Source organism: Anomaloglossus baeobatrachus, unplaced genomic scaffold (genome assembly GCF_048569485.1).
Source record: "Anomaloglossus baeobatrachus isolate aAnoBae1 unplaced genomic scaffold, aAnoBae1.hap1 Scaffold_178, whole genome shotgun sequence".
Classification (NCBI taxonomy): Eukaryota; Metazoa; Chordata; class Amphibia; order Anura; family Aromobatidae; genus Anomaloglossus; species Anomaloglossus baeobatrachus.
Window position 1 is genome coordinate 158,420 of NW_027441948.1, and position 72,089 is coordinate 230,508.

At 47.5% G+C, this 72,089-nt stretch overlaps 2 pseudogenes; one reads left to right on the forward strand and one right to left on the reverse strand.

The window, feature by feature from the left end:
- Window positions 1-31,394: 31,394 nt before the first annotated feature.
- Window positions 31,395-31,601, reverse strand: LOC142260770 (U2 spliceosomal RNA; annotated as a pseudogene).
- A 13,402-nt stretch (window positions 31,602-45,003) lies between these two features.
- On the forward strand, window positions 45,004-45,210 carry LOC142260767 (U2 spliceosomal RNA; annotated as a pseudogene).
- Window positions 45,211-72,089: the final 26,879 nt, after the last annotated feature.

Consider the following 72,089-nt stretch of genomic DNA (forward strand, 5'->3'; position numbering starts at 1 on the left):
AAGGTTTTCAGACAAGTAGTCCAAATAGGAATGTAAAAAATGTAACTTCAAATTCATTAGACAACCCAAGGCTTTGAAACGTTTCAGCATGTTCTCCACGATGGACTTAAATTTTGATTCTTTGTTGTTACCTAGAAACGTATTTATTGCTTCTTTCAAAGAGTCCCAAGCCCTTTTTTCAACAGTTTTCATTATTGTTTAAAACACGTCATCCTTCATTCATGGGTTTCTGAATATCCGAACCCACAAAAATGCTTTTGTGCTGCCCCTGTGCCAGCAGCCGCCGTTGGTCGGATCCAGACCTTCTAAGAGAGTGGCTCGACCCGGGGGTCTCGCGGACATGTCGAATAAAAGGAGGAATGTAGATGTATGGGCTAGGCCGTATTAAGTTTGTGACGCCACCAACGGTGTGTGGTGAGGTGGGACACCACCGCTGCCGTTATGGGATACCCGGGAGAGATGTAGTGGCAGCTGGATGTTAACCCCTCCGTGTGTAGGGATGATTGCCCCGGGGCCCAGTGTCTTTGTGCAGGGTATGGTGATGGCAAGGGCCGGCGCGCCTGAGCAAGCAGGGGGATGTTTGGTTACTCACAGTAAATGAATCACACGAGTCTTTCGGTAAACCAAAGGTGCTGGTGGCCTGCCGCCCCGGCCAGTTGCATTCAGGTCCCCCACCCAGGCTGGTGCTCGCTGTCCTTTACTCTGCACTTGTTTTTGTGTATGGTGGACTGCCTGGTCTGGAACTCAGGAGTCCGCTCCCGGCTGGATATGGCCTAAGGAGCCGTGCCCGCAGGCGCTGGCCCGTGGGATCTAAGGGCCCTGGCGGTGGCCTTATCCCTATCAGTGGGCTGTTGTCTTCTTTGAGGGACTTTAGGTGGGATAGGACCTATAATCCTGCCCTCAATCATTTAATTAGCTAGGCCGCTGGTTTCGGTCCTGGCTTCAGTGTCCTAGGTGACTAGGGTTTCAGGTCGGCTGTGTGTTTCCTAAGTGAGGAAAGGTGTTGTGCGGGGGCCTATCTGTAACTACCTGGTTTTGCCAGGGCATCACACCTTCCTTCAGACTTGATTCTGACAGTCCCTGAAACTTGGTACACAGGTACTTAAACATCTCTCCTTCTTTCAGTAGCGCTTTCACAAACAGCTTCATCAGTCCAAGCTTACAGTGGAGTGGTGGCAAGAGAACTTTAGGTGGGATCAACTAAGCTTTATGCAACAATGTTCTTGAGTCCCGGTTACAAAGATGTTCTTGTTGGCCAATTTTTTTTGCTCCAGTGAAGAGTCCTAACCTGGCTTTCCAATTCACACAAAAAGCATGTGTTCTGCCTTCTTTTACGTAATGCTGTGAATCTCTAGCATACAGCTAAACCCTAGTTCACATTTCAAATAAACAGACTGTGGAGTTCAATAGCCTTGATTTATTAGCTGGTAACGTGAACTTGATTGCAGTATACATGGAATATACAGTGAATATAGGAATATCCAAGATGCAGTTGAAGACAGAATACGGTATATCCAAGATACTGTTTTATACGGGTAAAAACTATAACAAGAAAATGATTACAGTCAGTACAGTGTTAATACAGAGTTAACATAGCATAACAGTACATGAGATGCAGTTCTTACGAGAATGTAGGTGAAAGGTCACTGCATCTGCAATACATAGAAATCTTATCTAGACAAACAAGACAGGGATGACACTAAAGGTGTAGAAGTACAATGTACAATGCATTTACTACACTCTTCCATCTAGGATTCTATCACTAACACATGTAATTTGCTTTGCTCACCGGATTACACTAGGCAGGGGTGAATGTACAGAGAGGTAAGTCGGCATGTCCTTTCCTGACAAATCCAAAGAAAAAATGGCTGCAGGCTTCTTCTCAGCTCAGGGAGGCATTCCTTACCCAGAATACATTTAGCTTAAAGGGAAACTCAGCAATTCAAAAGAATAACAATGACCTCTAGGGATTGTAACAGAAATTTCAATGAATGACTATTAGCAGGCTGCCATGAGGCAGAACAGCATGGGTATTTAATATATCCTCCTTGCTGCCCAAGAAGCAATGAGAACATTTTTAGACCACCACATATTGACCATCCATGCTCCTTGTAGTTAAGTTTCTTGAGAATAAAGTCTAAATTCTCACAGCTTTCTTCCAAGTGCATAGCATGTGTGACGCCCTGGACTAGCCAGGTAGTCACAAACACAAAATCACACACACCCCCTCCCCTGGATAGTCTACATCAGTCACACAAAATCCTTGTTGCCTCCTCCAGGCTCTGATGTCCACACCAGGTGGGGCGGAGCCAGGCGGTTGGCCCCACCCACCGAGGAGTTCACAGGCCCGGAGGCGGGAAAAAGCAGTTAGTTTAGTTTTGTAGTGGAAAGTGAGAGGACAGAAACTGTTAGTGTCTGGGTAGGAGCCCAGGCACTGTCAGCAAGGTCGGCAGACGGTGGTGGCCGTCTGCAGGAGGTGGTACAAGTCAGCTGAACCGTAGGACCGGGGACGGGCGGTGACCCGAGGGGAACTGAACCGGTGAGCGGATCTGTACCAAGCACAAAGGCAGGGCCATTGGACCCTGACCAGGCTAGGAGCCGCCGACATTGGTCAAATCCGAGAGTGACCGGAATCCCAGGGGTTCCCTAACACCCAAGACCCGACAGAAGGCAACCGTCCACACCGTGAGGATAAAAAGCCACCGCCATAGGCTAGAGATCCAAGGGCCAGCGCCTGCGGGCAAACGGGCTCCCTCGGTACGTACACCCCAGCCATCCAGCCTCCCCGTACCGCCACCGGGCCCCGGGATCACCAACCCCTACCCACGGAGGGGGAACCAACATCCTAGCTGCTCCCTGCCATCGCTCCCGGGATCCCCGTCACCAGCAGTGGTGGTGCCCATTATCACCACGACCTGTGGGTGACGTCACTAACTATCTCCCCAAACAAACCACCCCCTTTTCACTCGTGGGCGAGGAGCGCTGCTCGAGTCCCCGGATCTGGCCCTCCGCTCGAGCCACCGAGCAGCAGCAGCAGCAGAAGTCCCCGAACCCGAGCGTAGCGTGCGTGGCCCCTCTGCCCGCGACACATGCCCTACACACACTGAAGAATACTTACTGCCATTGAGCAGTAGCACAGCTTTCAGACTTTTTGGATGAAACAATGACGTGTCTCCACTCGCTCACATTGTACTTAATGTTACATTTTCCATCAGCACAGGAACATCGCTTGAATACACTAGAGCACCATCTTCAGAAAAGTATGGAGGGAATCTTTTCAGAATTCTAACCTTTTGGAAACCTATTGTCACGCTCTCCGGGTCCCCTGCTCTGCCCCCCGGCTCACCTGCCACGCTCCCCGGCTTCCCTGCTTCGCTCCCCGGCTCCTCTGGCAGACATCCCCCGCTCCACGGTCTCCAGCCTCCACCACCTGCGGTCCCCAGGCGGCCCGGTCCCCGCTCCCGGCGCCCGTCGGCAGCCCTGCTCCAGGCCGGCTCCCCTGCTTCCTATACACCGCTCCCTGCCCTGGCTTCTGGCACCCGGGCCTCGCGCATGCGCATTAGGGCGCGCGCGCGGGCATTGACTCTCTCTTAAAGGGCCAGCGTCCACTGACAGGAAATTGAACACACAGGTACAGGGTATAAAGGGGTTTAATGTCCAAGTGGGCGGGGCCTGTTCTTCGTGTTTCCTAAGCTAGGAGTCAGGTCTCCTTGTGTCTCTGTGATATACTTACCTATCTCTCTTCTAGAGCCGCTCCTGCCTCGCCATCCGGTCCTGCCGATTCCCGAACCCCGAACGCTGACTATCTGCCATCCCGTCAGTCCGTACCATCTCTGATCCCTGTGGTGACCCGTCCTCTCGCTCCATCGGTTCCGGACTCTGCCTGACATCTCGGCCTCCGAACCTGAGCTCCGTCACCCGGACTACCATCAGTGACTCCGTGGTCCCAGGGACTTCTCCATTCCACTCTTTTGCACGGACTGTCCTGCTACCCGTAGTGCTCCGGCTACCGGACCCCTTGCCTTCATTAAGGTGTTCGGCCCAGTGGATCCACCTCCTGGGTCTGCCCGTCCACCTGGCCCTAACACCTATAGAATCAGTGTTTGTGAAAAAACTGTACGTGATGATAATTTTTCAATATTTTTACTGAGTCCAATGATCGAAAGTATGAAAAAAATCACATCTTTCAAAAATTTTTACCCTTGGAAACCTGTGTTATTATTACTATGCACGAGCCCTAAATTGTCTGAAAAACAACAAATATGCTGGTTGGATAGACCTTGACCCCACAATTCAACGGCCACAATTAAGGAGAAAAGTGCTAAGAGAGTTAAATTTGCCCCTGAAATAACCCATGATACGGGCCAAGGAGGGACACACCATTTTGATCCGAAAATAGCCCAACACCATGAGAGACGGGCAAATCCGTGAAAAGACAAAGTTCCAAGCTACAACTGACGCAGGATCTACAGCACATACGCCCATTGTAATTGTTCATGATTTCCGGCCACTACGCATTTCAGCCTTCAGGGACCTGGTAATTCGAATGCTATGTCCAGGAGTAGAGATGAGCGAACCGGTCCCGGTTCGGCTCGAGGTCGGTTCGCCGAACGGAGCTCCCGTTCGAGTTCGGCTCGTCGAACGTTCGACGAACCGAACTCGAGCCAATAGGAAACAATGGCAGGCAATCACAAACACAGTAAAACACCTAGAAAACACCCTCAAAGGTGTCCAAAAGGTGACAAACAACTCACAACACAACACAAACACATGGGAAAGTGACAAGGACATATACTCATGCGAAAACAAAACAGCTGGACAAGGAAAAAGAGGAGGACACACAGATATAGGCATGGCACGCCATTCTAAAATCATGTAAAACACCGCAAGGTGACTCCAAGCGGAGTCTCCCTTTTTTCCAAAAATTGGGCCCCACACACACCCACCCCTTCAGTGGCAGCAGTTGTGCCCCAGTTGTACACTTCACAGCTACATTTGCATCAAGCACATTCAAAAATACGCTATTCTTAACCGTCCCCAGGATGACACCGGGGTAGGTAGCAAAGTCTTTCCTGATCCCAGCTCTGTTCATCTTGGCTTCTTTTAAAAACACAGCAAGCAAGGGTTACTCCAAGCGGAGTCTCCCTTTTTTCCAAAAATTGGGCCACACAGACACCCACCCCATCAGTGGCAGCACTTGGGCCCTAGTTGCAAACAGGATGTTTTGATTTGCATCAAGCAAATTCAAAAATACGCCATAATTAACCGTCCCCAGGATGACACCGGGGTAGGTAGCAAAGTCTTTCCTGATCCCAGCTCTGTTCATCTTGGCTTCTTTTAAAAACACAGCAAGCAAGGGTTACTCCAAGCGGAGTCTCCCTTTTTTCCAAAAATTGGGCCACACAGACACCCACCCCATCAGTGGCAGGACTTGGGCCCTAGTTGCAAACAGGATGTTTTGATTTGCATCAAGCACATTCAAAAATACGCCATTCTTATCCGTCCCCAGGATGACACCGGGGTAGGTAGATAAAGTCTTTGCTGACCCATGACTTGTTCATCTTGGCTTCTTTTAAAAACACAGCAAGCAAGGGTTACTCCAAGCGGAGTCTCCCTTTTTTCCAAAAATTGGGCCACACAGACACCCACCCCATCAGTGGCAGCACTTGGGCCCTAGTTGCAAACAGGATGTTTTGATTTGCATCAAGCACATTCAAAAATACGCCATAATTAACCGTCCCCAGGATGACACCGGGGTAGGTAGCAAAGTCTTTCCTGATCCCAGCTCTGTTCATCTTGGCTTCTTTTAAAAACACAGCAAGCAAGGGTTACTCCAAGCGGAGTCTCCCTTTTTTCCAAAAATTGGGCCACACAGACACCCACCCCATCAGTGGCAGCACTTGGGCCCTAGTTGCAAACAGGATGTTTTGATTTGCATCAAGCAAATTCAAAAATACGCCATAATTAACCGTCCCCAGGATGACACCGGGGTAGGTAGCAAAGTCTTTCCTGATCCCAGCTCTGTTCATCTTGGCTTCTTTTAAAAACACAGCAAGCAAGGGTTACTCCAAGCGGAGTCTCCCTTTTTTCCAAAAATTGGGCCACACAGACACCCACCCCATCAGTGGCAGGACTTGGGCCCTAGTTGCAAACAGGATGTTTTGATTTGCATCAAGCACATTCAAAAATACGCCATTCTTATCCGTCCCCAGGATGACACCGGGGTAGGTAGATAAAGTCTTTGCTGACCCATGACTTGTTCATCTTGGCTTCTTTTAAAAACACAGCAAGCAAGGGTTACTCCAAGCGGAGTCTCCCTTTTTTCCAAAAATTGGGCCACACAGACACCCACCCCATCAGTGGCAGCACTTGGGCCCTAGTTGCAAACAGGATGTTTTGATTTGCATCAAGCACATTCAAAAATACGCCATAATTAACCGTCCCCAGGATGACACCGGGGTAGGTAGCAAAGTCTTTCCTGATCCCAGCTCTGTTCATCTTGGCTTCTTTTAAAAACACAGCAAGCAAGGGTTACTCCAAGCGGAGTCTCCCTTTTTTCCAAAAATTGGGCCACACAGACACCCACCCCATCAGTGGCAGCACTTGGGCCCTAGTTGCAAACAGGATGTTTTGATTTGCATCAAGCACATTCAAAAATACGCCATTCTTATCCGTCCCCAGGATGACACCGGGGTAGGTAGATAAAGTCTTTGCTGACCCATGACTTGTTCATCTTGGCTTCTTTTAAAAACACAGCAAGCAAGGGTTACTCCAAGCGGAGTCTCCCTTTTTTCCAAAAATTGGGCCACACAGACACCCACCCCATCAGTGGCAGCACTTGGGCCCTAGTTGCAAACAGGATGTTTTGATTTGCATCAAGCACATTCCAAAATTCGCCATAATTAACCGTCCCCAGGATGACACCGGGGTAGGTAGCAAAGTCTTTCCTGATCCCAGCTCTGTTCATCTTGGCTTCTTTTAAAAACACAGCAAGCAAGGGTTACTCCAAGCGGAGTCTCCCTTTTTTCCAAAAATTGGGCCACACAGACACCCACCCCATCAGTGGCAGCACTTGGGCCCTAGTTGCAAACAGGATGTTTTGATTTGCATCAAGCACATTCAAAAATACGCCATAATTAACCGTCCCCAGGATGACACCGGGGTAGGTAGCAAAGTCTTTCCTGATCCCAGCTCTGTTCATCTTGGCTTCTTTTAAAAACACAGCAAGCAAGGGTTACTCCAAGCGGAGTCTCCCTTTTTTCCAAAAATTGGGCCACACAGACACCCACCCCATCAGTGGCAGCACTTGGGCCCTAGTTGCAAACAGGATGTTTTGATTTGCATCAAGCACATTCAAAAATACGCCATAATTAACCGTCCCCAGGATGACACCGGGGTAGGTAGCAAAGTCTTTCCTGATCCCAGCTCTGTTCATCTTGGCTTCTTTTAAAAACACAGCAAGCAAGGGTTACTCCAAGCGGAGTCTCCCTTTTTTCCAAAAATTGGGCCCCACACGCACCCACCCCTTCAGTGGCAGCAGTTGTGCCCCAGTTGTACACTTCACAGCTACATTTGCATCAAGCACATTCAAAAATACGCTATTCTTAACCGTCCCCAGGATGACACCGGGGTAGGTAGCAAAGTCTTTCCTGATCCCAGCTCTGTTCATCTTGGCTTCTTTTAAAAACACAGCAAGCAAGGGTTACTCCAAGCGGAGTCTCCCTTTTTTCCAAAAATTGGGCCACACAGACACCCACCCCATCAGTGGCAGCACTTGGGCCCTAGTTGCAAACAGGATGTTTTGATTTGCATCAAGCACATTCAAAAATACGCCATAATTAACCGTCCCCAGGATGACACCGGGGTAGGTAGCAAAGTCTTTCCTGATCCCAGCTCTGTTCATCTTGGCTTCTTTTAAAAACACAGCAAGCAAGGGTTACTCCAAGCGGAGTCTCCCTTTTTTCCAAAAATTGGGCCACACAGACACCCACCCCATCAGTGGCAGCACTTGGGCCCTAGTTGCAAACAGGATGTTTTGATTTGCATCAAGCACATTCAAAAATACGCCATAATTAACCGTCCCCAGGATGACACCGGGGTAGGTAGCAAAGTCTTTCCTGATCCCAGCTCTGTTCATCTTGGCTTCTTTTAAAAACACAGCAAGCAAGGGTTACTCCAAGCGGAGTCTCCCTTTTTTCCAAATATTGGGCCCCACACACACCCACCCCTTCAGTGGCAGCAGTTGTGCCCCAGTTGTACACTTCACAGCTACATTTGCATCAAGCACATTCAAAAATACGCTATTCTTAACCGTCCCCAGGATGACACCGGGGTAGGTAGCAAAGTCTTTCCTGATCCCAGCTCTGTTCATCTTGGCTTCTTTTAAAAACACAGCAAGCAAGGGTTACTCCAAGCGGAGTCTCCCTTTTTTCCAAAAATTGGGCCACACAGACACCCACCCCATCAGTGGCAGCACTTGGGCCCTAGTTGCAAACAGGATGTTTTGATTTGCATCAAGCACATTCAAAAATACGCCATAATTAACCGTCCCCAGGATGACACCGGGGTAGGTAGCAAAGTCTTTCCTGATCCCAGCTCTGTTCATCTTGGCTTCTTTTAAAAACACAGCAAGCAAGGGTTACTCCAAGCGGAGTCTCCCTTTTTTCCAAAAATTGGGCCCCACACACACCCACCCCTTCAGTGGCAGCAGTTGTGCCCCAGTTGTACACTTCACAGCTACATTTGCATCAAGCACATTCAAAAATACGCTATTCTTAACCGTCCCCAGGATGACACCGGGGTAGGTAGCAAAGTCTTTCCTGATCCCAGCTCTGTTCATCTTGGCTTCTTTTAAAAACACAGCAAGCAAGGGTTACTCCAAGCGGAGTCTCCCTTTTTTCCAAAAATTGGGCCACACAGACACCCACCCCATCAGTGGCAGCACTTGGGCCCTAGTTGCAAACAGGATGTTTTGATTTGCATCAAGCACATTCAAAAATACGCCATAATTAACCGTCCCCAGGATGACACCGGGGTAGGTAGCAAAGTCTTTCCTGATCCCAGCTCTGTTCATCTTGGCTTCTTTTAAAAACACAGCGAGCAAGGGTTACTCCAAGCGGAGTCTCCCTTTTTTCCAAAAATTGGGCCACACAGACACCCACCCCATCAGTGGCAGCACTTGGGCCCTTGTTGCAAACAGGATGTTTTGATTTGCATCAAGCACATTCAAAAATACGCCATAATTAACCGTCCCCAGGATGACACCGGGGTAGGTAGCAAAGTCTTTCCTGATCCCAGCTCTGTTCATCTTGGCTTCTTTTAAAAACACAGCAAGCAAGGGTTACTCCAAGCGGAGTCTCCCTTTTTTCCAAAAATTGGGCCCCACACACACCCACCCCTTCAGTGGCAGCAGTTGTGCCCCAGTTGTACACTTCACAGCTACATTTGCATCAAGCACATTCAAAAATACGCTATTCTTAACCGTCCCCAGGATGACACCGGGGTAGGTAGCAAAGTCTTTCCTGATCCCAGCTCTGTTCATCTTGGCTTCTTTTAAAAACACAGCAAGCAAGGGTTACTCCAAGCGGAGTCTCCCTTTTTTCCAAAAATTGGGCCACACAGACACCCACCCCATCAGTGGCAGCACTTGGGCCCTAGTTGCAAACAGGATGTTTTGATTTGCATCAAGCACATTCCAAATCAACAAGCATTTACTCTCCCCAGGATGACACAGGGGTAGTAAATTCCTTCTGGATCCATGACTTGTTCATTTTGATGAACATCAGTCTGTCCACATTGTCACTGGACAGACGCGTGCGCTTATCTGTCAGCACACACCCAGCAGCACTGAATACACGTTCAGAGACAACGCTGGCAGCTGGACACGACAAAATCTCCAAGGCGTAACTGGAGAGCTCTGGCCATTTTTCTAGGTTTGAAGCCCAAAAGGAGCAAGGCTCCAGTTGCACAGTCATGGCATCGATGTTCATTTGGAGATACTCCTGTATCATCCTCTCCAGCCGTTGAGTATGTGTCAGACTTGTTGTCTCTGGTGGCCTTGCAAAAGAGGGTCTAAAAAAATTATGAAAAGATTCCATAAAATTGCTGTTACCGGCACCAGATACGGTCCTACTGGTACGGGTAGACTGTTGAAGATGACGAGACCGTCCCATGTTTGTCAAGTTACAACTGGGAGATTCCCTCCCTGCACCTGCACGGTTGTTTGGTGGAAAAGCCGAGCTAAGATCGAGTAACAGCTTCTGCTGATACTCCTGCATACGTGCGTCCCTTTCTATGGCTGGAATTATGTCACAAAATTTGGACTTGTACCGGGGATCTAATAGTGTGGCAATCCAGTAGTCATCATCACTTCTAATTTTGACAATACGACTGTCATGTTGGAGGTAGTGCAACAAAAAGGCACTCATGTGTCTTGCGCAGCCATGCGGACCAAGTCCACGCTGTGTTTGTGGCATAGAGGTGCTACCCGTTCTTTCTTCCTCTGACATCTCCCCCCAACCTCTTTCAACTGAAATTTGACCAAGGTCTCCCTCATCCGCTGAGTCTTCCATGTCCATGGACAGTTCGTCCTCCATTTCTTCATGTTCTCCTGCACCTTGCTCAACATTTCGCCTGCTACTATGCGCCCTTGTCGATCCCTGTTCCCCATGGTCCCATGCCTGCTGCGTTGGTGATGATGAACGTCTGGACCTTGGTGATGTTGTTGTCCCTTGCGCATATGAATCCTCCTGTAGTTCCTCCCCTTCATGTTGTCCCACCCCCTGACTCCGAATAGTGTTTAGCGTGTGCTCCAGCATGTAAATGACTGGAATCGTCATGCTGATAATGGCATTGTCAGAGCTAAACATATTCGTCGCCATGTCGAAACTGTGCAGAAGGGTGCATAGGTCCTTGATCTGAGACCACTCCATCAGGGTGATCTGCCCCACCTCTGCATCTCGTTGGCCCAGGCTATACGTCATGACGTATTGCACCAGGGCTCTGCGGTGCTGCCACAGTCGCTGTAACATGTGGAGAGTTGAATTCCAGCGTGTCGCCACATCGCATTTCAGGCGATGAACCGGCAGGCCGAAAGACTTCTGGAGCGATGCAAGTCGCTCTGCTGCGGCGCTTGAACGGCGGAAGTGAGCTGACAGTTTTCGTGCCCTGTTCAGAAGGCCATCTAGGCCGGGATAGTGTGTTAAAAATTGCTGGACGACAAGGTTCAACACGTGAGCCATACAAGGTACGTGTGTCACAATGCCCAGGCGAAGTGCCGCACCCAGGTTTGCAGCATTGTCGCACACGGCCTTACCAGGCTGCAGGTTGAGTGGAGACAACCATTTATTAAACTCGGACCGCAGAGCTGACCACAACTCCTCAGCTGTGTGACTCTTATTCCCAAGACATGTCAAGCTAAAGACCGCCTGATGCCGTTGCGCTCTGCTGCCAGCATAGTAATGAGGCGTGCGTGATTCCTTCTGCGCAGTGAGAATGCTGGTGGCCTGACCAGGCAGGCTTGGGGCGGAGGTGGAGGACCCAGATGAGGTGGAGGATGCAGAAGCTGTGGCGGAACTTGGACAGACAGAGGATTGACACACAAGTCGTGGGGACGGCAAGACTTGTGCAGCAGACCCTTCACCATCTATCACCATAGTTACCCAGTGCCCAGTTAGCGACATGTAACGTCCCTGTCCATGCTTACTGGTCCAAGTATCGGTGGTGAAATGCACCCGTTCACACACAGAGTTTCTCAAGGAAGCGGTGATGTTGTGTGCGACATGCTGGTGTAGCGCGGGCACACCTTTCTTAGAGAAGTAGTGGCGACTAGGCATCTGGTACTGGGGCACAGCGACAGACATAAGGTCTCTAAAATCCTGTGTGTCCACTAGGCGGAAAGGCAGCATTTCGGTAGCCAACAGCTTACAGAGGGATAGAGTCAACCTCTTAGCTTTGTCATGGGTCGGAGGAAGTGGCCTTTTATTTGACCACATCTGATGGACAGAGATCTGGCTGCTGTGTGTAGACGGTGTTGAGTAGGGTGTCCCTGGAAAAATGCAGGTTTGTGAGGAAAGTGCAGGCGGAGACATGATGTTGCCTTCATCCAACGTTGGTGCTATCGATGTCTGAGAGAGCTGTACACACTCACTTGTTTCCCCTTCCAAACCAACTGACGACCTTACAAGCAAACTGCCTGTTGCGGTTACAGTGGTGGAAGTTTGGCGTGGAAAAACAGGTGTGACAGCTGTCCCCACAGTCCTAGAAGATGAAGAGCGCGCGGATGCACTGGAAGGGGCGGGCGGTGGATGGTTCGCTCTTGCAGCATTGCAGCACAGTGAGCTTCCCACCGGGACCTATGATATTTATTCATGTGACGATTCATGGAAGAAGTTGTCAAACTGCTGAGGTTTTGACCTCTACTAAGAGAATCATGACAAATTTTACATATCACATGATTTGGGCGATCTTTTTCTATGTCAAAAAAGGACCAGGCTAGGCAAGGCTTAGAGGCCATGCGACCTGTTGATCCACCCCGAATAATGCTCATAGGCAGAGTGGTGGCTGAGGATGCAGTTGTAGACGTGCTACCAGTGCTCCGACTCTGTCCAGGAAGGCGCAAGGTAACTTCGTCGTCGGTTGCATCCTCCTCCACCGCCTCTGTTGACCTCCTCGAGTGCCTGACTGGGGGTTGACAGTAGGTGGAATCTAGAACTTCATCATCAATTGTTGTGTTTGCACTCCCCTCCCCCTCAGACCGAGCCTCTTCTTGCCCTGACCGAATATTTAAGTTGTCATCCCAATCGGGTATCTGCGTCTCATCTTCATCAGTATGTTCCTCATTGTCTATAACCACAGGTGTTACAGTTTGTGACAAAGGGTCAACATTATGCTCAGAAACTTGGTCCTCACGGCCTGAATCAGAGTCACAAAGGTTCTGGGCATCACTGCAGACCATTTCCTGTTCTGTACTCACTGTAGCTTGGGAGCAGACCTCTGATTCCCAGGCTATAGTGTGACTGAACAGCTCTGCAGACTCAGCCATCTCAGTTCCACCATACTGTGCAGGGCTGATGGAGACTTCAGAGCTGGGAGAAATCAAGTGTGATTGGGATGACAACTCAGAGGACTGGTGTTTTTTGGATGCGGTACTTGAAGTGGCTGAGAGGGCACTTGTTGGACCACTTGAGATCCATTCAAGCATTTTCCTTTTTTGCCCATCATCTACCTTTCTTCCTGTTGTTCGTGTCCGTAAAAAAGGGAGCACATCGGATTGTCCACGGTAAGTAGTAGACATCTTACTTTTTCTGGTAGATGGTCTATCTTCAGCAGATGATAATGGAGCTTTGCCACTTTCCCCACAGACAAAACCTTTTTTGCCTTTTCCACCACGCCTCTTCCCCTTTCCACCAGCATCTGTCATTTTGCCACTCATGTTGATTGCGACAAGATTGTGGACTGAAAATGTGGTAGTAAAAATTGAGAGGTGGTGAAGATTGCAGTGGTGGTCTAGCTTTATTAACAGCAGAATAATAAAGAATAAATATCCCTGACAATGCAACTTAGTTATAATGAGTTGGAGTGTGCAACGCAGGCAGATGCGCTCTGCAAATGTCTTGGCACTAGTGGGACTATAGCAAAGTCCAATAGCCACGTATAGGATGCCACTAGGTACACTGAGTGTTTGCTAGTATAATGGCTAAGTTAAAATTAGTTGGAGTGTGCAACGCAGGCAGATGCGCTCTGCAAATGTCTTGGCACTAGTGGGACTATAGCAAAGTCCAATAGCCACGTATAGGATGCCACTAGGTACACTGAGTGTTTGCTAGTATAATGGCTTACTTATAATTAGTTGGAGTGTGCAACGCAGGCAGATGCGCTCTGAAAATGTCTTGGCACTAGTGGGACTATAGCAAAGTCCAATAGCCACGTATAGGATGCCACTAGGTACACTGAGTGTTTGCTAGTATAATGGCTAAGTTAAAATTAGTTGGAGTGTGCAACGCAGGCAGATGCGCTCTGCAAATGTCTTGGCACTAGTGGGACTATAGCAAAGTCCAATAGCCACGTATAGGATGCCACTAGGTACACTGAGTGTTTGCTAGTATAATGGCTTACTTATAATTAGTTGGAGTGTGCAACGCAGGCAGATGCGCTCTGCAAATGTCTTGGCACTAGTGGGACTATAGCAAAGTCCAATAGCCACGTATAGGATGCCACTAGGTACACTGAGTGTTTGCTAGTATAATGGCTTACTTATAATTAGTTGGAGTGTGCAACGCAGGCAGATGCGCTCTGCAAATGTCTTGGCACTAGTGGGACTATAGCAAAGTCCAATAGCCACAGATAGGATGCCACTAGGTACACTGAGTGTTTGCTAGTATAATGGCTTACTTATAATTAGTTGGAGTGTGCAACGCAGGCAGATGCGCTCTGCAAATGTCTTGGCACTAGTGGGACTATAGCAAAGTCCAATAGCCACGTATAGGATGCCACTAGGTACACTGAGTGTTTGCTAGTATAATGGCTTACTTATAATTAGTTGGAGTGTGCAACGCAGGCAGATGCGCTCTGCAAATGTCTTGGCACTAGTGGGACTATAGCAAGGTCCAATAGCCACGTATAGGATGCCACTAGGTACACTGAGTGTTTGCTAGTATAATGGCTTACTTATAATTAGTTGGAGTGTGCAACGCAGGCAGATGCGCTCTGCAAATGTCTTGGCACTAGTGGGACTATAGCAAAGTCCAATAGCCACGTATAGGATGCCACTAGGTACACTGAGTGTTTGCTAGTATAATGGCTAAGTTAAAATTAGTTGGAGTGTGCAATGCAGGCAGACGTGCTCTGCAAATGTCTTTGCACTAGTGGGACTATAGCAAAGTCCAATAGCCACAGATAGGATGCCACTAGGTACACTGAGTTTTTGCTAGTATAATGGCTTACTTATAATTAGTTGGAGTGTGCAACGCAGGCAGATGCGCTCTGCAAATGTCTTGGCACTAGTGGGACTATAGCAAGGTCCAATAGCCACGTATAGGATGCCACTAGGTACACTGAGTGTTTGCTAGTATAATGGCTTACTTATAATTAGTTGGAGTGTGCAACGCAGGCAGATGCGCTCTGCAAATGTCTTGGCACTAGTGGGACTATAGCAAGGTCCAATAGCCACGTATAGGATGCCACTAGGTACACTGAGTGTTTGCTAGTATAATGGCTTACTTATAATTAGTTGGAGTGTGCAACGCAGGCAGATGCGCTCTGCAAATGTCTTGGCACTAGTGGGACTATAGCAAAGTCCAATAGCCACAGATAGGATGCCACTAGGTACACTGAGTGTTTGCTAGTATAATGGCTTACTTATAATTAGTTGGAGTGTGCAACGCAGGCAGATGCGCTCTGCAAATGTCTTGGCACTAGTGGGACTATAGCAAGGTCCAATAGCCACGTATAGGATGCCACTAGGTACACTGAGTGTTTGCTAGTATAATGGCTTACTTATAATTAGTTGGAGTGTGCAACGCAGGCAGATGCGCTCTGCAAATGTCTTGGCACTAGTGGGACTATAGCAAGGTCCAATAGCCACGTATAGGATGCCACTAGGTACACTGAGTGTTTGCTAGTATAATGGCTTACTTATAATTAGTTGGAGTGTGCAACGCAGGCAGATGCGCTCTGCAAATGTCTTGGCACTAGTGGGACTATAGCAAAGTCCAATAGCCACAGATAGGATGCCACTAGGTACACTGAGTGTTTGCTAGTATAATGGCTTACTTATAATTAGTTGGAGTGTGCAACGCAGGCAGATGCGCTCTGCAAATGTCTTGGCACTAGTGGGACTATAGCAAAGTCCAATAGCCACGTATAGGATGCCACTAGGTACACTGAGTGTTTGCTAGTAAAATTGCTTAGTTTAAAAAAGTTGGAGTGTGCAATGCAGGCAGACGTGCTCTGCAAATGTCTTTGCACTAGTGGGACTATAGCAAAGTCCAATAGCCACAGATAGGATGCCACTAGGTACACTGAGTGTTTGCTAGTATAATGGCTTACTTATAATTAGTTGGAGTGTGCAACGCAGGCAGATGCGCTCTGCAAATGTCTTGGCACTAGTGGGACTATAGCAAAGTCCAATAGCCACGTATAGGATGCCACTAGGTACACTGAGTGTTTGCTAGTAAAATTGCTTAGTTTAAAAAAGTTGGAGTGTGCAATGCAGGCAGACGTGCTCTGCAAATGTCTTTGCACTAGTGGGACTATAGCAAAGTCCAATAGCCACAGATAGGATGCCACTAGGTACACTGAGTGTTTGCTAGTATAATGGCTTAGTTATAATGAGTTGGAGTGTGCAGAGGACAGAAGGGTACAGTGGCAGGATTGTGGTGCTCTGGGTAGAGGAATGGAAGCCTGCCTTTCTATTCCCTCCTAATGGTGAAATGCAGGGAGGAAATCCCTGACCTTGGCTACACAGATGCTGTTGCTGTTTGCAGGACCTGTCACCTATGGCTCTCTGACCCTGCCGGTTTGAGCCCTTAAAAGGACTGCTATAAAGTGCTCTCCCTATGCTGTCTAACGCTGTGTATGCAGCGCATACAGCTGTATCGGCTATAGGACTCAGGAGGACGGAGCTGCGACAGTGATTTCTGACACCAAAGACGCAGAAGGCAGATAATGGCGTCCGTGAAGAAAATGTCCGGTTTTATAATGCAGGGACATGTGACATGCAGATCCTATCACACATGCCGTTGCTTCTCTGGCTCAAAGTCAACTTAGCTGTGTGTGTGTCTGTGATTGGCTGACATGCTGGCCCGCCCCACAAGACGCGCGCACTTAGGGAAGGAAGACAAAAAAAAAAAAAAAAATGGCGATCGCCATTATAGAAACAGCAGTGATCTGAAGGCGCTGTTCACGCACACTATACACTGAAATGTGATAATAGTTTGATTCACAGAGTGACTTACACTATTACAGCAGAAACCAAGCTATGATTTAGCTGTTTTTTGGCTGCTAGAACCGTTCTCGAACGTTTCTAGAACTATCGAGCTATTGCAAAAAGCTCGAGTTCTAGTTCGATCTAGAACATGCCCCAAAATCACTCGAGCCTAGAACTGGAGAACCACGAACCACGAACCGCACTCAACTCTATCCAGGAGCTTTGGTTCCCTGAGTTTCCAATAGCATATGTCTAGAAAAAACTCTGTCCATTGGCACAACTCAGCAAGAAAACGAGAAGACCGAGAAGATATATTTCATTTATCTTAATGCCACCTTATTAACAGCACTAAACCCTTCTATTATGTCCCTTAGCCTTTTGAGCTTATCCTCTGGTAAGCGGAAGACCATGCCTCTGGTATCGATCTCAGTGCCTAAAAACTGTATTATAGTAGCCAATCAGAATACAAAAGGATGCATAGGAAGCGTGACTTTATTTCAATATTTTAAAACAATCCAATAAAATGAAGAAAAGTCACTCATACAAGATCCACAGAAGTTGTATAATACATACATAAATCAAAACACTATAAGGCCTGTTTCACACGTCAGTGATTCTGGTACGTTTGTGCTTTTTTTTAAACATAACAGAATCACTGAGATACGCAGATCCATTATAATGAATGGGTCTGCTCACACATCAGTGATTTTTCACTGCACGTGTCTCCGTGCGGCGTACCCGCGTGTCCGTGATTGCTGCACGGAGACATGTCCATTTTTTTCTGGCATCACTGATAGGATGTCCATAAGGTGGCAGCAGAGCATAACAGAAAAAGGTGCCTATTGTGCACTGAAAAGACCCAATGTGATGCACCAGACATATAGAGCCCTAATGGATTCACAAATATAAGATATATCATGAATGACTACTGCATAATGAACGCTAGCATGAAAAAAGAAAGGAATCCATAAAAATAAATAATAAATGGTGCACATATGTTAGAGCCCCACCGAAGGACAAAAAAAGTCTGATGGAAATAGAGAGCATATAGGAACAATAAGAATGTGCAACAGAGAGGAAGGTGAGAATGCAGGATCAATCACTGCCTGTCAGATATTAATAATCAGGGAAATAACTCTGGAGCAGACGCACAAATTAGGGTCTTACCTGGTAAGGTAACAAATAATTAATAGTAGTTGCACTCACCTATTAAGGTTGTGCCAGTCACAACCCCTAAATGCACGTTACAAATGGCGACAGCCGCAGCCCCTAGTAGAAGAGCAATAACGTATAGGAGGAAAATCGGGTGCGTGCCGCGCTGTCACCAAAGGAAACTGATGTTAATTATTTCATCTCTTTATTCTTTTTTCCGGTCAATGTGTTTCAGAGATCACTGTCTCCTTCATCAGGGCAAAAAAAGAACAGTATGCAATCAAAGGAGGAAGAACCTCTATATATACACATATGGAGCTACGTCAGAGGACTGACTGCTGTATTTCAAATACTGCCGGGATGGTCAACTGTTACAATACTGGCCATAAAAGTTCTCAAGTGATATATTGAGAAACATTTATAAAATCACTGGGGTATAGTGTTTCAAATTTCATCAGCTTTTTGAGACAAAAATCAGAAAAAGAAGAAGAAGAAGGACAAAATGAAAAAAAGAAAAAAAAGAAGAAAAAAAAAACAAAAAGGGAGCATTGAGCTCCAGACCCTGTATTGAGTCTTAGAAGTGTAGTGACAAGTGCATCTGTCCACAACCCTGTAAGGGTGAACGGGATGACGGACAAGAAAAATTATGTTCGTGGCAAAAAATGGTGGTGTTGCTATATAAAATTGCATTAAGAATAAAGAAAGGAAAAATTTCTTTATAAAAGTAGTGAAGAAAAAAGTGGAAAAAAGGGGAGTGTAAGCCATTTTACTAATAAATAGTGATGAGCGAGCATGCTTGTTACTACTCGGTACTCGCACGAGTATCACTGTACTCGGTCTACTCGACGGGGACCGAGTAATCTCGCGATACTCGTGCTGTACTCGTGGTCTTCATCCCTGCATGTTGGCGCTCTTTTGAGAGCCAGCCCTCATGCAGGGATTGGCTGGCAGACCACTGCAATGCCACAGCCCTGTTAGTTGTGGAATTGCAGTGATTGGCCGGCCTGCACAGCGTGACCGAGCCTTTATACCGGCGGGCGCGCTGTGCTCTGCTCACAGCTATCCAGACAGTCAGTGCAGGGAGAGGGTCGCTGCTTCAGGGAAAGGTTTGCGGCCCTTTATAGCTATTTCCGTAGCAGGGCTGCAAACAGTGTGACCAAAAGTCCTTCTCAGGACTATTCTAGTTGTATACAGGCAGGCAGGGTATAGCCAGGTCGGAGTACAGTAGCAGAGTCCTTCTCAGGACTATTGTTGCTGTATACAGGCAGGGTATAGCCAGGTTGGAATACAGGCTAGTGACCAAAAGAGTCCTTGTCAGGACTATTGTAGCAGTATACAGGCAGGCAGGCAGGCAGGCAGGGTATATAGCCATTCCTAGTGGTGACCGTATACCAGCCTTCATCATATCTGGGGCTGGTGTACACAGTCTAAAACAGTCCTGATAGTGTCAGACTTCTCAGCAATTGTCGCTCCTAAAACCTGTTAGGTTCTTAGTGCGTCCGTGCTTGCATTTAAAAACCGCACGTGTGTGCCTGTCGGTGGCAGCGTACAGGTGCACTTGTGTGCGTTTTTACCAAACTATTATATAACGCACAATTGTAGTGTATAATACACGTCAGTCAGCAGTGGCTGATAGTGTCAGAGTTCTCGTCATTAATTTTTGCTCCTAAAACCTGTGTTAGGTTCTTAGTGCGTCCGTGCTTGCATTTAAAAACCGCACGTGTGTGCCTGTCGGTGGCAGCGTACAGGTGCACTTGTGTGCGTTTTTACCAAACTATTATATAACGCACAAGTGTAGTGTATAATACACGTCAGTCAGCAGTGGCTGATAGTGTCAGAGTCCTCGTCATTAATTTTTGCTCCTAAAACCTGTTAGGTTCTTAGTGCGTCCGTGCTTGCATTTAAAAACCGCACGTGTGTGCCTGTCAGTGGCAGCGTACAGGTGCACAATTTGCACAAACTTTGATATAACGCCCAAGTCTAGTGAATACACGTCAGCACAGCATTGCAAAATGCGCAAGGGCGTTGGCAAGGAACAAGGAAGTGGACGTGATGGTGGTGCAGGCAGAGGCCGAGGTCGTGGGCAAGCTCTAATTTTGCCACAACAAAGGGCCACATCTAGTCGCTCGCACGTCCTGTCCCAAATTCTTGGGGACCGCAGCAGTACACCGCTCTTGAACCAAGACCAGTGTCAACAGGTTGTTAGTTGGATAGCGGATAATGCTTCCAGTCAGATTGGCACCACCACAAACACTCTGTCTTCCACACGGTCAAGTGTCAGTAGCCGTGATACTGCACCGCACATTTCAGAACCTGATCCTCCTTCCTACCACAAGGCTGAGTACACGTCCTCGGACATTAATGATCCCACACTTGGACACTCGGAAGAGCTGTTCACGTTTCCATTCGCACATTCTGGCCTCTCGCCAGCTCATGTTGAAGTGGGTCATGAGGAGATCGTATGTACAGATGGCCAAATATTTGAGCAGCCACGTTCTCACGAAGTTGGCAACGTGTCTCAACAAGGGGTGGACGATGATGAGACACAATTGTCAGGAAGTCAGGAGGAGGAGCAGGGTGCGGAAGAGGAAGACGACGTGGTGGATGATCCAGTAACTGACCCAACCTGGCAGGAGGATATGCAGAGCGAGGACAGCAGTGCACAGGGGGAGGGAGGCGTAGCATCCCAACAGGCAGTAAGAAGCAGGGTGGTGGCTCCAGGCAGAAGTCAGGCAACCGTTCCCCGGAACAACAACACGACACAAGGTGCCTGTACAAATGTTAGCTCTTCCCGAGTCTGGCAGTTTTTTAAGTTGGATCCAGATGATTCTAAAAAGGCCATTTGCAACACCTGCCGTGCCAGCATCAGCAGGGGTACCAAAACTAGCAGCCTGACCACCACCAGCATGATCAGGCACATGTCAGCCAAGCACCCGACTTTGTGGGAAGTACAACAGAGTCGAGGAGCAGTGCTTGCTAATGTCACTGCTACGTCTTCGCTGGTTGTGCATGCGAGCCAATCCCCTGTCCATGCTGCCTGCGAACAAGCCTCCTCCGGTCCTGCACCTGCAGTTGCCTACTCAGAAATAACACCATCATCAAGCACGTCCTTGTCCCAGCGCAGCGTTCAGTTATCCATTCAGCAAACCTTTGAACGCAGGCGCAAATACACTGCCAACACCCCACATGCCACAGTTCTAAATGCTAACATTTCGCGACTGCTTGCGCTGGAAATGTTGCCTTTTAGGCTGGTGGAGACAGAAGCATTCCGCGACCTGATGGCGGCAGCTGTCCCACGTTACTCGGTCCCCAGCCGCCACTATTTCTCCCGGTGTGCCGTCCCCGCGTTGCATAACCACGTGTCACAAAACATCACACGTGCCCTGAACAACGCTGTTTCACCCAAAGTCCACCTAACCACAGACACGTGGACAAGTGCTTGTAGGCAAGGCCGCTACATCTCGTTGACGGCACACTGGGTTAATATTGTGGAAGCTGGGACCCAGTCTGAGCGAGGGACGGAACACGTCCTTCCCACACCAAGGTTTGCAGGCCTTCCTCAGTCAGTGTTTCACCCACACTCTACAGCTCCGGAATGTCATGCTCTTCAGCCTCCTCCTCCTCCTGCGCATCCTCATCCACTGTACCCTCCACACCAGTCCCAAGCTGGAAGCACTGCAGCACTGCCTCGGCGAAGCGGCAACAGGCTGTGCTGAAGCTAATCTGCATAGGTGACAAACCCCACAATGCAGAAGAGCTGTGGACAGCTCTGAAACAGCAGGCAGATCACTGGCTCACACCTCTGAACCTAAAGCCAGGAAAGGTCGTGTGTGACAATGGCCGGAACCTGGTGGCGGCTTTGAGGCGAGGCCAGCTGACACATGTTCCATGCGTGGCCCATGTGCTCAACCTCGTGGTTCAGCGGTTTCTAAAGTCATACCCAGAGCTGTCTGATCTGCTGGTAAAAGTTCGCCGCCTGTCTGCACATTTTCGAAAGTCACCTACTGCTTCAGCCGGCCTTGCCGGCTTTCAGCGCAGTTTGCATCTTCCGGCTCACAGACTGGTGTGTGATGTCCCCACGCGTTGGAATTCAACTCTGCACATGTTGGTCAGGATATGTGAGCAGAAGAGGGCAGTTGTTGAGTACCAGCATCACCTAAGCCGTCGGGAAATGGGTCAAACTCCACACATAACACCTGAGGAGTGGAGATGGATGTCCGACCTATGTACCATCCTCCAAAACTTTGAGGACTCCACCAAGATGGTGAGTGGTGATGACGCCATTATTAGTGTCACCATACCGCTACTCTGCCTTCTAAAACGGTCTCTGCTCAAAACCAAACATGATGCATTGCAGGCGGAGCGCGATGAGTTGCAGCAAGAAACAGTAGTGGGTGTGGGTGATAACACACAGCCCAGCCTCGTCTCATCACAACGTGCAGTGGAGGACTATGACGAGGAGGAGGATGAAGACATGGAGCAAATCTCCGGCCAAATTGAGGATATGACATGCACACCAGTCATATCCTCGGTTCAGCGTGGCTGGCCAGAGGACAGGGTAGATGAGGAGGAGGAGGAGGAGGAGGAGGAGGACAGCATGTTCAGTCAACGTGTTGGTCAGGCTACTGAAGTCCTGGCTGTTAAGAGTCTGGCGCACATGGCTGACTTTATGGTAAGCTGCCTGTCTCGTGACCCTCGCGTTAAGAACATCTTGGCCGACAATCATTACTGGTTAGTAACACTGTTAGACCCACGCTACAAGGAGAACTTTATGTCTCTTATTCCCGAGGCGGAGAGGTCAACCAAAATGCAGCAGTTCCGGAAGGCCATAGTCACGGAAGTAGGCAAAGCATTCCCCTCACAAAACGCTAGCGGCATAGGTCAGGAATCAGTGGACAACCAAGGCGTACAGCCGAGAGAGGCACAAGTCCAATCCGCCAGAGGTAGGGGAACAGTCTTTAAGATGTGGGACAGTTTTCTCAGCCCCTCACGTACCACAGCCCCTGAGGTGCGGGGTAGTGCCACAAGAAATCCTAAGTTTGCCCAGATGCTCAAGGAGTACCTTGCAGATCGAACAACTGTACTCCGACATTCCTCTGTGCCTTACAATTATTGGGTATCCAAGGTGGACACGTGGCATGAATTGGCTCTCTACGCCTTGGAAGTCCTGGCCTGCCCTGCCGCTAGCGTTTTGTCAGAGCGTGTTTTTAGTGCCGCAGGTGGAATCATTACAGATAAACGCACCCGCCTGTCAACTGAAAATGCTGACAGGCTGACTCTGATCAAGATGAACAAGGGTTGGATTGGGCCAGACTTCACCACACCACCAGCAAATGAGAGCGGAATTTAAAGTTTGTAACGGGAATTTGCCATGTACCTCCAGTCACCCATGGGTACACACTTCTGGACTTTGGATAATCGCTGGACTGCTCCTCCTTCTCCTCATGCGCCACCATGATGACCGTTACAAGAGTTAGGCCTTTGTTTCAGGTATACCCCCAGTGGTAAATTTTTTCGCCCATTCTTTGCAGAATGGACATTACAACGACAGGAGACCCGCTCCTTTGCAATGGGAACAATGTTTTGAGGCCCTCATGCACGTCTCTATGCAGGGACAACGTGGAGCCTCCCAATTTTTGGCTGCCCTGCCAAAGGGCTATACTATAATACACCCACTTCCTGACAATGGACACTTAATGTTTTGAGGCCCTCATGCACGTCTCTATCCAGGGACAACGTGGAGCCTCCCAATTTTTGGCTGCCCTGCCTAAGGGCTATACTATAATACACCCACTTCCTGACAATGGACACTTAATGTTTTGAGGCCCTCATGCACGTCTCTATCCAGGGACAACGTGGAGCCTCCCAATTTTTGGCTGCCCTGCCAAAGGGCTATACTATAATACACCCACTTCCTGACAATGGACACTTAATGTTTTGAGGCCCTCATGCACGTCTCTATCCAGGGACAACGTGGAGCCTCCCAATTTTTGGCTGCCCTGCCAAAGGGCTATACTACAAAAGACCCACTTCCTTCCAATGGGCACTTCAGGTTTACAGGCCCTCATGCACGTCTCTATCCAGGGACAACGTGGAGCCTCCCAATTTTTGGCTGCCCTGCCTAAGGGCTATACTATAATACACCCACTTCCTGACAATGGACACTTAATGTTTTGAGGCCCTCATGCATGTCTCTATCCAGGGACAACGTGGAGCCTCCCAATTTTTGGCTGCCCTGCCAAAGGGCTATACTACAAAAGACCCACTTCCTTCCAATGGGCACTTCAGGTTTACAGGCCCTCATGCACGTCTCTATCCAGGGACAACGTGGAGCCTCCCAATTTTTGGCTGCCCTGCCAAAGGGCTATACTACAAAAGACCCACTTCCTTCCAATGGGCACTTCAGGTTTACAGGCCCTCATGCACGTCTCTATCCAGGGACAACGTGGAGCCTCCCAATTTTTGGCTGCCCTGCCTAAGGGCTATACTATAATACACCCACTTCCTGACACTGGACACTTAATGTTTTGAGGCCCTCATGCACGTCTCTATCCAGGGACAACGTGGAGCCTCCCAATTTTTGGCTGCCCTGCCTAAGGGCTATACTACAATAGACCCACTTCCTTACAATGGGCACTTCAGGTTTACAGGCCATCATGCACGTCTGTATGCAGGGGCATTGGTGAACCTCACAATTTTGGACTGCCCTGGCAAAGGAAAATACTACAAAGACTCAGTTCCTCAAAATGGGCACATTAGACTCAGAGGCCTTTATGTACGTCTCTTCTCAGGGACATCGGAGTGCCACACAATGTTTTACGTAAAATCTTTCATGTATTGATCTCAAAAAGTAACATACATTAGCTCTATCTCACTATTGGGTATGTGCCCTTAACATTTCCGCTATGAAAAATCATTTTGGTGTCATTTTGGAAGGTTTTCTGGTGAGTCCGTAAAAATGGCGTAAAACGCGGACAAAATTATTCACAGCTGTGACTTTTGAGTGATAAATGCTTCAAGGGGTCTTCCCCATGCTGTTGCCATGTCATTTGAGCACTCTTCGGAGACTTTTGTGCCATTTTTAGGGTTTCTACATGCTGCCGGTGGTCATTTCACAAAAATACTCGGGTCTCCCATAGGATAACATTGGGCTCGGTGCTCGGGCCGAGTACACGAGTATCTTGGGAGGCTCGGCCCGAGCTTCGAGCACCCGAGCTTTTTAGTACTCGCTCATCACTACTAATAAACCTAAAAAATAAAAATAAATTGAATAAAAATCATGAATGTTGTGTTATAACAGGAAATTCGGTGTAAGAATGAATATCCGGGATGAGAGTTCAGCGAATGAGTTATAGAAATTGTTACAAAAAGGAGTGTGTACGGTTTATGCGTAAATTTTCAGAATGCGTACATGAAAATTATATGTATGTGAGAATGTCCCCCATGCTTTGTAAAAAGTTATTTATGAAAATGTAAATAAAATATATAAAAATGCCTAATTATTTATAATTTATGAGAAAGATATATATGTATGGAAGAATGTTATAAGGTGTCCAAGAACCATAAAGAAAAAGGGTGCATATATAATGTTAGAGGTCTAGAGTTCCACCAGGCTATATCACCCCTAAAGAAATAGAAAGAAGACCTTACTACCTGTGTACCCCAAAAAAAGCTATATTTCGTAGCCAGGATTATGGTGGAGATATGCACAAATGAAATAAGAATATAAAGTAATACAATAAGATTATAAAACCAATATGTGTGCATTCATGCACCACCCGGTACGCTACCCTTGCCAAATTGCTCACTCTAGATCCCCACACGATCCATGAAGCCGTTCCCCCGGTCACACCGCCTGCTGCCGGTTCCCACTCATCCCTGGGGGAGTTAGGCGAGTGGTATCGAGAGCTACATGTCGGCACTGATGATACCCCCATACACCACAAGGAAGGGGTATACCAGGTGGTACAGGAGTATGAGCGGGTTTTTAGCAAGCACCCTCTAGATTTTGGGCAGATTAAAGGGGTTCAACACCACATCCCTACCGGTACACACTCCCCTATTAAAGAGAGATACAGGCCTATTCCCCCTGCGCACTACCAATGCGCCAAAGACATGTTGAGGAACATGAAGGAGGCAGGGGTTATTAGGGACAGCTGTAGTCCCTGGGCCGCTCCGTTGGTGCTGGTTAAGAAGAAGGATGGCACCATGCGGATGTGTGTGGATTACCGGAAGATTAACCAGATAACGCATAAGGATGCTTACCCTCTGCCCCGCATCAAAGAGTCCCTGGCCTCGCTGAGAACCGCTAACTACTTCTCCACCCTTGACCTCACCAGCGGGTACTGGCAGGTGGCCGTGGCACCGGAAGACCGAGAGAAGACTGCCTATGGGACCGTTTTGCTGTACTTGGATGATGTGATTGTGTACTCACAGACGTATGAAGCCCACCTGGAGCACCTAGCCGAGGTGTTCGCGTCCCTTGCCAAGTATGGGATGAAGCTGAAGCCCTCAAAGTGTCATCTGCTGAAACCCAGAGTGCAGTACCTAGGACATGTGGTTGGTGCGGAAGGTGTCGCCCCCAACCCCGAGAAGATCACCGCCATCCAAGACTGGCCGAGACCGACCACAGTGAGGGAAGTGAGGCAGTTTCTGGGCCTGATGGGATATTACCGTCGCTTCATTAAGGGGTACACAAAGATGGCTGCCCCCATGCAAGACCTCCTCATAGGACAGACCAAGGGTGGTAGATCCCTAGTAGCCCCATTGGTGTGGGAAGAAAAGCATGAGGAATCCTTCCGCCAGCTGAGAACAGCCCTGACCGGAGAGGAAATCCTAGCGTACCCTGACTACAGCCGCCCATTCATCCTCTACACCGACGCCAGCAATGTGGGCTTGGGGGCTGTTCTATCCCAGGTCCAAGACAGAAGGGAAAAGGTAATAGCTTATGCTAGCCGAAAACTCCGACCGACTGAGAGGAACCCTGAGAACTACATCTCCTTCAAGCTTGAGCTCTTGGCACTGGTGTGGGCTATCACCGAGCGGTTCCGCCATTACCTGGCAGCAGCCAAGTTCACCGCGTACACAGACAATAACCTGCTGACCCATCTAGATACGGCCAAGCTGGGCGCGTTGGAGCAGCGGTGGGTGACCAGGTTAGCCAACTACGATTTCACCATCAAGTACCGGGCCGGCCGTACCAACGTCAATGCCAATGCACTCTCCCGGATGCCCCACCTGTCGGAAGAGGGGCCAGAGGATGATGACCTCGAAGAGATCGAGTTGCCTGCATTTCACCGGCCATTCACTGAGAAGGTGCACGTCTACCAACAACGGGTGAACCTGGATCCGCTGCCCCGACAGGACTGGCAGGAAGCTCAGGACCAGGCACCTGCTGTCCGCCTGGTCAAGACTCTAGTGGAACAGGGTTCTGCTGGGATAGACCCTGCTGCCCCTGCCGAAGCCCAACGTCTGTGGCAAGAACGGACCCGGCTATACCTACACCAGGGGAAGTTGTATCGCGAGCTGATTAATCCAAAGACTCACGAGAAGATCCGCCAGCTGGTGATTCCCCAGGCTAACGTGCCCACCGTCCTGCAAGCATACCATGATGGTGCAGTGCACTTCGGGTGGAAGAAGCTAGAGATGTTGTTAAGAGAGCGGTTCTATTGGAGTGGAATGCGGGAATCTGTGGAGGCCTGGTGCCGAGAATGTGGCCCTTGCGCATTGAGAAGGAAGGACGAGGCCAGCCAGAAGGCACCCCTACACCCGATCATTACACACCAACCGCTGGAGCTGGTTGCCCTTGACCATGTAAAGCTCACCCCCAGCCGAAGTGGGTACACCTACGCTCTGACCATCGTAGACCACTACTCGAGGTTCCTGGTGGTTGTCCCAGTTAAGGACTTAACCGGCCGCACCGCTGCTAAGGCTTTCCAGGCTTATTTCTGTTGACCGCATTGGTACCCGGAGAGGGTGCTTACCGACCAGGGTCCGGCCTTTGAAGCAGAGGTATTCCAGGAATTCTGCCAGTTGTACGGCTGCAAGAAAATCCGGACCACGCCTTACCACGCCCAAACCAATGGCATTTGTGAAAAGATGAACCACTTGGTCCTGGGCCTCCTCAAGACGTTACCACTGGAAGAGCGGAACCTGTGGCTGGAGAAGCTACCTGACCTGGTCGATATGTACAACAACATCCCTTCCAGCTCTACGAAATGCACTCCAGCATACCTGATGAGAGCTCGTCCCGGCCGGCTACCAGTGGATCTGGAAATGGGCTTGGAAGCTTCAGAAGCACTCCTGTCGACAGCTGAATGGGACACTCGGCGGAGGACACAGTACCGACAGGTCCAGGAGTATGTTGAAAAGAACTTGTGCCGGAGTCGGGGACAACAGGAGCAGTGCTTCAACAAGAAGGCGCCTGCCGGTTCCTTCCAACCTGGGGATGTAGTGCTGAAGCGGAAAAGAAGGGCCCACAAGCTGGATGATCAATGGGAAAAAACCCCGTATGTAGTCCAGCCCACAGGATGGGAGAATGAGAAGGCCTACCAGATCAGCCGTGACCAGGGGGGGACTTTGGCCACGGTTTCCCGAGACCACCTGAAGAAGTGCCCACCAGCATTGAGAGTAGCGGATGAGGCTCCAGTTCCCAGTCCAGTGGAGAAGGAAAAAGAGGTAATCCACACCATGATGGGTGATTTTCCAGCAGACTGGCCTACACAGAACGGTGCGGTGATCCTTCCAGTGATACTGTTCCCACAACCCGTGGATGAAGAAATGATGGAAACGGTTAACCGCGAGCCAGTGCCCAGGGATGTACCTGTACCCAGCTCCCCTACGCCTCCGCCTGCCCCACATGATAGCAGGGAGGAGGAACTGACTGTTCCCTCTGCCCCACTGCCTGTCACCACTGACACCGGACCCCGAAGGTCCACTCGCCCCAACCTAGGTAGACCCCCACTTAGGTACAGGGAAACTACTCTTTAACAGGGGGGGGGCTTTATGTGTTGAGTGTACCAGTTTGAAAGTTTTAAATGATAAAGAAGAAGAAGTTTACCTGATTGAACCGTGATTAAACCGGCCGTTGCCGGCAACTGTTGTCCCCGTAGGGACTGTGCAACCATTGCGTAAGGAACTGCTTACGGACAAGCCCGAGAACTTGCAGGGCAACCACAAACTTAGTGCAATGTAAATAAAAATGTTTGTTGGCTTGACACCGTTACCGCCTCCGGAGAGGCTGATTTGGGAGGATGGGCCTGGAGGAAAGGGATGGCCTAGGCCCGCCACTACCGTAACCGGTGGCGATCCTCCGGGGGTTCAGGGGTCCCCTTGGACGTGGGCCCCCTGAAAGAGACAGAACCCGCTCGGGCAACTTGGTGCTGGACTGGGGTCAAGGGGTGCTGCCCGCTTCTTAGGGGCAGCATCAGGGCCAGGTTGTTTGGGTGGGAGAAGAGCGGAAGCTGTACCGTTGTAAAATGTTTATGATGCTTTTACATGTTTTACCGTTTTATTCTTTTTCAGTTGTGAAAATAAAACCGGTGATGGACGGGCAGCCCGCGGACGGTCTGCATTTTACTATAGGGGAATGTGGCGCCCTGGACAAGCCAGGTCGTCACAGGTACTACACCAACACACTCTACACTCCGGCTAGGCACACCGAAGCTAAACACAAATCCTAGTTGCCTTCCTCCAGGGGCTGATGTCCACACCAGGGGGTGGGCCAGGCGGTTGATCCCACCCACCGAGGAGTTCACAGTCCTGGAGGCGGGAAAAGGAGTCAGATTAGAGATCAGTTTTGGAGTTAGAGAAGTGAAGAGGAGAGGAGACTGACCGTGTCCGGGTGTGTGGCCCGGGCACTCAGCAAGGTTGGCAGACGGTGGTGACCTTCTGCAGGAGAGGCTGATTGGAGTGAACCGTACGGACCGGGGATGGGCGGTGGCCCGCCGGTACCAGATCGGGGAGTGAAGAGAAGCCAGCACCATCCGGCAGGGCCTACGGACCCCGACCAGGCTAGGAGTCGCCGTAAAACCGGTCAAATCCGTTAGCGACAGGAACCTCCAGGGTTTCCCAGCAGTCAAGACCCGATTGAAGGCAACAGCTCACACCGTAGAGGGAAGCACAGTCACCGCCAAGGCTACAGTTCCCAGGGCCAGATCCTGCGGGCAAAAGGGGCTCCCTCAGCATCCATCCAAGCTGGGGAGCGGGTTACCGGTGGGAAGCCCGCTAGATTTTGGGGGAATAAAAGGGGTCCAACACCACATCCCCACAGGTGCACACCCACCCATCAAAGAGAGCTATAAGCCAATACCACCTTCACATTGCCAGTGTACCAAGGACATGTTGAGCAACATGAAGGCGGCTGGGGTTATCCGTGACAGTTGTAGCCTTTGGGCAGCTCTGTTGATCCTGTTAAAAAAGAAGGACGGCACCACTCCCCGTATTGAGGAATCGCTAGCTGCATTGAGAACTGCAAATTATTTTTCTACCCTTGATCTCACTAGTCACTATTGGCAAGTGTCCGTTGCTGAGGCAGACCGGGAGAAGACCGCCTTCGCCACCCCTATGGGTCTCTGCGAGTTCAAAAGCATGCCCTTCGAGCTGTGCAATGCGCCAGGAACCTTCCAGAGGCTGATGGAATGCTGCTTGGGACAAGATTTTAGGGTGTATAAAAAGGGAGATTAGATCCCGTGATCCCAACGTATTGTTACACCTCTATAAATCACTTGTAAGGCTACATCTGGAATATGGGAACCAGTTTTGGGCTCCACATTTTAAAAAGGACATTCAGAAGTTAGAGTCAGTTCAAAGGTGGGCAACTAGACTACTACAAGGAATGGAAGGCCTCCCATATGATGACAAGTTGAAAAAGTTATTAAGTGATTATTGGCTGCAATGGGGCTTTCTGGCTGGTGCCAGCCTCTCTTCTTAGCACACAGGAACCACAATCCCTACACCATGCTTCAATGGATTCTCTCATCCCAGCCCAGTAAAACTACATATTTTACACAGTCATAAGCAGCCAAAAGGGATCTATTCTATTCAATTGCAAATGATCTAGATAAGACTGAGAATAAGATACTGCACGGGACATAGCAGAGTTGGTCAAGTTGAGTGGAGATGAGTTTGCTATTTGGCACAGCTTTTTGCATCAATAAAGCAAGTAAAAGGTGTGAAAGATAAAAAAAAGGGTGAAAGTGTGAAAAGTGAATTGGCCAAATTGAGGTGCATATAAAGTTTTTGCTTTCTTTCAATTCACTAATGGGGCTCATTTGAATCAGGTGAATTGAGTTCTGCTTTTGGAAACTGGGTTAAGAAGGGGTGCACCGGTCCTGGAGGTACTGCAATACCAGGTCAATGCGTGGAGTGGACAGAGCAAGATTTTTTCCATCTCCTTGTTCTAAAAATCCATTTAATATATGGTCCCCAGAGAGGGGACGTATCAGATATTAAACTGATAAGAACAGATTTAATTTTTTTTTTTTTCTGTTTATCAGTAGGACTTCAAAATAACAAAGGTGATCGCCTCCCGTTGCCTGGGAACCGTCCAGGCACAAGAGGGCTATGTGTCACCAGAAGGCGCACACACTTCCTCAAGGCCGGCAGACGTGCAATCCCAGGCACCTTCCAGTACCGACCAAGGTAGCGTCCTCCGAAACTACACTTGATCTTAGCCAAAAGGCCGAGAAGCTATAACCCGAATTGGTTACGGCCTTGAGTGGCACCCTGGCCTATACCGGACACATCTTAGGGAGAGGGAGACAAACCCACGCCTACAGAAGACATTTTGTCACCCAAGCCAACCCTTGAAAAGGCTGTTTTGCAGAGCAAAAACAAGAAGAATGGTGCTTTTTGCAGCCGCCGCCCACTGCAATGAATCTGAATAACTCCTCCTTTTGGACACAAGCACCTCCCCTCCCCCTTGCAGTCTTTCCAATTCATGATACAAAAAGACGGACGGACAGGACAGGACAGGACAGGCTGCCTGACTTTCCGTCACTGCCACCCTTTGCCATCCTTGCCCGTAGAAAGCCCTTTCATCATCCCCAAACCCTAATCTTTTCCCTTCCCTTCCCAGATGCGTCTCACTCCCTTTCATTAGGAAGTGAGCGCAGCCTTTTCTCCGTTCTGCACATGCGCGACGTTAAACACAAATGCGCAGGCGTGCGTTCCATTACCCTCACTGCATTCCACTCCCATACAGGAAGTGGGCGCAGCTATTACTACGGTCGCACATAAAAGAACCCACGGCCACCACTGCACATAGCTGACTCCACCACAGGACACCCACTTCTACACCAACGCAGGTAAGACAGGATCGGCACCTCTATGCTCCCGTTACAATCAGGCTCAGTCACCATGTGATAACGCTCTCAACTCTTTAGTTGCAGGCTCCCCTTGCTTCACCTCCACTGGCTGTGCTGCCATTTCCTCTCCCACCTGGAAGGTATACTTTATTCCACTATTTTCCTGTTTCTCTCTTCCCCCTTTTCCCATAACCTACTTTTATCTGCATTTGTGGGGTATCTATATGCTATTTACATCATAGTTTTATTCATTAATATGGAAGGGAAGAGTGCCCATGAGAGTGTTGAACTGCGGAGAGCAAGAGATTAAGCTGCTCCGATTTGCCACCATTGATAAGCTGTTCTCAGTAGATACACATGCTATCCAAACAGCAGCATCCACCATTGCTTCAGCCCACCCATTCAGTGACAGCTCACCAAGTCAGCCAGAGGAGTGGTGTAAGGAATTACACGTAGGCACTGACTCCACACCTTCACATCACAAGAAGGGGGTCTACAGGCTAGTGCAAGAATACGAGCAAGTCTTCAGCAAACATCCGCTAGACTTTTGAAGAATAAAAGGGGTCAAACACTACATCCCCACAAGTGCACACCCACCCATCAAAGAGAGATATAAGCCAAAACTACCTGCACATTACCAGTGTACCAAGGACATGTTGAGCAACATGAAGGAGGCTGGGGTTATCCGTGACAGTTGTAGCCTCTGGGCAGCTCCGTTGGTCCTGTTAAAGAAGAAGGACAGCACCACTCCCCTGTATTGAGGAATAGCTAGCTGCATTGAGAACTGCAAATTATTTTTCTACCCTTGATCTCACTAGTCGCTATTGGCAAGTGTCCGTTGCTGAGGCAGACCGGGAGAAGACCGCCTTTGCCACCCCGATGGGTCTCTGCGAGTTCAAAAGCATGCCCTTCGAGCTGTGCAATTTGCCAGGAACCTTCCAGAGGCTGATGGAATGCTGCTTGGGACACCGAAACTTTGAAACGGTACTGCTATACCTTTATGATGTTATTGTTTATTCTAAAGCAAACAAGATTTTAGGGTGTATAAAAAGGGAGATTAGATCCGGTGATCCCAACGTATTGTTACCCCTCTATAAATGACTTGTAAGGCCACATCTGGAATATGGGGTAAAGTCCTGAGCAGGTTGATAACCATTGGTTTGAGCATGGTAGGGTGTAGTGCGCATCTTCCTGCATCGGTAAAAGCTGCAGAAGTCCTTGAAGATTTCCGCTTCAAAGGCTGTGCCTTGATCTGTGAGGACTCTCTCTGAGTAGCCATGAGGTCTGCATAAGTGTGCTTGGAAGACCTTCGCTGCAGTATGGGCCATTAGATCTTTGACTTGTACCACAACCATAAATCTCGAGTAGTTGTCTACCATCGTAAGTGCATACGTGAGCTCGCCTCGATATTCTGCAACAAAACTCCCTTTTTCGATTTCAGTTTCAGCAAACACTCCTCTTCCTGTAGAAAATATTTATCATTACCTAAGACAGTCATTCTAATGCATGACAATATTAAGGCAATTTAGTTAAAACTTGTTTTAACTCACCTTTAAGGGGATTGATGTATTTCATGGTCAATCCAGGTTTGTCAGTGATGGCACTGACATAATGTATGGCGTCTTTTTCGGGCGTTATCCTTTGCCTTTTCATTGTGAAAATCCAGTTGCCTATATCAAAGCAAATTCTACTACTTGTAAAGTATGCAGAAAATGAAATGTAGAACATATAACATCAACTGCTTAGGAACGCATCATAGGTTAGTACTTAAAAGGATATTGTCATGTTCTAGTCATAATGCAAGCTGGACATTTTTCATGTTACCCTGTAATCGCCGGCCTGTTCTAATGCTCACAAGCCAAGATATAGGCTCAGCTGCTAAGGCTTCCCTCTGCCTTCTGAATGAAACTTGAATATGTCTGGGTCACTGTGTATATAGCAGGTGCTCAGAAAAAATAAGAGTCAATTCAATAGAAATAGCTCTGGCACACTATAGTGATCAATAACGTAAGAAAAGAACTCTTGGAATGCTGAAAATTCTTTATTTGTGCAAAAGGATAATTCATCCAACGTTTCGACCTTGTTTTTAGGTCTTTATCAAGGATAAAGTTATCTAAGATCATAAAGGGTTACAAAACCATATAAACACGTAATTAGTACATAGTACAACATAACAGTACAATATATTGCTACTTGAGAGTACAATGGGTCAAATGACCATGATGCACATACAAAAAATTTTTCCAAAGCCATAGTGAAAACATTTGTACTGAGGAAAGAAAATTTCCACATGACCTATCTGGAGAAACATTCTGGATCAAACAACCAAAAATAGTCAAGCAGGTAAATACACACCTATATGGATAACAGGATGATATGTGTTCAATTGTATAGCGTCATTGCCATTAAGGTACAAATGGAAAACTTGCAATCCTATATAGTGAAGGAAATGAACACATATCATATCAAAGAACACAGGAACATGGGTGTGAGAAAAACCTCAATGTTTATACTTTGTTCTTTATAATGGTGTGAACATGTATATGTCTCAGTACCTTATGCACTTGAGAATTCTAGTGAGTAGATCATGAAAGCCTATTTCAGAACTGGAATCGGTAAATAATTGTAGGTGGAATCTAAATGAAAAGATGGTACAAGTGTTATCATGACACGTGGGCTATAACACAATGGACCGTGTGACAAAGAAGAAAGGAGAGAAAGAAGAGGAAGAAAATGCAACTACCTGTAACATTACGTGATAGTCACTGGTAAGTATCACTTGACAATTCAAGTGAAAAAGGATTCCTTTATTAAAGGGTTCTCAGTCGCCTCAGGATCATGAAATACTAGGGTAAATGATATGAGAATGGGTAAGAAGCACCACTAAAGGAAATATGAGATGCAGGACATATATCTATAAACCCCTGAACTACATGATAGAAATAAAAAGAAGAAAAAAGAAAAAAAAGAAGAAAGAAGAAGAACACATAGAATGCGGAAAGAGAATGGGTACAACTACCTGAGTTACTGCAGGGAGGCCCCTGGTTGGTATTGTGAGGGTTAGTGGAATTCCTTCACTGAAGGGTTCTCAGTTGCCTCAGGTTCGTGAAAAATGCTATAGACAAATAATGCCCGGAGAAAAGGGGTTCATATACAGCGAATAATGGTAATACAAGGTACATGTGTCACATGTAATAGTATATATATATATATTGTACTAAGCTCTACACCAGAAATAGAAAGTAGTCCCTCTGCCTTCTGTCTAGGTGCCCTGAGTTATGTCCTGTAAACTGTCACAGGGACCCAGACACACATGTGTAGTAGGGGAATATCCCTGCTGAGATGCCAGTGCTAGAGCACTCGTTTGCTGTGGAGTTGAACGCTATGTGAGCAGTTCTTACCTTCAATGAGCAGAAGTCTCTTTTTTCAGATTTCAATATCTCTGTGGGTATCTGGCAGAAATATGGAATAGTCTTTATTGCTAAGACCCTGTACACCACTCCCACTAAAGGGGGCTTTACACGCTGCGACATCGCTAATGCGGAGTCGTTGGGGTCACGGAATTTGTGACGCACATCCGGCCGCATTAGCGATGTTGCTGCGTGTGACACCGATGAGCGATTTTGCATCGCTGCAAAAACGTGCAAAATCGCTCATCGGTGACATGGGTCTCCATTCTCGATTATCGTTACTGCAGCAGTAACGATGTAGTTCGTCGCTCCTGCGGCAGCACACATCGCTCCGTGTGACACCGCAGAAACGAGGAACCTCTCCTTACCTGCCTCCCAGCCGCTATGAGGAAGGAAGGAGGTGGGCGGGATGTTCCGGCCACTCATCTCCGCCCCTCCGCTGCTATTGGGCGGTCGCTCAGTGACGTCGCTGTGACGCCGCACGGACCGCCCCCTTAGAAAGGAGGCGGTTCGCCGGTCACAGCGACGTCGCCGGGCAGGTAAGTATGTGTGACGGGTCTGGTCGGTGTTGTGCAGCATGGGCAGCGATTTGCCCGTGTCGCGCAACAGATGGGGGCGGGTATCCACACTAGCGATATCGGGACCGATATCGCAGTGTGTAAAGTAGCCTTTAATAAACTGTGTAAAGGATTTTAAGTAAAAATCCACAATAAACCAGCGCTAGATGGGTTTTTATAATTTTATTAATAGACCACAAATAAAAAATTTTTTGCTATCCTTGTTTCAAGACAGAGTATTTGATAATATACAATACACTGATTATTACTAAAACCAAGGACCACATAAAACAAGGACCACATAAAATAAAAAATGAAAGTAATGAGAATAAAATTCTTTTGTATAACCAATTAACTTCGAGGTGATACAATATTCACATTGATTTAGTTTTACCAGTCTAATGTAATGCCCCGGCCGGTGGCATATATTTTGTTTGGTTAATAATTTAGACTTATACAATGAAAGATGTACTATACCACCCCTGGCTAACTTACAAGTTTTAAGTTGTACAATATAAGTTTGCGACGTTATATTCATATATAGGAAGGCAAACAATATTGGCAATTTAGTGGCACCCACCATACGTAATCTTACAGCACCTAATAAGGGAGGATTATTTGGCCTGAAAGGTTTTTTTCCATGCAAAAGCTGTATAGTATGTAAGAATACAAAAAATATTTCACGGAAATCCTTCTTACAGGGGCAGTCAGAAGTCATGATTAGAGAATTTATTACATGTCAATCAAAGGGAGTAGTATATTGCATTCAATGTCCCTGTCAGAAAAAATACATTGGGAGAACTATTAGACCCCTACGGAAAAGGGTGGGTGAGCACATTAGAAGTGTTAAAAATAAATGTACTAAGCACCCCCTATCCAGACATTATGTGTTAAAACATGGAGGGTCCTTTAAAGGATCCCAAGTATGGGGCGTACAAAAAATAACTAAGGATTGGAGAGGTGGCGATTTCATTAAAAAAATGTCACGAGCAGAAAGCCAATGGATTTTTGAATTGAACACCTTGAAACCATATGGACTCAATAATGATATAGAACTGTTTGCTTTTAATTAATTTATATTTTTATAGGTAGAGGAGTAATAGGTACTGATAATAATACGGAGAGAAGGAAAAAAAAAAAAAAAAAAAAAAAAAGCGATTGTCATGGAGATATATGTGTATATATGCATAATATATATTAAAATTGGTATCATATCATAGTATCATAGTATCATAGTTTTTAAGGTTGAAGGGAGACTCTAAGTCCATCTAGTTCAACCCGTAGCCTAACATGTTGATCCAGAGGAAGGCAAAAAAAACCCAATGTGGCAAACAAGTTCCAATGGGGAAAAATTTCCTTCCTGACTCCACATCCGGCAATCAGACTAGTTCCCTGGATCAATACCCTGTCATAAAATCTAATATACATAACTGGTAATATTAAATTTTTCAAGAAAGGCGTCCAGGCTCTGCTTAAATGTTAGTAGTGAATCACTCATTACAACATCATGCGGCAGAGAGTTCCATAGTCTCACTGCTCGTACAGTAAAGAATCCTCGTCTGTGATTATGATTAAACCTTCTTTCCTCAAGACGTAGCGGATGCCCCCGTGTTCCAGTCGCAGGCCTAGGTGTAAAAAGATCTTTGGAAAGGTCTCTGTATTGTCCCCTCATATATTTATACATTGTGATTAGATCCCCCCTAAGCCTTCGTTTTTCCAAACTAAATAACCCCAAGTTTAATAACCTGTCTTGGTATTGCAGCCCACCCATTCCTCTAATAATCTTGGTCGCTCTTCTCTGCACCCTCTCCAGTTCAGCTATATCCTTCTTATATATCGGTGACCAGAATTGTACACAGTATTCTAAGTGCGGTCGCACTAGTGACTTGTACAGAGGTAGAACTATATTTTTTTCATGAACACTTATACCTCTTTTAATACATCCCATTATTTTATTAGCCCTGGCAGCAGCTGCCTGACACTGTCCACTAAAGTGAAGTTTACCATCCACCCATACACCCAAGTCTTTTTCTGTGTCTGTTTTACCCAGTGCTCTACAATTAAGTACATAATTATAAATTTTATTTCCTCTACCCAAGTGCATGACCTTACATTTATCTACATTAAACTTCAATTGCCACTTCTCAGCCCAATCCTCCAATTTACATAAATCTCCCTGTAATATAAAATTATCCTCCTCTGTATTGATTACCCTGCAGAGTTTAGTATCATCTGCAAATATTGAAATTCTACTCCGCATGCCCCCAACAAGGTCATTTATAAATATGTTGAAAAGAAGCGGGCCCAATACTGGTGCTTCACTTGCCCAAGGTTGATGTAGATATAAGGGGCTTTTCATATTATAGCAAATTTATATTACACCTTTATGATGTCCTTTTGTTAAATTTATTGTTGAAAAAAAGCATATGCATATATACACATTGTCTTCCCAGTATATGATGATACAAGCAAGGCTATATATAGGTCTTTTTAGAAAAACCTTTAGAAAAACCTTTGCACATAATTATATTATATGGCTATTATGAACGGTCTTTCACAAATTGATATATGTAGTGGTCATTGAATGTTGGTTGAATTTAAACATTGTTTAATTTTATGCAAATTATAACCAATTAAATATATGCATAAATAGTGCTCTAGGCAACAGCTGAGTTATCCTTGAGGAAGGGGGCCGCTACACGCCCCCGAAACGCGTGTCGGATCAGGACTCTGTTTTTGCCTACCTCACCTGTGCGGTGATAACCTGCCAAGTAATCTCTCCCTCGTGTGGAATCAACCGGCTTCCACTGGACACGGTACGGATTGCCTGCTGGAGAGGTTGAGAGGTTACCGCTGACATTTCCTTTGTCTGCAACCAGGATACATTGGTACCTCCAGCGGTTCTGCATTGCTCGTTTGGAAGCAGATCGGAGCCTTGTGTGGTGCTAACCTGCCAAGCAACTTCCTCCTGTGTGGAATCAGTCAGCTGACACTGGATACGGTCTGGACTGCCCGCTGGAGAGGCTGAGTAGTTACCGCTGATCTTATTGTTGTCCGCAGCCAACATCTTGGTGCTTTCAGTGGCTTCGTACTGCTTGATTTCGAAAGTACATTTGGGAGAATACGGGACCGGCTGGTTTGTGGCCTTGTGAAGTGTTATAAAGGCTCTGTAAAGAGGGATGTCGGTAACCATACATCTCCCCCAGAGCCAGCACTAGTCGCGGCCACTGGCCTCAAAACGTCCGCTCTGGAAGTATAACAGGTCAATCCTGTACATAGCGGTTCCAGCCTAATCAACGGAGAAATCCGGGGTGTTTTTTGCGGTCAAGTTGTTGTGAGGTTTATTCCCCCAGGCCCTGGGGGCGAATATAACGTCGCAAACTTATATTGTACAACTTAAAACTTGTAAGTTAGCCAGGGGTGGTATAGTACATCTTTCATTGTATAAGTCTAAATTATTAACCAAACAAAATATATGCCACCGGCCGGGGCATTACATTAGACTGGTAAAACTAAATCAATGTGAATATTGTATCACCTCGAAGTTAATTGGTTATACAAAAGAATTTTATTCTCATTACTTTCATTTTTTATTTTATGTGGTCCTTGTTTTATGTGGTCCTTGGTTTTAGTAATAATCAGTGTATTGTATATTATCAAATACTCTGTCTTGAAACAAGGATAGCAAAAAATTTTTTATTTGTGGTCTATTAATAAAATTATAAAAACCCATCTAGCGCTGGTTTATTGTGGATTTTTACTTAAAATCCTTTACACAGTTTATTAAAGGCTACTTTACACACTGCGATATCGGTCCCGATATCGCTAGTGTGGATACCCGCCCCCATCTGTTGCACGACACGGGCAAATCGCTGCCCATGCTGCACAACACCGACCAGACCCGTCACACATACTTACCTGCCCGGCGACGTCGCTGTGACCGGCGAACCGCCTCCTTTCTAAGGGGGCGGTCCGTGCGGCGTCACAGCGACGTCACTGAGCGACCGCCCAATAGCAGCGGAGGGGCGGAGATGAGTGGCCGGAACATCCCGCCCACCTCCTTCCTTCCTCATAGCGGCTGGGAGGCAGGTAAGGAGAGGTTCCTCGTTTCTGCGGTGTCACACGGAGCGATGTGTGCTGCCGCAGGAGCGACGAACTACATCGTTACTGCTGCAGTAACGATAATCGAGAATGGAGACCCATGTCACCGATGAGCGATTTTGCACGTTTTTGCAGCGATGCAAAATCGCTCATCGGTGTCACACGCAGCAACATCGCTAATGCGGCCGGATGTGCGTCACAAATTCCGTGACCCCAACGACTCCGCATTAGCGATGTCGCAGCGTGTAAAGCCCCCTTTAGTGGGAGTGGTGTACAGGGTCTTAGCAGTAAAGAGTATTCCATATTTCTGCCAGATACCCACAGAGATATTGAAATCTGAAAAAAGAGACTTCTGCTCATTGAAGGTAAGAACTGCTCACATAGCGTTCAACTCCACAGCAAACGAGTGCTCTAGCACTGGCATCTCAGCAGGGATATTCCCCTACTACACATGTGTGTCTGGGTCCCTGTGACAGTTTACAGGACATAACTCAGGGCACCTAGACAGAAGGCAGAGGGACTACTTTCTATTTCTGGTGTAGAGCTTAGTACAATATATATATATATACTATTACATGTGACACATGTACCTTGTATTACCATTATTCGCTGTATATGAACCCCTTTTCTCCGGGCATTATTTGTCTATAGCATTTTTCACGAACCTGAGGCAACTGAGAACCCTTCAGTGAAGGAATTCCACTAACCCTCACAATACCAACCAGGGGCCTCCCTGCAGTAACTCAGGTAGTTGTACCCATTCTCTTTCCGCATTCTATGTGTTCTTCTTCTTTCTTCTTTTTTTTCTTTTTTCTTCTTTTTATTTCTATCATGTAGTTCAGGGGTTTATAGATATGTGTCCTGCATCTCATATTTCCTTTAGTGGTGCTTCTTACCCATTCTCATATCATTTACCCTAGTATTTCATGATCCTGAGGCGACTGAGAACCCTTTAATAAAGGAATCCTTTTTCACTTGAATTGTCAAGTGATACTTACCAGTGACTATCACGTAATGTTACAGGTAGTTGCATTTTCTTCCTCTTCTTTCTCTCCTTTCTTCTTTGTCACACGGTCCATTGTGTTATAGCCCACGTGTCATGATAACACTTGTACCATCTTTTCATTTAGATTCCACCTACAATTATTTACCGATTCCAGTTCTGAAATAGGCTTTCATGATCTACTCACTAGAATTCTCAAGTGCATAAGGTACTGAGACATATACATGTTCACACCATTATAAAGAACAAAGTATAAACATTGAGGTTTTTCTCACACCCATGTTCCTGTGTTCTTTGATATGATATGTGTTCATTTCCTTCACTATATAGGATTGCAAGTTTTCCATTTGTACCTTAATGGCAATGACGCTATACAATTGAACACATATCATCCTGTTATCCATATAGGTGTGTATTTACCTGCTTGACTATTTTTGGTTGTTTGATCCAGAATGTTTCTCCAGATAGGTCATGTGGAAATTTTCTTTCCTCAGTACAAATGTTTTCACTATGGCTTTGGAAAAAATTTTTGTATGTGCATCATGGTCATTTGACCCATTGTACTCTCAAGTAGCAATATATTGTACTGTTATGTTGTACTATGTACTAATTACGTGTTTATATGGTTTTGTAACCCTTTATGATCTTAGATAACTTTATCCTTGATAAAGACCTAAAAACAAGGTCGAAACGTTGGATGAATTATCCTTTTGCACAAATAAAGAATTTTCAGCATTCCAAGAGTTCTTTTCTTACGTTATTGATCACTATAGTGTGCCAGAGCTATTTCTATTGAATTGACTCTTATTTTTTCTGAGCACCTGCTATATACACAGTGACCCAGACATATTCAAGTTTCATTCAGAAGGCAGAGGGAAGCCTTAGCAGCTGAGCCTATATCTTGGCTTGTGAGCATTAGAACAGGCCGGCGATTACAGGGTAACATGAAAAATGTCCAGCTTGCATTATCACTAGAACATGACAATATCCTTTTAAGTACTAACCTATGATGCGTTCCTAAGCAGTTGATGTTATATGTTCTACATTTCATTTTCTGCATACTTTACAAGTAGTAGAATTTGCTTTGATATAGGCAACTGGATTTTCACAATGAAAAGGCAAAGGATAACGCCCGAAAAAGACGCCATACATTATGTCAGTGCCATCACTGACAAACCTGGATTGACCATGAAATACATCAATCCCCTTAAAGGTGAGTTAAAACAAGTTTTAACTAAATTGCCTTAATATTGTCATGCATTAGAATGACTGTCTTAGGTAATGATAAATATTTTCTACAGGAAGAGGAGTGTTTGCTGAAACTGAAATCGAAAAAGGGAGTTTTGTTGCAGAATATCGAGGCGAGCTCACGTATGCACTTACGATGGTAGACAACTACTCGAGATTTATGGTTGTGGTACAAGTCAAAGATCTAATGGCCCATACTGCAGCGAAGGTCTTCCAAGCACACTTATGCAGACCTCATGGCTACTCAGAGAGAGTCCTCACAGATCAAGGCACAGCCTTTGAAGCGGAAATCTTCAAGGACTTCTGCAGCTTTTACCGATGCAGGAAGATGCGCACTACACCCTACCATGCTCAAACCAATGGTTATCAACCTGCTCAGGACTTTACCCCATATTCCAGATGTGGCCTTACAAGTGATTTATAGAGGGGTAACAATACGTTGGGATCACCGGATCTAATCTCCCTTTTTATACACCCTAAAATCTTGTTTGCTTTAGAATAAACAATAACATCATAAAGGTATAGCAGTACCGTTTCAAAGTTTCGGTGTCCCAAGCAGCATTCCATCAGCCTCTGGAAGGTTCCTGGCAAATTGCACAGCTCGAAGGGCATGCTTTTGAACTCGCAGAGACCCATCGGGGTGGCAAAGGCGGTCTTCTCCCGGTCTGCCTCAGCAACGGACACTTGCCAATAGCGACTAGTGAGATCAAGGGTAGAAAAATAATTTGCAGTTCTCAATGCAGCTAGCTATTCCTCAATACAGGGGAGTGGTGCTGTCCTTCTTCTTTAACAGGACCAACGGAGCTGCCCAGAGGCTACAACTGTCACGGATAACCCCAGCCTCCTTCATGTTGCTCAACATGTCCTTGGTACATTGGTAATGTGCAGGTAGTTTTGGCTTATATCTCTCTTTGATGGGTGGGTGTGCACTTGTGGGGATGTAGTGTTTGACCCCTTTTATTCTTCAAAAGTCTAGCGGATGTTTGCTGAAGACTTGCTCGTATTCTTGCACTAGCCTGTAGACCCCCTTCTTGTGATGTGAAGGTGTGGAGTCAGTGCCTACGTGTAATTCCTTACACCACTCCTCTGGCTGACTTGGTGAGCTGTCACTGAATGGGTGGGCTGAAGCAATGGTGGATGCTGCTGTTTGGATAGCATGTGTATCTACTGAGAACAGCTTATCAATGGTGGCAAATCGGAGCAGCTTAATCTCTTGCTCTCCGCAGTTCAACACTCTCATGGGCACTCTTCCCTTCCTTATTAATGAATAAAACTATGATGTAAATAGCATATAGATACCCCACAAATGCAGATAAAAGTAGGTTATGGGAAAAGGGGGAAGAGAGAAACAGGAAAATAGTGGAATAAAGTATACCTTCCAGGTGGGAGAGGAAATGGCAGCACAGCCAGTGGAGGTGAAGCAAGGGGAGCCTGCAACTAAAGAGTTGAGAGCGTTATCACATGGTGACTGAGCCTGATTGTAACGGGAGCATAGAGGTGCCGATCCTGTCTTACCTGCGTTGGTGTAGAAGTGGGTGTCCTGTGGTGGAGTCAGCTATGTGCAGTGGTGGCCGTGGGTTCTTTTATGTGCGACCGTAGTAATAGCTGCGCCCACTTCCTGTATGGGAGTGGAATGCAGTGAGGGTAATGGAACGCACGCCTGCGCATTTGTGTTTAACGTCGCGCATGTGCAGAACGGAGAAAAGGCTGCGCTCACTTCCTAATGAAAGGGAGTGAGACGCATCTGGGAAGGGAAGGGAAAAGATTAGGGTTTGGGGATGATGAAAGGGCTTTCTACGGGCAAGGATGGCAAAGGGTGGCAGTGACGGAAAGTCAGGCAGCCTGTCCTGTCCTGTCCTGTCTGTCTGTCTTTTTGTATCATGAATTGGAAAGACTGCAAGGGGGAGGGGAGGTGCTTGTGTCCAAAAGGAGGAGTTATTCAGATTCATTGCAGTGGGCGGCGGCTGCAAAAAGCACCATTCTTCTTGTTTTTGCTCTGCAAAACAGCCTTTTCAAGGGTTGGCTTGGGTGACAAAATGTCTTCTGTAGGCGTGGGTTTGTCTCCCTCTCCCTAAGATGTGTCCGGTATAGGCCAGGGTGCCACTCAAGGCCGTAACCAATTCGGGTTATAGCTTCTCGGCCTTTTGGCTAAGATCAAGTGTAGTTTCGGAGGACGCTACCTTGGTTGGTACTGGAAGGTGCCTGGGATTGCACGTCTGCCGGCCTTGAGGAAGTGTGTGCGCCTTCTGGTGACACATAGCCCTCTTGTGCCTGGACGGTTCCCAGGCAACGGGAGGCGATCACCTTTGTTATTTTGAAGTCCTACTGATAAACAGAAAAAAAAAAAAATTAAATCTGTTCTTATCAGTTTAATATCTGATACGTCCCCTCTCTGGGGACCATATATTAAATGGATTTTTAGAACAAGGAGATGGAAAAAATCTTGCTCTGTCCACTGCACGCATTGACCTGGTATTGCAGTACCTCCAGGACCGGTGCACCCCTTCTTAACCCAGTTTCCAAAAGCAGAACTCAATTCACCTGATTCAAATGAGCCCCATTAGTGAATTGAAAGAAAGCAAAAACTTTATATGCACCTCAATTTGGCCAATTCACTTTTCACACTTTCACCCTTTTTTTTATCTTTCACACCTTTTACTTGCTTTATTGATGCAAAAAGCTGTGCCAAATAGCAAACTCATCTCCACTCAACTTGACCAACTCTGCTATGTCCCGTGCAGTATCTTATTCTCAGTCTTATCTAGATCATTTGCAATTGAATAGAATAGATCCCTTTTAACTGCTTATGACTGTGTAAAATATGTAGTTTTACTGGGCTGGGATGAGAGAATCCATTGAAGCATGCTGTAGGGATTGTGGTTCCTGTGTGCTAAGAAGAGAGGCTGGCACCAGCCAGAAAGCCCCATTGCAGCCAATAATCACTTAATAACTTTTTCAACTTGTCATCATATGGGAGGCCTTCCATTCCTTGTAGTAGTCTAGTTGCCCACCTTTTAACTGACTCTAACTTCTGAATGTCCTTATTAAAATGTGGAGCCCAAAACTGGTTCCCATATTCCAGATGTAGCCTTACAAGTGATTTATAGAGGTGTAACAATACGTTGGGATCACGGGATCTAATCTCCCTTTTTATACACCCTAAAATCTTGTCCCAAGCAGCATTCCATCAGCCTCTGGAAGGTTCCTGGCGCATTGCACAGCTCGAAGGGCATGCTTTTGAACTCGCAGAGACCCATAGGGGTGGCGAAGGCGGTCTTCTCCCGGTCTGCCTCAGCAACGGACACTTGCCAATAGTGACTAGTGAGATTAAGGGTAGAAAAATAATTTGCAGTTCTCAATGCAGCTAGCGATTCCTCTATACGGGGAGTGGTGCCGTCCTTCTTTTTTAACAGGATCAACAGAGCTGCCCAAAGGCTACAACTGTCACGGATAACCCCAGCCGCCTTCATGTTGCTCAACATGTCCTTGGTACACTGGCAATGTGAAGGTGGTATTGGCTTATAGCTCTCTTTGATGGGTGGGTGTGCACCTGTGGGGATGTGGTGTTGGACCCCTTTTATTCCCCCAAAATCTAGCGGGCTTCCCACCGGTAACCCGCTCCCCAGCTTGGATGGATGCTGAGGGAGCCCCTTTTGCCCGCAGGCTCTGGCCCTGGGAACTGTAGCCTTGGCGGTGACTGTGCTTCCCTCTACGGTGTGAGCTGTTGCCTTCAATCGGGTCTTGACTGCTGGGAAACCCTGGAGGTTCCTGTCGCTAACGGATTTGACCGGTTTTACGGCGACTCCTAGCCTGGTCGGGGTCCGTAGGCCCTGCCGGATGGTGCTGGCTTCTCTTCACTCCCCGATCTGGTACCGGCGGGCCACCGCCCATCCCCGGTCCGTACGGTTCACTCCAATCAGCCTCTCCTGCAGAAGGTCACCACCATCTGCCAACCTTGCTGAGTGCCCGGGCCACACACCCGGACACGGTCAGTCTCCTTTCCTCTTCACTTCTCTAACTCCAAAACTGATCTCTAATCTGACTCCTTTTCCCGCCTCCAGGACTGTGAACTCCTCGGTGGGTGGGATCAACCGCCTGGCCCACCCCCTGGTGTGGACATCAGCCCCTGGAGGAAGGCAACTAGGATTTGTGTTTAGCTTCGGTGTGCCTAGCCGGAGTGTAGAGTGTGTTGGTGTAGTACCTGTGACGACCTGGCTTGTCCAGGGCGCCACATTCCCCTATAGTAAAATGCAGACCGTCCGCGGGCTGCCCGTCCATCAGCGGTTTTATTTTCACAACTCATAGTATCATAGTTTTTAAGGTTGAAGGGAGACTCTAAGTCCATCTAGTTCAACCCGTAGCCTAACATGTTGATCCAGAGGAAGGCAAAAAACCCCAATGTGGCAAACAAGTTCCAATGGGGAAAAAATTTCCTTCCTGACTCCACATCCGGCAATCAGACTAGTTCCCTGGATCAATACCCTGTCATAAAATCTAATATACATAACTGGTTATATTAAATTTTTCAAGAAAGGCATCCAGGCTCTGCTTAAATGTTAGTAGTGAATCACTCATTACAACATCATGTGGCAGAGAGTTCCATAGTCTCACTGCTCGTACAGTAAAGAATCCTCGTCTGTGATTATGATTAAACCTTCTTTCCTCAAGACGTAGCGGATGCCCCCGTGTTCCAGTCGCAGGCCTAGGTGTAAATAGATCTTTGGAAAGGTCTCTGTACTGTCCCCTCATATATTTATACATTGTGATTAGATCTCCCCTAAGCCTTCGTTTTTCCAGACTAAATAACCCCAAGTTTAATAACCTGTCTTCGTATTGCAGCCCCCCCATTCCTCTAATAATCTTGGTCGCTCTTCTTTGCACCCTCTCCAGTTCAGCTATGTCCTTCTTATATATCGGTGACCAGAATTGTACACAGTATTCTAAGTGCGGTCGCACTAGTGACTTGTACAGAGGTAGAACTATATTTTTTTCATGAACACTTATACCTCTTTTAATACATCCCATTATTTTATTAGCCCTGGCAGCAGCTGCCTGACACTGTCCACTAAAGTGAAGTTTACCATCCACCCATACACCCAAGTCTTTTTCTGTGTCTGTTTTACCCAGTGTTCTACAATTAAGTACATAATCATAAATGTTATTTCCTCTACCCAAGTGCATGACCTTACATTTATCTACATTAAACTTCAATTGCCACTTCTCAGCCCAATCCTCCAATTTACATAAATCTCCCTGTAATATAAAATTATCCTCCTCTGTATTGATTACCCTGCAGAGTTTAGTATCATCTGCAAATATTGAAATTCTACTCCGCATGCCCCAACAAGGTCATTTATAAATATGTTGAAAAGAAGCGGGCCCAATACTGACCCCTGTGGTACCCCACTATGAACTGAGACCCAGTCCGAGTACGTACCATTAATAACCACCCTTTGTTTCCTATCACTGAGCCAGTTTTTAACCCAGTTACACATATTTTCCCCTATCCCCATTATTCTCATTTTATGTACCAACCTTTTGTGTGGCACCGTATCAAAAGCTTTTGAAAAGTCCATATACACAACATCCACTGCATTTCCCTGGTCCAGGCTTGAACTTACCTCTTCATAGAAGCTGATCAAATTAGTTTGACAGGATCGATCCCTCATAAACCCATGTTGATACTCTGTCATAAGGTTATTTTTCTTGAGATACTCCAGTATAGCATCTCTCAAGAAACCCTCAAGGATTTTACCAACCGTAGAGGTTAAACTTACCGGCCTATAATTTCCCGGCTCAGTTTTTGTCCCCTTTTTGAATATTGGCACCACATTTGCTATGCGCCAGTCCTGCGGTACCGACCCAGTTATTAAGGAATCTGAGAAGATTAAAAATAATGGTCTATCTATCACACAACTCAATTCCTGTAGTACTCTGGGGTGTATGCCATCCGGGCCCGGAGATTTGTCAACCTTAGTGATTTCGAGGCGGCGGCGTACTTCCTGCTGGGTTAAGCAGGTAATATTCAAGGGTGAATTTATGGCATCACTGGTCATGTCATCTGCCATGGCATTTTCTTGTATAAAAACCGTAGAAAAAAAGTCATTCAGCAGGTTGGCTTTACCCTCATCCCCTTCCACCATTTCACCAAGACTATTTTTAAGGGGGCCAACACTATCGCTTTTCAGTTTTTTACTGTTTATGTAGTTAAAGAATATTTTAGGATTATTTTTACTTTCTCTCGCAATGAGTCTCTCTGTCTCAAACTTAGCTAACTTAATTTGCTTTTTACATATTTTATTTAATTTTCTATAATTATATAATGCCTCATCACTACCTACCCTCTTTAATTCTTTTAAGGCTTTCTGTTTTTCTTTTATTGCTTCCCTTACAGCTCTATTTAGCCATAGGGGTTTCCTCCTATTTCTAGCATGTTTGTTTCCATAGGGTATATTTTGTGCACAAGCCCTATTCAGGATGCTCATAAAAGTCTCCCATTTGCTTTGTGTACTTTTATTACTTAGTACATCATCCCAGTTTATTGCACTAAGATCATCTCTCAACCGTTTAAAATTTGCTTTCCTGAAGTTTAGTGTCCTTGTAGCCCCTCTACTATACATCTTACTAAAGAATACATGAAAACTTATTATTTTGTGATCACTATTCCCCAAGTAACCCCCAACTTGTATATTTGATATGCGGTCTGGCCTATTGGTTAGTACAAGGTCTAGTAGTGCTCCCCGTCTTGTGGGGTCCTGTACCATTTGTGAAAGGTAATTATCTTTCATTGTTATCAAAAATCTATTTCCTTTGCTGGAACTGCAAGTTTCTGTTCCCCAATTTATATCAGGATAGTTAAAGTCCCCCATAATAATTACCTCTCCGAGACTCGCTGCTTTATCAATTTGCTTTATGAGGAGATTCTCTACCTCTTCCATAATATTCGGCGTCTTATAACACACCCCTATCAGTATTTTATTATTCACTCTCCCCCCCCTTATCTCCACCCATAGGGACTCTACATTCTCAGTACCCTCACATATGTTGTCACGCAGGATGGGTTTTAAGGATGATTTTACATATAGACACACACCTCCCCCTCGCTTATTTGTACGGTCATTCCTGAATAGGCTATAACCCTGTAAATTAACAGCCCAGTCATAGCTCTCATCCAGCCATGTCTCTGATATCCCCACTATATCATAATTTTCTTCCAACAATATTAATTCTAATTCCTCCACCTTATTTGTGAGGCTTCGGGCATTAGTGTACATGCACGTTACGTATGACTCTGTACCTATATTCCTGCTTACTGTATTGACTGTCCTAACCCTTCCCCCCGTACCACCCCCAATTTCATTACTTGTGCCCTGGTCACTATCTGCACTACATTCCCCTTCTATAAAGTGAATACCCTCGCCCCCCATTCCTAGTTTAAACACTCCTCCAACCTTCTAGCCATTTTCTGCCCCAGCAGAGCTGCACCCTCCCCATTAAGATGCAGCCCATCCCTAGCATAGAATCTGTAGCCAACTGAAAAGTCGGCCCAATTCTCCAGGAACCCAAAACCCTCTTTCCTACACCAATTCTTGAGCCACCTGTTAACCTCCCTGATCTCTCTTTGCCTCTCTGGTGTGGCTCGTGGCACAGGTAGTATTTCCGAAAATACCACCTTTGAGGTCCATGCTTTAAGCTTACAACCTAATTCCCTGAAATCATCTTTAAGGACCTTCCACCTACCTCTAACTTTGTCATTTGTGCCAATATGTACAATGACCGCTGGGTCCTCCCCAGCCCCTCCCAGTAATCTGTCAACCCGATCAGCGATGTGCCGAACTCGAGCGCCAGGAAGACAACACACTGTTCGGCGATCCCTGTCTTTGTGACAGATTGCCCTATCTGTCCCCCTAATAATTGAGTCCCCCACTACCAGTACCTGTCTTGCCTGCCCTGCACTCCTATTCCCCCCCTTACTGGAGCAGACACTCCTCTGGCGTTCAGAGGTCATGCCTTGCTGCAGCAATGCTACCCCTGTAATGACATCCCCCTCATCTGCCAAGTTTGCAAACCTATTGGGGTGTGTCAGTTCAGGACTAGCCTCCCTAGCACTTTTCCCTTTACCCCCCTTTCTAACTGTCACCCAGCTACCTACCTCACCGTCCTGCCGCTCCCTACTACGATCCTCCCTCACATCTGACCCAGCAAGCTGCTGCTCAGTGAGCAGCACACTCCTTTCCATATTGCTAATGCATCTCAGAGTTGCCAGCTGCTCATTTAGATCCAGTATCTGGGCTTCCAAACGTGCAACTTGCGCACATCTCGAACAACAGTATGCACCCTCGAACGGCTTTTCAAGGACTGCATACATGAGACAAGATGTACACTGGATCGCATTAGCAATAGTGGAGCACATTTTCTAATGGGGATAGCACTAAACAAATGTTAAGTAATTAAACAACTAAATACAAACAATTCTATTCACACTTACTTTTGCTCACACTTTGCTCACTCACGCTCACAATGAAGAAGACAGGCTAAAATATGCAAATTATCCTCGCAAGACTCCTTCCCTGGCTTTCAGAAGTCTTCCTTCCGGCTGTAACGGCCAAAACCCGGTTCTCCTTGAGCTCGCGGTGACTCTTCACTTATTCCAGAAGGCACTGGGAATATGCAAATTATCCTCGCAAGACTCCTTCCCTGGCTTTCAGAAGTCTTCCTTCCGGCTGTAACGGCCAAAACCCGGTTCTCCTTGAGCTCGCGGTGACTCTTCACTTATCCCAGAAGGCACTGGGAATATGCAAATTATCCTCGCAAGACTCCTTCCCTGGCTTTCAGAAGTCTTCCTTCCGGCTGTAACGGCCAAAACCCGGTTCTCCTTGAGCTCGCGGTGACTCTTCACTTATCCCAGAAGGCACTGGGAATATGCAAATTATCCTCGCAAGACTCCTTCCCTGAAAAAGAATAAAACGGTAAAACATGTAAAAGCATCATAAACATTTTACAACGGTACAGCTTCCGCTCTTCTCCCACCCAAACAACCTGGCCCTGATGCTGCCCCTAAGAAGCGGGCAGCACCCCTTGACCCCAGTCCAGCACCAAGTTGCCCGAGCGGGTTCTGTCTCTTTCAGGGGGCCCACGTCCAAGGGGACCCCTGAACCCCCGGAGGATCGCCACCGGTTACGGTAGTGGCGGGCCTAGGCCATCCCTTTCCTCCAGGCCCATCCTCCCAAATCAGCCTCTCCGGAGGCGGTAACGGTGTCAAGCCAACAAACATTTTTATTTACATTGCACTAAGTTTGTGGTTGCCCTGCAAGTTCTCGGGCTTGTCCGTAAGCAGTTCCTTACGCAATGGTTGCACAGTCCCTACGGGGACAACAGTTGCCGGCAACGGCCGGTTTAATCACGGTTCAATCAGGTAAACTTCTTTGGTTGATCATCTTTACTTATCATTTAAAACTTTCAAACTGGTACACTCAACACATAAAGCCCCCCCTTTTAAAGAGTAGTTTCCCTGTACCTAAGTGGGGGTCTACCTAGGTTGGGGCGAGTGGACCTTCGGGGTCCGGTGTCAGTGGTGACAGGCAGTGGGGCAGAGGGAACAGTCAGTTCCTCCTCCCTGCTATCATGTGGGGCAGGCGGAGGCGTAGGGGAGCTGGGTACAGGTACATCCCTGGGCACTGGCTCGCGGTTAACCGTTTCCATCATTTCTTCATCCACGGGTTGTGGGAACAGTATCACTGGAAGGATCACCGCACCGTTCTGTGTAGGCCAGTCTGCTGGAAAATCACCCATCATGGTGTGGATTACCTCTTTTTCCTTCTCCACTGGACTGGGAACTGGAGCCTCATCCGCTACTCTCAATGCTGGTGGGCACTTCTTCAGGTGGTCTCGGGAAACCGTGGCCAAAGTCCCCCCCTGGTCACGGCTGATCTGGTAGGCCTTCCCATTCTCCCATCCTGTGGGCTGGACTACATACGGGGTTTTTTCCCATTGATCATCCAGCTTGTGGGCCCTTCTTTTCCGCTTCAGCACTACATCCCCAGGTTGGAAGGAACCGGCAGGCGCCTTCTTGTTGAAGCACTGCTCCTGTTGTCCCCGACTCTGGCACAAGTTCTTTTCAACATACTCCTGGACCTGTCGGTACTGTGTCCTCCGCCGAGTGTCCCATTCAGCTGTCGACAGGAGTGCTTCTGAAGCTTCCAAGCCCATTTCCAGATCCACTGGTAGCCGGCCGGGACGAGCTCTCATCAGGTATGCTGGAGTGCATTTCGTAGAGCTGGAAGGGATGTTGTTGTACATATCGACCAGGTCAGGTAGCTTCTCCAGCCACAGGTTCCGCTCTTCCAGTGGTAACGTCTTGAGGAGGCCCAGGACCAAGTGGTTCATCTTTTCACAAATGCCATTGGTTTGGGCGTGGTAAGGCGTGGTCCGGATTTTCTTGCAGCCGTACAACTGGCAGAATTCCTGGAATACCTCTGCTTCAAAGGCCGGACCCTGGTCGGTAAGCACCCTCTCCGGGTACCAATGCGGTCAACAGAAATAAGCCTGGAAAGCCTTAGCAGCGGTGCGGCCGGTTAAGTCCTTAACTGGGACAACCACCAGGAACCTCGAGTAGTGGTCTACGATGGTCAGAGCGTAGGTGTACCCACTTCGGCTGGGGGTGAGCTTTACATGGTCAAGGGCAACCAGCTCCAGCGGTTGGTGTGTAATGATCGGGTGTAGGGGTGCCTTCTGGCTGGCCTCGTCCTTCCTTCTCAATGCGCAAGGGCCACATTCTCGGCACCAGGCCTCCACAGATTCCCGCATTCCACTCCAATAGAACCGCTCTCTTAACAACATCTCTAGCTTCTTCCACCCGAAGTGCACTGCACCATCATGGTATGCTTGCAGGACGGTGGGCACGTTAGCCTGGGGAATCACCAGCTGGCGGATCTTCTCGTGAGTCTTTGGATTAATCAGCTCGCGATACAACTTCCCCTGGTGTAGGTATAGCCGGGTCCGTTCTTGCCACAGACGTTGGGCTTCGGCAGGGGCAGCAGGGTCTATCCCAGCAGAACCCTGTTCCACTAGAGTCTTGACCAGGCGGACAGCAGGTGCCTGGTCCTGAGCTTCCTGCCAGTCCTGTCGGGGCAGCGGATCCAGGTTCACCCGTTGTTGGTAGACGTGCACCTTCTCAGTGAATGGCCGGTGAAATGCAGGCAACTCGATCTCTTCGAGGTCATCATCCTCTGGCCCCTCTTCCGACAGGTGGGGCATCCGGGAGAGTGCATTGGCATTGACGTTGGTACGGCCGGCCCGGTACTTGATGGTGAAATCGTAGTTGGCTAACCTGGTCACCCATCGCTGCTCCAACGCGCCCAGCTTGGCCGTATCTAGATGGGTCAGCAGGTTATTGTCTGTGTACGCGGTGAACTTGGCTGCTGCCAGGTAATGGCGGAACCGCTCGGTGATAGCCCACACCAGTGCCAAGAGCTCAAGCTTGAAGGAGATGTAGTTCTCAGGGTTCCTCTCAGTCGGTCGGAGTTTTCGGCTAGCATAAGCTATTACCTTTTCCCTTCTGTCTTGGACCTGGGATAGAACAGCCCCCAAGCCCACATTGCTGGCGTCGGTGTAGAGGATGAATGGGCGGCTGTAGTCAGGGTACGCTAGGATTTCCTCTCCGGTCAGGGCTGTTCTCAGCTGGCGGAAGGATTCCTCATGCTTTTCTTCCCACACCAATGGGGCTACTAGGGATCTACCACCCTTGGTCTGTCCTACGAGGAGGTCTTGCATGGGGGCAGCCATCTTTGTGTACCCCTTAATGAAGCGACGGTAATATCCCACCAGGCCCAGAAACTGCCTCACTTCCCTCACTGTGGTCGGTCTCGGCCAGTCTTGGATGGCGGTGATCTTCTCGGGGTTGGGGGCGACACCTTCCGCACCAACCACATGTCCTAGGTACTGCACTCTGGGTTTCAGCAGATGACACTTTGAGGGCTTCAACTTCATCCCATACTTGGCAAGGGACGCGAACACCTCGGCTAGGTGCTCCAGGTGGGCTTCATACGTCTGTGAGTACACAATCACATCATCCAAGTACAGCAAAACGGTCCCATAGGCAGTCTTCTCTCGGTCTTCCGGTGCCACGGCCACCTGCCAGTACCCGCTGGTGAGGTCAAGGGTGGAGAAGTAGTTAGCGGTTCTCAGCGAGGCCAGGGACTCTTTGATGCGGGGCAGAGGGTAAGCATCCTTATGCGTTATCTGGTTAATCTTCCGGTAATCCACACACATCCGCATGGTGCCATCCTTCTTCTTAACCAGCACCAACGGAGCGGCCCAGGGACTACAGCTGTCCCTAATAACCCCTGCCTCCTTCATGTTCCTCAACATGTCTTTGGCGCATTGGTAGTGCGCAGGGGGAATAGGCCTGTATCTCTCTTTAATAGGGGAGTGTGTACCGGTAGGGATGTGGTGTTGAACCCCTTTAATCTGCCCAAAATCTAGAGGGTGCTTGCTAAAAACCCGCTCATACTCCTGTACCACCCGGTATACCCCTTCCTTGTGGTGTATGGGGGTATCATCAGTGCCGACATGTAGCTCTCGATACCACTCGCCTAACTCCCCCAGGGATGAGTGGGAACCGGCAGCAGGCGGTGTGACCGGGGGAACGGCTTCATGGATCGTGTGGGGATCTAGAGTGAGCAATTTGGCAAGGGTAGCGTACCGGGTGGTGCATGAATGCACACATATTGGTTTTATAATCTTATTGTATTACTTTATATTCTTATTTCACTTGTGCATATCTCCACCATAATCCTGGCTAAGAAATATAGCTTTTTTTTGGGGTACACAGGTAGTAAGGTCTTCTTTCTATTTCTTTAGGGGTGATATAGCCTGGTGGAACTCTAGACCTCTAACATTATATATGCACCCTTTTTCTTTATGGTTCTTGGACACCTTATAACATTCTTCCATACATATATATCTTTCTCATAAATTATAAATAATTAGGCATTTTTATATATTTTATTTACATTTTCATAAATAACTTTTTACAAAGCATGGGGGACATTCTCACATACATATAATTTTCATGTACGCATTCTGAAAATTTACGCATAAACCGTACACACTCCTTTTTGTAACAATTTCTATAACTCATTCGCTGAACTCTCATCCCGGATATTCATTCTTACACCGAATTTCCTGTTATAACACAACATTCATGATTTTTATTCAATTTATTTTTATTTTTTAGGTTTATTAGTAGTGATGAGCGAGTACTAAAAAGCTCGGGTGCTCGAAGCTCGGGCCGAGCCTCCCAAGATACTCGTGTACTCGGCCCGAGCACCGAGCCCAATGTTATCCTATGGGAGACCCGAGTATTTTTGTGAAATGACCACCGGCAGCATGTAGAAACCCTAAAAATGGCACAAAAGTCTCCGAAGAGTGCTCAAATGACATGGCAACAGCATGGGGAAGACCCCTTGAAGCATTTATCACTCAAAAGTCACAGCTGTGAATAATTTTGTCCGCGTTTTACGCCATTTTTACGGACTCACCAGAAAACCTTCCAAAATGACACCAAAATGATTTTTCATAGCGGAAATGTTAAGGGCACATACCCAATAGTGAGATAGAGCTAATGTATGTTACTTTTTGAGATCAATACATGAAAGATTTTACGTAAAACATTGTGTGGCACTCCGATGTCCCTGAGAAGAGACGTACATAAAGGCCTCTGAGTCTAATGTGCCCATTTTGAGGAACTGAGTCTTTGTAGTATTTTCCTTTGCCAGGGCAGTCCAAAATTGTGAGGTTCACCAATGCCCCTGCATACAGACGTGCATGATGGCCTGTAAACCTGAAGTGCCCATTGTAAGGAAGTGGGTCTATTGTAGTATAGCCCTTAGGCAGGGCAGCCAAAAATTGGGAGGCTCCACGTTGTCCCTGGATAGAGACGTGCATGAGGGCCTCAAAACATTAAGTGTCCAGTGTCAGGAAGTGGGTGTATTATAGTATAGCCCTTAGGCAGGGCAGCCAAAAATTGGGAGGCTCCACGTTGTCCCTGGATAGAGACGTGCATGAGGGCCTGTAAACCTGAAGTGCCCATTGGAAGGAAGTGGGTCTTTTGTAGTATAGCCCTTTGGCAGGGCAGCCAAAAATTGGGAGGCTCCACGTTGTCCCTGGATAGAGACGTGCATGAGGGCCTGTAAACCTGAAGTGCCCATTGGAAGGAAGTGGGTCTTTTGTAGTATAGCCCTTTGGCAGGGCAGCCAATAATTGGGAGGCTCCACGTTGTCCCTGGATAGAGACATGCATGAGGGCCTCAAAACATTAAGTGTCCATTGTCAGGAAGTGGGTGTATTATAGTATAGCCCTTAGGCAGGGCAGCCAAAAATTGGGAGGCTCCACGTTGTCCCTGGATAGAGACGTGCATGAGGGCCTGTAAACCTGAAGTGCCCATTGGAAGGAAGTGGGTCTTTTGTAGTATAGCCCTTTGGCAGGGCAGCCAAAAATTGGGAGGCTCCACGTTGTCCCTGGATAGAGACGTGCATGAGGGCCTCAAAACATTAAGTGTCCATTGTCAGGAAGTGGGTGTATTATAGTATAGCCCTTTGGCAGGGCAGCCAAAAATTGGGAGGCTCCACGTTGTCCCTGGATAGAGACGTGCATGAGGGCCTCAAAACATTAAGTGTCCATTGTCAGGAAGTGGGTGTATTATAGTATAGCCCTTAGGCAGGGCAGCCAAAAATTGGGAGGCTCCACGTTGTCCCTGGATAGAGACGTGCATGAGGGCCTCAAAACATTAAGAGTCCATTGTCAGGAAGTGGGTCTTTTGTAGTATAGCCCTTTGGCAGGGCAGCCAAAAATTGGGAGGCTCCACGTTGTCCCTGGATAGAGACGTGCATGAGGGCCTCAAAACATTAAGTGTCCATTGTCAGGAAGTGGGTGTATTATAGTATAGCCCTTAGGCAGGGCAGCCAAAAATTGGGAGGCTCCACGTTGTCCCTGGATAGAGACGTGCATGAGGGCCTCAAAACATTAAGTGTCCATTGTCAGGAAGTGGGTCTTTTGTAGTATAGCCCTTTGGCAGGGCAGCCAAAAATTGGGAGGCTCCACGTTGTCCCTGGATAGAGACGTGCATGAGGGCCTCAAAACATTAAGTGTCCATTGTCAGGAAGTGGGTGTATTATAGTATAGCCCTTTGGCAGGGCAGCCAAAAATTGGGAGGCTCCACGTTGTCCCTGCATAGAGACGTGCATGAGGGCCTCAAAACATTGTTCCCATTGCAAAGGAGCGGGTCTCCTGTCGTTGTAATGTCCATTCTGCAAAGAATGGGCGAAAAAATTTACCACTGGGGGTATACCTGAAACAAAGGCCTAACTCTTGTAACGGTCATCATGGTGGCGCATGAGGAGAAGGAGGAGCAGTCCAGCGATTATCCAAAGTCCAGAAGTGTGTACCCATGGGTGACTGGAGGTACATGGCAAATTCCCGTTACAAACTTTAAATTCCGCTCTCATTTGCTGGTGGTGTGGTGAAGTCTGGCCCAATCCAACCCTTGTTCATCTTGATCAGAGTCAGCCTGTCAGCATTTTCAGTTGACAGGCGGGTGCGTTTATCTGTAATGATTCCACCTGCGGCACTAAAAACACGCTCTGACAAAACGCTAGCGGCAGGGCAGGCCAGGACTTCCAAGGCGTAGAGAGCCAATTCATGCCACGTGTCCACCTTGGATACCCAATAATTGTAAGGCACAGAGGAATGTCGGAGTACAGTTGTTCGATCTGCAAGGTACTCCTTGAGCATCTGGGCAAACTTAGGATTTCTTGTGGCACTACCCCGCACCTCAGGGGCTGTGGTACGTGAGGGGCTGAGAAAACTGTCCCACATCTTAAAGACTGTTCCCCTACCTCTGGTGGATTGGACTTGTGCCTCTCTCGGCTGTACGCCTTGGTTGTCCACTGATTCCTGACCTATGCCGCTAGCGTTTTGTGAGGGGAATGCTTTGCCTACTTCCGTGACTATGGCCTTCCGGAACTGCTGCATTTTGGTTGACCTCTCCGCCTCGGGAATAAGAGACATAAAGTTCTCCTTGTAGCGTGGGTCTAACAGTGTTACCAACCAGTAATGATTGTCGGCCAAGATGTTCTTAACGCGAGGGTCACGAGACAGGCAGCTTACCATAAAGTCAGCCATGTGCGCCAGACTCTTAACAGCCAGGACTTCAGTAGCCTGACCAACACGTTGACTGAACATGCTGTCCTCCTCCTCCTCCTCCTCCTCCTCCTCATCTACCCTGTCCTCTGGCCAGCCACGCTGAACCGAGGATATGACTGGTGTGCATGTCATATCCTCAATTTGGCCGGAGATTTGCTCCATGTCTTCATCCTCCTCCTCGTCATAGTCCTCCACTGCACGTTGTGATGAGACGAGGCTGGGCTGTGTGTTATCACCCACACCCACTACTGTTTCTTGCTGCAACTCATCGCGCTCCGCCTGCAATGCATCATGTTTGGTTTTGAGCAGAGACCGTTTTAGAAGGCAGAGTAGCGGTATGGTGACGCTAATAATGGCGTCATCACCACTCACCATCTTGGTGGAGTCCTCAAAGTTTTGGAGGATGGTACATAGGTCGGACATCCATCTCCACTCCTCAGGTGTTATGTGTGGAGTTTGACCCATTTCCCGACGGCTTAGGTGATGCAGGTACTCAACAACTGCCCTCTTCTGCTCACATATCCTGACCAACATGTGCAGAGTTGAATTCCAACGCGTGGGGACATCACACACCAGTCTGTGAGCCGGAAGATGCAAACTGCGCTGAAAGCCGGCAAGGCCGGCTGAAGCAGTAGGTGACTTTCGAAAATGTGCAGACAGGCGGCGAACTTTTACCAGCAGATCAGACAGCTCTGGGTATGACTTTAGAAACCGCTGAACCACGAGGTTGAGCACATGGGCCACGCATGGAACATGTGTCAGCTGGCCTCGCCTCAAAGCCGCCACCAGGTTCCGGCCATTGTCACACACGACCTTTCCTGGCTTTAGGTTCAGAGGTGTGAGCCAGTGATCTGCCTGCTGTTTCAGAGCTGTCCACAGCTCTTCTGCATTGTGGGGTTTGTCACCTATGCAGATTAGCTTCAGCACAGCCTGTTGCCGCTTCGCCGAGGCAGTGCTGCAGTGCTTCCAGCTTGGGACTGGTGTGGAGGGTACAGTGGATGAGGATGCGCAGGAGCAGGAGGAGGCTGAAGAGCATGACATTCCGGAGCTGTAGAGTGTGGGTGAAACACTGACTGAGGTAGGGCCTGCAAACCTTGGTGTGGGAAGGACGTGTTCCGTCCCTCGCTCAGACTGGGTCCCAGCTTCCACAATAATAACCCAGTGTGCCGTCAACGAGATGTAGCGGCCTTGCCCACAAGCACTTGTCCACGTGTCTGTGGTTAGGTGGACTTTGGGTGAAACAGCGTTGTTCAGGGCACGTGTGATGTTTTGTGACACGTGGTTATGCAACGCGGGGACGGCACACCGGGAGAAATAGTGGCGACTGGGGACCGAGTAACGTGGGACAGCTGCCGCCATCAGGTCGCGGAATGCTTCTGTCTCCACCAGCCTAAAAGGCAACATTTCCAGCGCAAGCAGTCGCGAAATGTTAGCATTTAGAACTGTGGCATGTGGGGTGTTGGCAGTGTATTTGCGCCTGCGTTCAAAGGTTTGCTGAATGGATAACTGAACGCTGCGCTGGGACAAGGACGTGCTTGATGATGGTGTTATTTCTGAGTAGGCAACTGCAGGTGCAGGACCGGAGGAGGCTTGTTCGCAGGCAGCATGGACAGGGGATTGGCTCGCATGCACAACCAGCGAAGACGTAGCAGTGACATTAGCAAGCACTGCTCCTCGACTCTGTTGTACTTCCCACAAAGTCGGGTGCTTGGCTGACATGTGCCTGATCATGCTGGTGGTGGTCAGGCTGCTAGTTTTGGTACCCCTGCTGATGCTGGCACGGCAGGTGTTGCAAATGGCCTTTTTAGAATCATCTGGATCCAACTTAAAAAACTGCCAGACTCGGGAAGACCTAACATTTGTACAGGCACCTTGTGTCGTGTTGTTGTTCCGGGGAACGGTTGCCTGACTTCTGCCTGGAGCCACCACCCTGCTTCTTACTGCCTGTTGGGATGCTACGCCTCCCTCCCCCTGTGCACTGCTGTCCTCGCTCTGCATATCCTCCTGCCAGGTTGGGTCAGTTACTGGATCATCCACCACGTCGTCTTCCTCTTCCGCACCCTGCTCCTCCTCCTGACTTCCTGACAATTGTGTCTCATCATCGTCCACCCCTTGTTGAGACACGTTGCCAACTTCGTGAGAACGTGGCTGCTCAAATATTTGGCCATCTGTACATACGATCTCCTCATGACCCACTTCAACATGAGCTGGCGAGAGGCCAGAATGTGCGAATGGAAACGTGAACAGCTCTTCCGAGTGTCCAAGTGTGGGATCATTAATGTCCGAGGACGTGTACTCAGCCTTGTGGTAGGAAGGAGGATCAGGTTCTGAAATGTGCGGTGCAGTATCACGGCTACTGACACTTGACCGTGTGGAAGACAGAGTGTTTGTGGTGGTGCCAATCTGACTGGAAGCATTATCCGCTATCCAACTAACAACCTGTTGACACTGGTCTTGGTTCAAGAGCGGTGTACTGCTGCGGTCCCCAAGAATTTGGGACAGGACGTGCGAGCGACTAGATGTGGCCCTTTGTTGTGGCAAAATTAGAGCTTGCCCACGACCTCGGCCTCTGCCTGCACCACCATCACGTCCACTTCCTTGTTCCTTGCCAACGCCCTTGCGCATTTTGCAATGCTGTGCTGACGTGTATTCACTAGACTTGGGCGTTATATCAAAGTTTGTGCAAATTGTGCACCTGTACGCTGCCACCGACAGGCACACACGTGCGGTTTTTAAATGCAAGCACGGACGCACTAAGAACCTAACAGGTTTTAGGAGCAAAAATTAATGATGAGAACTCTGACACTATCAGCCACTGCTGACTGACGTGTATTATACACTACACTTGTGCGTTATATAATAGTTTGGTAAAAACGCACACAAGTGCACCTGTACGCTGCCACCGACAGGCACACACGTGCGGTTTTTAAATGCAAGCACGGACGCACTAAGAACCTAACAGGTTTTAGGAGCAAAAATTAATGACGAGAACTCTGACACTATCAGCCACTGCTGACTGACGTGTATTATACACTACACTTGTGCGTTATATAATAGTTTGGTAAAAACGCACACAAGTGCACCTGTACGCTGCCACCGACAGGCACACACGTGCGGTTTTTAAATGCAAGCACGGACGCACTAAGAACCTAACAGGTTTTAGGAGCAAAAATTAATGACGAGAACTCTGACACTATCAGCCACTGCTGACTGACGTGTATTATACACTACACTTGTGCGTTATATAATAGTTTGGTAAAAACGCACACAAGTGCACCTGTACGCTGCCACCGACAGGCACACACGTGCGGTTTTTAAATGCAAGCACGGACGCACTAAGAACCTAACACAGGTTTTAGGAGCAAAAATTAATGACGAGAACTCTGACACTATCAGCCACTGCTGACTGACGTGTATTATACACTACACTTGTGCGTTATATAATAGTTTGGTAAAAACGCACACAAGTGCACCTGTACGCTGCCACCGACAGGCACACACGTGCGGTTTTTAAATGCAAGCACGGACGCACTAAGAACCTAACAGGTTTTAGGAGCGACAATTGCTGAGAAGTCTGACACTATCAGGACTGTTTTAGACTGTGTACACCAGCCCCAGATATGATGAAGGCTGGTATACGGTCACCACTAGGAATGGCTATATACCCTGCCTGCCTGCCTGCCTGCCTGTATACTGCTACAATAGTCCTGACAAGGACTCTTTTGGTCACTAGCCTGTATTCCAACCTGGCTATACCCTGCCTGTATACAGCAACAATAGTCCTGAGAAGGACTCTGCTACTGTACTCCGACCTGGCTATACCCTGCCTGCCTGTATACAACTAGAATAGTCCTGAGAAGGACTTTTGGTCACACTGTTTGCAGCCCTGCTACGGAAATAGCTATAAAGGGCCGCAAACCTTTCCCTGAAGTAGCGACCCTCTCCCTGCACTGACTGTCTGGATAGCTGTGAGCAGAGCACAGCGCGCCCGCCGGTATAAAGGCTCGGTCACGCTGTGCAGGCCGGCCAATCACTGCAATTCCACAACTAACAGGGCTGTGGCATTGCAGTGGTCTGCCAGCCAATCCCTGCATGAGGGCTGGCTCTCAAAAGAGCGCCAACATGCAGGGATGAAGACCACGAGTACAGCACGAGTATCGCGAGATTACTCGGTCCCCGTCGAGTAGACCGAGTACAGTGATACTCGTGCGAGTACCGAGTAGTAACAAGCATGCTCGCTCATCACTATTTATTAGTAAAATGGCTTACACTCCCCTTTTTTCCACTTTTTTCTTCACTACTTTTATAAAGAAATTTTTCCTTTCTTTATTCTTAATGCAATTTTATATAGCAACACCACCATTTTTTGCCACGAACATAATTTTTCTTGTCCGTCATCCCGTTCACCCTTACAGGGTTGTGGACAGATGCACTTGTCACTACACTTCTAAGACTCAATGCAGGGTCTGGAGCTCAATGCTCCCTTTTTGGTTTTTTTTTCTTCTTTTTTTTCTTTTTTTCATTTTGTCCTTCTTCTTCTTCTTTTTCTGATTTTTGTCTCAAAAAGCTGATGAAATTTGAAACACTATACCCCAGTGATTTTATAAATGTTTCTCAATATATCACTTGAGAACTTTTATGGCCGGTATTGTAACAGTTGACCATCCCGGCAGTATTTGAAATACAGCAGTCAGTCCTCTGACGTAGCTCCATATGTGTATATATAGAGGTTCTTCCTCCTTTGATTGCATACTGTTCTTTTTTTGCCCTGATGAAGGAGACAGTGATCTCTGAAACACATTGACCGGAAAAAAGAATAAAGAGATGAAATAATTAACATCAGTTTCCTTTGGTGACAGCGCGGCACGCACCCGATTTTCCTCCTATACGTTATTGCTCTTCTACTAGGGGCTGCGGCTGTCGCCATTTGTAACGTGCATTTAGGGGTTGTGACTGGCACAACCTTAATAGGTGAGTGCAACTACTATTAATTATTTGTTACCTTACCAGGTAAGACCCTAATTTGTGCGTCTGCTCCAGAGTTATTTCCCTGATTATTAATATCTGACAGGCAGTGATTGATCCTGCATTCTCACCTTCCTCTCTGTTGCACATTCTTATTGTTCCTATATGCTCTCTATTTCCATCAGACTTTTTTTGTCCTTCGGTGGGGCTCTAACATATGTGCACCATTTATTATTTATTTTTATGGATTCCTTTCTTTTTTCATGCTAGCGTTCATTATGCAGTAGTCATTCATGATATATCTTATATTTGTGAATCCATTAGGGCTCTATATGTCTGGTGCATCACATTGGGTCTTTTCAGTGCACAATAGGCACCTTTTTCTGTTATGCTCTGCTGCCACCTTATGGACATCCTATCAGTGATGCCAGAAAAAAATGGACATGTCTCCGTGCAGCAATCACGGACACGCGGGTACGCCGCACGGAGACACGTGCAGTGAAAAATCACTGATGTGTGAGCAGACCCATTCATTATAATGGATCTGCGTATCTCAGTGATTCTGTTATGTTTAAAAAAAAGCACAAACGTACCAGAATCACTGACGTGTGAAACAGGCCTTATAGTGTTTTGATTTATGTATGTATTATACAACTTCTGTGGATCTTGTATGAGTGACTTTTCTTCATTTTATTGGATTGTTTTAAAATATTGAAATAAAGTCACGCTTCCTATGCATCCTTTTGTATTCTGATTGGCTACTATAATACAGTTTTTAGGCACTGAGATCGATACCAGAGGCATGGTCTTCCGCTTACCAGAGGATAAGCTCAAAAGGCTAAGGGACATAATAGAAGGGTTTAGTGCTGTTAATAAGGTGGCATTAAGATAAATGAAATATATCTTCTCGGTCTTCTCGTTTTCTTGCTGAGTTGTGCCAATGGACAGAGTTTTTTCTAGACATTTGCTATTGGAAACTCAGGGAACCAAAGCTCCTGGATAGAGTTGAGCGCGGTTCGTGGTTCGTGGTTCTCCAGTTCTAGGCTCGAGTGATTTTGGGGCATGTTCTAGATCGAACTAGAACTCGAGCTTTTTGCAAAAGCTCGATAGTTCTAGAAACGTTCGAGAACGGTTCTAGCAGCCAAAAAACAGCTAAATCATAGCTTGGTTTCTGCTGTAATAGTGTAAGTCACTCTGTGAATCAAACTATTATCACATTTCAGTGTATAGTGTGCGTGAACAGCGCCTTCAGATCACTGCTGTTTCTATAATGGCGATCGCCATTTTTTTTTTTTTTTTCTTGTCTTCCTTCCCTAAGTGCGCGCGTCTTGTGGGGCGGGCCAGCATGTCAGCCAATCACAGACACACACACAGCTAAGTTGACTTTGAGCCAGAGAAGCAACGGCATGTGTGATAGGATCTGCATGTCACATGTCCCTGCATTATAAAACCGGACATTTTCTTCACGGACGCCATTATCTGCCTTCTGCGTCTTTGGTGTCAGACATCACTGTCGCAGCTCCGTCCTCCTGAGTCCTATAGCCGATACAGCTGTATGCGCTGCATACACAGCGTTAGACAGCATAGGGAGAGCACTTTATAGCAGTCCTTTTAAGGGCTCAAACCGGCAGGGTCAGAGAGCCATAGGTGACAGGTCCTGCAAACAGCAACAGCATCTGTGTAGCCAAGGTCAGGGATTTCCTCCCTGCATTTCACCATTAGGAGGGAACAGAAAGGCAGGCTTCCATTCCTCTACCCAGAGCACCACAATCCTGCCACTGTACCCTCCTGTCCTCTGCACACTCCAACTCATTATAACTAAGCCATTATACTAGCAAACACTCAGTGTACCTAGTGGCATCCTATCTGTGGCTATTGGACTTTGCTATAGTCCCACTAGTGCAAAGACATTTGCAGAGCACGTCTGCCTGCATTGCACACTCCAACTTTTTTAAACTAAGCAATTTTACTAGCAAACACTCAGTGTACCTAGTGGCATCCTATACGTGGCTATTGGACTTTGCTATAGTCCCACTAGTGCCAAGACATTTGCAGAGCGCATCTGCCTGCGTTGCACACTCCAACTAATTTTAACTTAGCCATTATACTAGCAAACACTCAGTGTACCTAGTGGCATCCTATACGTGGCTATTGGACTTTGCTATAGTCCCACTAGTGCCAAGACATTTGCAGAGCGCATCTGCCTGCGTTGCACACTCCAACTAATTATAAGTAAGCCATTATACTAGCAAACACTCAGTGTACCTAGTGGCATCCTATCTGTGGCTATTGGACTTTGCTATAGTCCCACTAGTGCCAAGACATTTGCAGAGCGCAGAGCGCATCTGCCTGCGTTGCACACTCCAACTAATTATAAGTAAGCCATTATACTAGCAAACACTCAGTGTACCTAGTGGCATCCTATACGTGGCTATTGGACCTTGCTATAGTCCCACTAGTGCCAAGACATTTGCAGAGCGCATCTGCCTGCGTTGCACACTCCAACTAATTATAAGTAAGCCATTATACTAGCAAACACTCAGTGTACCTAGTGGCATTCTATACGTGGCTATTGGACCTTGCTATAGTCCCACTAGTGCCAAGACATTTGCAGAGCGCATCTGCCTGCGTTGCACACTCCAACTAATTATAAGTAAGCCATTATACTAGCAAACACTCAGGGAACCTAGTGGCATCCTATCTGTGGCTATTTGACTTTGCTATAGTCCCACTAGTGCCAAGACATTTGCAGAGCGCATCTGCCTGCGTTGCACACTCCAACTAATTATAAGTAAGCCATTATACTAGCAAACACTCAGTGTACCTAGTGGCATCCTATACGTGGCTATTGGACCTTTCTATAGTCCCACTAGTGCCAAGACATTTGCAGAGCGCATCTGCCTGCGTTGCACACTCCAACTAATTATAAGTAAGCCATTATACTAGCAAACACTCAGTGTACCTAGTGGCATCCTATACGTGGCTATTGGACCTTGCTATAGTCCCACTAGTGCCAAGACATTTGCAGAGCGCATCTGCCTGCGTTGCACACTCCAACTAATTATAAGTAAGCCATTATACTAGCAAAAACTCAGTGTACCTAGTGGCATCCTATCTGTGGCTATTGGACTTTGCTATAGTCCCACTAGTGCAAAGACATTTGCAGAGCACGTCTGCCTGCATTGCACACTCCAACTTTTTTAAACTAAGCAATTTAACTAGCAAACACTCAGTGTACCTAGTGGCATCCTATATGTGGCTATTGGACTTTGCTATAGTCCCACTAGTGCCAAGACATTTGCAGAGCGCATCTGCCTGCGTTGCACACTCCAACTAATTTTAACTTAGCCATTATACTAGCAAACACTCAGTGTACCTAGTGGCATCCTATACGTGGCTATTGGACTTTGCTATAGTCCCACTAGTGCCAAGACATTTGCAGAGCGCATCTGCCTGCGTTGCACACTCCAACTAATTATAAGTAAGCCATTATACTAGCAAACACTCAGTGTACCTAGTGGCATCCTATACGTGGCTATTGGACCTTGCTATAGTCCCACTAGTGCCAAGACATTTGCAGAGCGCATCTGCCTGCGTTGCACACTCCAACTAATTATAAGTAAGCCATTATACTAGCAAACACTCAGTGTACCTAGTGGCATCCTATACGTGGCTATTGGACTTTGCTATAGTCCCACTAGTGCCAAGACATTTGCAAAGCGCATCTGCCTGCGTTGCACACTCCAACTAATTATAAGTAAGCCATTATACTAGCAAACACTCAGTGTACCTAGTGGCATCCTATACGTGGCTATTGGACCTTGCTATAGTCCCACTAGTGCCAAGACATTTGCAGAGCGCATCTGCCTGCGTTGCACACTCCAACTAATTATAAGTAAACGATTATACTAGCAAACACTCAGTGTACCTAGTGGCATCCTATCTGTGGCTATTGGACTTTGCTATAGTCCCACTAGTGCCAAGACATTTGCAGAGCGCATCTGCCTGCGTTGCACACTCCAACTAATTATAAGTAAGCCATTATACTAGCAAACACTCAGTGTACCTAGTGGCATCCTATACGTGGCTATTGGACTTTGCTATAGTCCCACTAGTGCCAAGACATTTGCAGAGCGCATCTGCCTGCGTTGCACACTCCAACTAATTATAAGTAAGCCATTATACTAGCAAACACTCAGTGTACCTAGTGGCATCCTATACGTGGCTATTGGACTTTGCTATAGTCCCACTAGTGCCAAGACATTTGCAGAGCGCATCTGCCTGCGTTGCACACTCCAACTAATTTTAACTTAGCCATTATACTAGCAAACACTCAGTGTACCTAGTGGCATCCTATACGTGGCTATTGGACTTTGCTATAGTCCCACTAGTGCCAAGACATTTGCAGAGCGCATCTGCCTGCGTTGCACACTCCAACTCATTATAACTAAGTTGCATTGTCAGGGATATTTATTCTTTATTATTCTGCTGTTAATAAAGCTAGACCACCACTGCAATCTTCACCACCTCTCAATTTTTACTACCACATTTTCAGTCCACAATCTTGTCGCAATCAACATGAGTGGCAAAATGACAGATGCTGGTGGAAAGGGGAAGAGGCGTGGTGGAAAAGGCAAAAAAGGTTTTGTCTGTGGGGAAAGTGCAGCAGCACTGAATACACGTTCAGAGACAACGCTGGCAGCTGGACACGACAAAATCTCCAAGGCGTAACTGGAGAGCTCTGGCCATTTTTCTAGGTTTGAAGCCCAAAAGGAGCAAGGCTCCAGTTGCACAGTCATGGCATCGATGTTCATTTGGAGATACTCCTGTATCATCCTCTCCAGCCGTTGAGTATGTGTCAGACTTGTTGTCTCTGGTGGCCTTGCAAAAGAGGGTCTAAAAAAATTATGAAAAGATTCCATAAAATTGCTGTTACCGGCACCAGATACGGTCCTACTGGTACGGGTAGACTGTTGAAGATGACGAGACCGTCCCATGTTTGTCAAGTTACAACTGGGAGATTCCCTCCCTGCACCTGCACGGTTGTTTGGTGGAAAAGCCGAGCTAAGATCGAGTAACAGCTTCTGCTGATACTCCTGCATACGTGCGTCCCTTTCTATGGCTGGAATTATGTCACAAAATTTGGACTTGTACCGGGGATCTAATAGTGTGGCAATCCAGTAGTCATCATCACTTCTAATTTTGACAATACGACTGTCATGTTGGAGGTAGTGCAACAAAAAGGCACTCATGTGTCTTGCGCAGCCATGCGGACCAAGTCCACGCTGTGTTTGTGGCATAGAGGTGCTACCCGTTCTTTCTTCCTCTGACATCTCCCCCCAACCTCTTTCAACTGAAATTTGACCAAGGTCTCCCTCATCCGCTGAGTCTTCCATGTCCATGGACAGTTCGTCCTCCATTTCTTCATGTTCTCCTGCACCTTGCTCAACATTTCGCCTGCTACTATGCGCCCTTGTCGATCCCTGTTCCCCATGGTCCCATGCCTGCTGCGTTGGTGATGATGAACGTCTGGACCTTGGTGATGTTGTTGTCCCTTGCGCATATGAATCCTCCTGTAGTTCCTCCCCTTCATGTTGTCCCACCCCCTGACTCCGAATAGTGTTTAGCGTGTGCTCCAGCATGTAAATGACTGGAATCGTCATGCTGATAATGGCATTGTCAGAGCTAAACATATTCGTCGCCATGTCGAAACTGTGCAGAAGGGTGCATAGGTCCTTGATCTGAGACCACTCCATCAGGGTGATCTGCCCCACCTCTGCATCTCGTTGGCCCAGGCTATACGTCATGACGTATTGCACCAGGGCTCTGCGGTGCTGCCACAGTCGCTGTAACATGTGGAGAGTTGAATTCCAGCGTGTCGCCACATCGCATTTCAGGCGATGAACCGGCAGGCCGAAAGACTTCTGGAGCGATGCAAGTCGCTCTGCTGCGGCGCTTGAACGGCGGAAGTGAGCTGACAGTTTTCGTGCCCTGTTCAGAAGGCCATCTAGGCCGGGATAGTGTGTTAAAAATTGCTGGACGACAAGGTTCAACACGTGAGCCATACAAGGTACGTGTGTCACAATGCCCAGGCGAAGTGCCGCACCCAGGTTTGCAGCATTGTCGCACACGGCCTTACCAGGCTGCAGGTTGAGTGGAGACAACCATTTATTAAACTCGGACCGCAGAGCTGACCACAACTCCTCAGCTGTGTGACTCTTATTCCCAAGACATGTCAAGCTAAAGACCGCCTGATGCCGTTGCGCTCTGCTGCCAGCATAGTAATGAGGCGTGCGTGATTCCTTCTGCGCAGTGAGAACGCTGGTGGCCTGACCAGGCAGGCTTGGGGCGGAGGTGGAGGACCCAGATGAGGTGGAGGATGCAGAAGCTGTGGCGGAACTTGGACAGACAGAGGATTGACACACAAGTCGTGGGGACGGCAAGACTTGTGCAGCAGACCCTTCACCATCTATCACCATAGTTACCCAGTGCCCAGTCAGCGACATGTAACGTCCCTGTCCATGCTTACTGGTCCAAGTATCGGTGGTGAAATGCACCCGTTCACACACAGAGTTTCTCAAGGAAGCGGTGATGTTGTGTGCGACATGCTGGTGTAGCACGGGCACACCTTTCTTAGAGAAGTAGTGGCGACTAGGCATCTGGTACTGGGGCACAGCGACAGACATAAGGTCTCTAAAATCCTGTGTGTCCACTAGGCGGAAAGGCAGCATTTCGGTAGCCAACAGCTTACAGAGGGATAGAGTCAACCTCTTAGCTTTGTCATGGGTCGGAGGAAGTGGCCTTTTATTTGACCACATCTGAGGGACAGAGATCTGGCTGCTGTGTGTAGACGGTGTTGAGTAGGGTGTCCCTGGAAAAATGCAGGTTTGTGAGGAAAGTGCAGGCGGAGACATGATGTTGCCTTCATCCAACGTTGGTGCTATCGATGTCTGAGAGAGCTGTACACACTCACTTGTTTCCCCTTCCAAACCAACTGACGACCTTACAAGCAAACTGCCTGTTGCGGTTACAGTGGTGGAAGTTTGGCGTGGAAAAACAGGTGTGACAGCTGTCCCCACAGTCCTAGAAGATGAAGAGCGCGCGGATGCACTGGAAGGGGCGGGCGGTGGATGGTTCGCTCTTGCAGCATTGCAGCACAGTGAGCTTCCCACCGGGACCTATGATATTTATTCATGTGACGATTCATGGAAGAAGTTGTCAAACTGCTGAGGTTTTGACCTCTACTAAGAGAATCATGACAAATTTTACATATCACATGATTTGGGCGATCTTTTTCTATGTCAAAAAAGGACCAGGCTAGGCAAGGCTTAGAGGCCATGCGACCTGTTGATCCACCCCGAATAATGCTCATAGGCAGAGTGGTGGCTGAGGATGCAGTTGTAGACGTGCTACCAGTGCTCCGACTCTGTCCAGGAAGGCGCAAGGTAACTTCGTCGTCGGTTGCATCCTCCTCCACCGCCTCTGTTGACCTCCTCGAGTGCCTGACTGGGGGTTGACAGTAGGTGGGATCTAGAACTTCATCATCAATTGTTGTGTTTGCACTCCCCTCCCCCTCAGACCGAGCCTCTTCTTGCCCTGACCGAATATTTAAGTTGTCATCCCAATCGGGTATCTGCGTCTCATCTTCATCAGTATGTTCCTCATTGTCTATAACCACAGGTGTTACAGTTTGTGACAAAGGGTCAACATTATGCTCAGAATCTTGGTCCTCACAGCCTGAATCAGAGTCACAAAGGTTCTGGGCATCACTGCAGACCATTTCCTGTTCTGTACTCACTGTAGCTTGGGAGCAGACCTCTGATTCCCAGGCTATAGTGTGACTGAACAGCTCTGCAGACTCAGCCATCTCAGTTCCACCATACTGTGCAGGGCTGATGGAGACTTCAGAGCTGGGAGAAATCAAGTGTGATTGGGATGACAACTCAGAGGACTGGTGTTTTTTGGATGCGGTACTTGAAGTGGCTGAGAGGGCACTTGTTGGACCACTTGAGATCCATTCAAGCATTTTCCTTTTTTGCCCATCATCTACCTTTCTTCCTGTTGTTCGTGTCCGTAAAAAAGGGAGCACATCGGATTGTCCACGGTAAGTAGTAGACATCTTACTTTTGCTGGTAGATGGTCTATCTTCAGCAGATGATAATGGAGCTTTGCCACTTTCCCCACAGACAAAACCTTTTTTGCCTTTTCCACCACGCC